At 52.7% G+C, this 71,315-nt stretch overlaps 1 protein-coding gene across 1 annotated transcript; it reads left to right on the top strand.

The window, feature by feature from the left end:
* Positions 1-24,484: 24,484 nt before the first annotated feature.
* UBE2QL1 (ubiquitin conjugating enzyme E2 QL1) lies at positions 24,485-60,958 on the top strand (the record flags this gene model as incomplete). The annotated part of the gene is made up of 2 exons (XM_080804935.1): positions 24,485-25,285; positions 59,641-60,958. 2 exons carry the CDS (start codon positions 24,485-24,487, stop codon positions 59,770-59,772), a joined length of 933 nt encoding a protein of 310 aa, XP_080661061.1. The 3' UTR covers positions 59,773-60,958.
* Between the last annotated feature and the right edge of the window lie 10,357 nt (positions 60,959-71,315).

Below are 71,315 nucleotides of genomic sequence, written 5' to 3'. Positions count from 1 at the left end.
ACCTGGAGAGGACAGGGAAGCTCCACACCTTTTCCTCGCACCTGGTCTTCTGCGTCTCTTCGGCACACCTGACTGTTCTAGAGTTATGTCTTTTTATAAAAAGCCAGGAATTTAGTAAATAAGATGTTCCTTTGAGTTCTGGGAGCTGTGCTAACAGGGGAACCGGGGAGGCAGTCAGGGGACCCCCCCAAACTGCAGTGGGTTGGTCGGAAGCGCAGGCGATAACATGCACTGTGATTGGAGTCTGCAGGCAGACAGTGTCCGATTGGACAGCAGGTGTCCCAGAGGGCTTGGTGGTGGGGAGCCCTCGCATGTTGGAACTGGTGACCACAACTGTCCGGTGGGCACTCATGCAGGGGTAGAGGTGAGTTCACTCTTCCAGTAGTGTGGGATGGCTGGGCCTTTGCTGTTCACAAACCACCCTCTTGAGGGACACTTAAGATGAGCCTTGGGTTCTCCCACCTATCCTGGGACTTTGGGTCATAGCAAACCAAAGACCCCTGGTGAGAAATGCCTTCCCAATGTCAGCCCCCTGCCCCGGCCTCTCTTCGGAGCTCATCCATCGGTGACATCCGCACTTCTACAGAGAGGAGGAGGAGGAGGAGAGTGAGGAGGAGGGTTGCTGTTCCCTCTTTATATTCAAGGGCATTCATAATTAGAGCAATTTTATTAAATCTTTAAAATAAATAATCCCAAATTACATTTTAACGTAGCCTGTTTCATTGTAATTAAAGTGCCCTGGTAAATGTGAATCACCCAGAGGAATTCAAGGCCTCCATTTACATTTCTAAAACAAGTGTGCAAATTCTTTTTTTTTTTTTTTTTTTAATTTTTTATTTATTTTCAGCGTAACAGTATTCATTGTTTTTTCACCACACCCAGTGCTCCATGCAATCTGTGCCCTCCCTAATACCCACCACCTGGTTCCCCCACCCTCCCACCCCGCCCCTTCAAAACCCTCAGGTTGTTTTTCAGAGTCCATAGTCTCTCATGGTTCACCTCCCCTTCCAATTTCCCTCAACTCCCTTCTCCTCTCCATCTACCCTTGTCCTCTATATTATTTGTCATGCTCCACCAATAAGTGAAACCATATGATACTTGACTTTCTCTGCTTGACTTATTTCACTCAACATAATCTCTTCCAGTCCTGTCCATGTTGCTACAAAAGTTGGGTATTCGTCCTTTCTGATGGAGGCATCATACTCCATAGTGTATATGGACCACATCTTCCTTATCCATTCATCCGTTGAAGGGCATCTTGGTTCTTTCCACAGTTTGGCGACCGTGGCCATTGCTGCTATAAACATTGGGGTACAGATGGCCCTTCTTTTCACTACATCTGTATCTTTGGGGTAAATACCCAGCAGTGCAATTGCAGGGTCATAGGGAAGCTCTATTTTTAATTTCCTGAGGAATCTCCACACTGTTCTCCAAAGTGGCTGCACCAGTTTGCATTCCCACCAACAGTGTAAGAGGGTTCCCCTTTCTCCACATCCTCTCCAACACACGTTGTTTCCTGTCTTGCTAATTTTGGCCATTCTAACTGGTGTAAGGTGGTATCTCAATGTGGTTTTGATTTGAATCTCCCTGGTGGCTAGTGATGATGAACATTTTTTCATGTGTCTGGTAGCCATTTGTATGTCTTCATTGGAGAAGTGTACTTTTAATGCCATTCCAATCAAAATTCCACCAGTATTTTTCAAAGAGCTGGAGCAAATAATACTAAAATTTGTATGGAATCAGAAGAGACCCCGAATTGCTAAGGAAATGTTGAAAAACAAAAATAAAACTGGTGGCATCACGTTACCTGATTTCAAGCTTTATTACAAAGCTGTGATCACCAAGACAGCATGGTACTGGCATAAAAACAGACACATGGACCAGTGGAACAGAGTAGAGAGCCCAGATATGGACCCTCAACTCTATGGTCAAATAATCTTTGACAAAACAGGAAAAAATATCCAGTGGAAAAAAGACAGTCTCTTCAATAAATGGTGCTGGGAAAACTGGACAGCTATATGTAGAAGAATGAAACTTGACCATTCTCTTACACCGTACACAAAGATAAACTCGAAATGGATAAAAGACCTCAACGTGAGACAGGAATCCATCAGAATCCTCGAGGAGAACATAGGGAGTAACCTCTTTGATATCAGCCATAGCAACTTCTTTCAAGATATGTCTCCAAAGGCGAAGGAAATAAAGGCAAAGATGAACTTCTGGGACTTCATCAAGATAAAAAGCTTCTGCACAGCAAAAGAAACAGTCATCAAAACAAAGAGGCAACCCACGGAATGGGAGAAGATATTTGCAAATGACAGTATAGATAAAAGGTTGATATCCAGGATCTATAAAGAACTCCTCAAACTCAACACACACAAAACAGATAATCATATCAAAAAATGGGCAGAAGATATGAACAAATTCTTACTTAAAAAGCACCTCGGCTCAGCCATCCCTTCCTCCAGGAAGCCCTCTGTGACCTCCCTCAAAGTAGATGAAACCCCTGGTTCAGGGCCTTCTGGCTCGATAGAACTTTTCTCCCTGTCACTCAAGAGTCCGAAGCTCTTGATTCCTGGCTGATCTTCTGATTCCTCTGTCCAGGGAGGACACGGCCAGCGAGGTGGCTCCCTCTTGTATCCCCAGGGCGTGGCCCAGCGGCTGAGACACTCAGTGGATGAGCGGTGCTGTTCCTCCTACTGGAGAGAGCAGAGCATGTGTCCCTGCTCCCACCTTAGCAGCCTCCTCTGAAAAGGTGGGACACGCTGTCCTAGCACCCATGGGGCTATTTGATTTTGGCTTGTTCCATTTGGGACGGTTTTTGCTCAAGATGATCAAACCCAGAGCAGGGGACATGCCACCGTTGAAGGGGTCAGAAAGCAGCCCGCAAGATATTAATCAGTGCTGCCGCAATGGGCAACAGCTAGAAAGAGCAGGCCTTATTTAAAGAGCGTGGGGCTCTTTTTCCTGATTCCCTATGATTGATCGTATCTTGGAAATTTCCGGACAGAATTACAATCTTAGCACTTGTTTTGGACTGAATTGTGTCTCCTGAAATTCATATACTGATGCCCTAATCCTCAACGTGACTATATTTGGGGACGGGGCTTTTAAGGAGCTCATTAAGGCTAAATGGGTATAGGAGTGCATCCTCATCCGATAGGACTGGTGTCCTTAGAGGAAGAGAAAGAGACATCGGAGCTCTCTCTCCACACACACGGGAAAGGCCACCGCAGGACAGTGGCCATCAGCAAGCTGAAGAAGGAGGTCTCTGCAGAAACCTACCTGCCCTCAGACGTCCAGCCTCCAGCACCATGAGAACATAAACCTCTACTGTTTGCGCTGCGCTGTCTGTGAAACTCGGTTCCTGCAGCCCGAGCAGACTAATTCAGCGCCCGTCTCTGCTTTTTCAATAACTATGTGTTTGATTTTATCAAATAAACCTGGGAAAATAAGCAAGGTGATTGACTTCTGAAAGTGGGACTGTTCGGACACCAAGTGTGGAGTTGATGTCCCTTACACTGTAGCAGGTGGGAGCAGCTAAGACTTCACTCACTTTGGACTTCAGCTCCCCTGACCTTGTGTGATCCTTTACACCCTCCCTATAACTCAGTGTTCTCAACTGGGAGCACTGTTGTCCCCTACCAAGCTAGGGTCATTTGACAATATCTGGAGACACTTTTGATTGTCACAGCTGAGGGCACATTACTGCTGGCTTCTGGCCAATGGGGATAGGGATGCCACTAAATGCACAGGACCACCCCTCCCACCCCACTTCCACACAGACTGGCCTTGCTGCAAAGCGTGGGCTGAGAAGCCTGTTTTAATTCCAAAGATTCAAGTTCTAAGTTCAAACCCCAGCTTCCTTCAACTAAACCAATCATTTGCTGAGGTGTGTGAAAATTCTATTGTAGAGACCAGAAGAAAATCACGGAAGAAAATAAGAAGGAAGGAAGGAAGGAATGGAGAGAAGGAGGGAGGAATGGAGGGAGGGAGGGAGGAACGGAGGGAGGGAGGGAGGGAGGGAGGGAGGGAGGGATCATTAGCGTTCAGTGGGGTTTATTAAAATCAAACAATTAGTCTTATCACATCATAGTTCGAATAAAACATCAGCTACCAAATAAGATGAATGTTCTTTTTGACGCTGACTTTGTCACCTTGGTGTGTTGTTGGACGGGTCTCACACCGCAACAACGGCAAGGGAGAGCCCGCACAACCTTCTCTCTGTAAATACAATGTCATCCAGCAGAGGGGCTGGTGATTACAGCCGCAGGAGACCAAGCTTCCCAACACATGCTTTTCCTGCTTCACATTTTACAATTTAATAATATCTCGTATAATTATACACTGTTACAGGCTGTGATGTCAGAGGCGCGCTCTGAACTCTTCTTGCGCGGGGGGCATTTTTCGGTGGCTGGGCTGCACCCAAATGCTTTCCCGGTCTTCAAGATGTGCTGGTCTTTTTATAGATCTCACTAATAGAAACAGAGAAAGCAACAGCGAGACAGCTGCTACCAAGGACCTCTTTGTGCCCTCCGTGGTGCTAGGGCACTGTGGCATTCAGGGAGGTGAGGCTCGGCTTTTGGGGGGCACCATAGGGCTTCAACCATGGAAACAACCTGAACCTACAAGACGCGTGCCCAGTCAGTGCACTGCTCCTGACCTTGTCTTCCTCCAGCCCCTGGGTATGAGTTTCCCTGGGCTCTCATGGCCGAGTCCCGACAACTGGGAGGCTGAGACAGCAGAGGTAGGCTGCTCTCGGGCTGCAGACCAGAAGTCTACGGTCAAGGTATGAGCAGGGCCATGCTCCCTTTGGAGGTGCTGTGAGGAGTCTGGTCTGGGTTCCTCCCCAGTGCCTGTAGATGGCCATCTTCTTCCTCCCTCCGTGCCTGCCCCTGCATCCAAATTCCCCCCTTTTATGAAGACAGCAGTCATATCGGATTAGAGCCCCCTTAATGACCTCATGCTGTGGACTGAATGTTCTTGTCCACCCCCCAACTAAGGAGATTGAAACCTAAACTTCCAGTAGGATGAAATGGTGGGGGGATGGGCTTTTGGGGGTGTTAAAGTCATGAGCGAGGAGAAAAATTCTCGGTGCCAGCCTCAGATGTAACCACTCCACAAGGAGGCACAGGTTGAATTTACTCCTGCTTGTAGGACGTACCAGGAAGGACATCTAAACAATTTGTTTCACGGTGGGGTGCTGGAGATCTGACCAGTTCCAAAAGCCACTTTTCTAGCCCAACCTACTGCCACCAGTCACCTCTCTTTATTCTTGTAATTCTAGAAGATTAGCATTACCGTAGCTCTTCTAAGGACCTAAGAGCTCTACCACTACCCTAGAGAGAACCAGAAAGCCCTGGTGTGTCACGAACGTGTCATTGGGAAACTTGCTTCCACGCGGGATTTTGTATTTTCAACTTAGGAGACGAGCCCAGCCCTTTGGCTTTGTCGTGACTTTGGCTGAGCGCTGTTGTTATGGTATCGGAGATCCTCTATCTGATTATCCATGTTCTGTTTTCTCTCAATACAGAATTTCTTGTCTGTGAAGCAGGCAGTGACCCTGCACAGCTCTCACGGGGATATTCACTCTGTCATCTCGGTGAAGACAGCTTTGAGGGCAATGAGCCTCGTCCCAAAAACCTCAGATGAATCGGGACCCACAGGACCCGTGTTCTGCTGGACCCTGACTCCCTGACTCGGAAGCATGTGCCTGAGTCAAAGCCCCCGATGAAGTCATCACTCTCCCTCCTCATTTCTCGGCTTGCTCCCCTTGACCCGTGTCCACCTCCCAGTCTGGCCAAAACTCCTCAAGCAAGACAGACGGCGTGCTCTGCCCTGCAAATCGAGACATAACATACTCCGTCGATTTAAATGATGTCCATGACTTTATGCCATATTGACAAACGGAAGAGCACTCTCGCGGCAACGGGGTGGCATTTCGTGCAACAGCAGTGGCAGAGGCTTGTGATCATCAGTGAATTAATACGATCCAGGGTCTGCTCGTGGCCCCCGGGACGGCCTTTACCATCAGCACCGTCCCCTTCCTACTTCCTACCAATGGCTTCCCTACGAGCATTCTAGCTAATTTTCTCTCACCTTCTGTTACAGGTTGCATTGTGTCCCCGCCAAAAACTTAGATCGCCGCCCTTCCCCCTGGTACTTGTGAACGTGACCTTATTTGTGGGTAGGTCTTTAGAGATGTGCTTGAGCTCTGGGAAGCCCCAAGGGAGGGTGCTAATCTGAAGAGTAGTTTCCCTAGAAGAAAAGGGGATGCCACGTGAAGACAGACCCTGGGGAGGCCGCTGGGGGGGGTGGGAGGAGCTCGGAGCAGAGCAGCTGCAAACCTAGCCATGCCTGGGCTGCGGGGGCCCCGCAGCCGGCGGAAGCAGGGAAGAGGGAGCTTCGGAGCCCCCCAACACCTTGATGCCACATGTCTGCCCTCCAGAGCCAGGCGAGAACAGGAGCTGTGGCTTCCAGCCACCCAGATGACAGCACTTGGTTCCAGCAACGCCCGAGGCACGGCGCCCAAGCCACCTCCTCTGCCAACCATCTTCCGAGCTGGGATTGGGCTGGGGTACAGCGGCGAGGCACAGCCCATTTACTTAAAACTCATCCCGGCAAAATTTGGCCGAATTCATTTTAGGCCAAAAAACAAAACAAACAAACAAAACTCCTCTGAAGTGGATGAACTCCTGTGTTCCAGGCGGGACAGATGACAAGCCTACCGCTGCTCGCCCGCCGGTTTTGCCCGCGAGTGGGGACTTGGCCTGAGCAGCTGCACGGCGAGGTGGAGGGGTCCCCGTGGGGGGCCAGACCACGGCGCAGGGTGGCACCGGGCCTGTGCCTCCTGGCTGGCTCTGGGACCAGTGCGGGACGCCAGGCAGGCAGGTCCAGCCAGGGGTGTTTGTGTCACCACCGGCCGTCTGCCTCCTCTCCCCTTCAGCAGCCCCCTGCACTATGGCTGATCGGCCTGGCTCGGCTTCTTCCCTTACAAAAAGCCCTCACCGGGGAGAGGTTACATGCACGGGCCGTGAGACAATTAAGCACTCACACTTGGAAGGCCAAAGAGGGGCTAAGGGAAGACCACAGAGGAAAGAGACAAAACCCTGAGACACAGCCATCAACCACCCACTTAGGACTATGTTGGATCCTCCTGGCAGCTAGAAAGGGTGAATTTTACGAAGCAGGTACGTCCCCATCAATCTGCTGTAATAATGGCCATTAATGGCCCCAGCCTTTCAATCTAGAGGATTGAAAGAAAACAGAGGCAGAAGAAGTTGTGATTAGCTTTGCGTCTAAGCAGGTTTCTGAAGGGTGACAGGGACCCACCCACCCCACAGCCCCGGCTCTCAGTGGAGCTGCTGTTCGGAGTCTATGATCGGGGCAGTGGTGGTCAGCTTGCTGCCTGTCCCAGCCAGGTGCATGAGTCCTGGAGAAGAGCCTCTGACACCCTCCAGGATGACTATGGCTGTCTTACCACCAAACCTGGAGTCTGGCCCAGGAGTGACTCTCGGTGACTCCGTCCGTACCCGCATTTCCCAGGATTATTCTGCCACGTGACCCAGGTCAGCTCTCTCTCAGAACCTGCCTTGTGCCCAGCAAGATACCCTTGGGGGTACAAGAGCCAGTATATGGGGTACAAGAGCTGGCATATGGCCCTAGAGGAGAGCACTGTCCACAGTGGGCCACGCTCTGCTACAGCCACTCAGTCAACCACATGGGCCACCTTGGGCACCGTCCATAGCACCACCGTGGATGGGCCACTGAACAGAAGGGCAAGCAGGCATGCTGTGTGGAAAGGCTCCCCCTTAGAAGGGTGATGAGTTCATGCCTGCTGCTGGGAAGAGCGGCTCTCTGAGCTCCCAGGCAGGGTCCAGGCCCCCTCGACCAGGTCAGCGTGCTCCACCTGATCCAGGACACTCGGCACAGCGGTGGCTGTCTACCACCTGTCCTCCCAGGCCAGCAATCCCAGCCTGGCTGCGCAGTGACCCGGAGAGATTCACAACCACCCATGGCTGAGCGTTACCCAAGAGGTTCTGTTTAATTTTCCCTCGGGAAGTGGACATCCGACTTTCTGAAGACAGACCCACACCCCCACCCAGATGAGTCTGTGTGTCGCCAGGTTGAAAAGAGATGAATGAGAATACAAACCTCTGTCATCCTCGTATTACATCCTATTCTTTTCTTACTTTCTTTCAATTACAAATCCTAGCACAGTCTACCCTACTGAACAAATGTCCCATGAACGAATGGAGGAGGGAGAGAACCAAACCTTTCTGTGGCTTCCTCACGTTGAGAGGAAGAGTTTTAAACGTGTCTGCCGATTCCAGGGATGTAAGGTGGTTACTTTCCGTTACATTTTCATTCGCTGGGACTTGTCATTTGATAAGAAAGGGGAAACGCTGTAGGAAAAGTGAACAAGGGGTTTGTCACACTTGCAAAACTGACAAACAGCAAACCTGTCTGACTCAAATAAACCGAGAGTAATTTGACTTCGGAATTAGATCACCATGAGGGAGGCAGACACGAGCCACGGCTTGTGTAAATGGAAGCAAGCAGGACCGGTGAGTGGAAGGGGGTCCAGCGAAACCATCTGCCGGGGTAGCTGGGACACGGGGTGTGTCTTCGTTCAGTAAAAACGCCAGCATCTGATCAAGCTCAACCCACTGGCCTTAAACCTTTACACAGTAGGGAAAACCCTTCAGACAAGCAGGAGGTTAAGAAATAATTTTGAAAATACAGAAGTAATGAAGGGAAGTAGGCACAAGTTATGTGAAACCTACCAGTGTGGGATTCTTCAAGGAACTGGATGTAGAGAAACCTCCAATCCCAGAGATGAAAGCATTTCTAAGTAGGTAAACAGAACAGTGAAGTCACTGACTGAGAGAGCAGGGGGAAATAGGTTTTCATAAAGAAAATAACAGCCTTTTTATTATTAATGCATCTTTTTACTCCTTAAGAAAATATATTTAATAATGTTCTTACATTAGGCTTCTTTTTTTATTAAAAATGTGCTATGTTAATTCATATGCTGTGCTCCACCGAATTAAAATGTCCTTGAGAATAAGAATGATGCGTTCCTTCCTCCTACCGTGTACCAGTGCGATGCCTAATGCCTTTCTACTGGGGAACATCAGCCTAGAGCATCTTAATCTAATTATGTCATCTATGGCAATATATGCATGTAAGTATATGATATATAAATAATATTGTATGATATATATTATATATTGTATGTTATAACGGCACTAAAAGTAATTATTTTATTCTATTTATTAAAGAATATCATAATTTATGTAGCATTTCTGTACAGTGTAATTATATTTATAATTTCCTAAATATAAGATAGTTGGAAGTATATCATATTGGAGATGCGTAAGTCTCTCTGAATTAAGACACAATTTGTATAGTTTGTGCCTAAAGATCTCTGACGGATGGGTGGACGGATGGATGGATGGACGGATGGATGGATGGATGGATGGATTTATTGATAGATAGACCTATATTTGGAATCTAATGACATTTTATTATAGAAGAACTATAAAAGAGTTAACACGCTTGATAAAACTACAGTTCATAAGATTCTCCCAACATTTCTCTGAAAAGACTTCTTTTATGGCTTCTTTTAAGACTTAAAGAACAGCCTCACATGTTCACAAGTAAATATATAGAATTCAATACTCACCAAATTTATGCTCGAATGGTCAAAGGAATTAAGGATTTGGTAAATTCCCAGCACCAATTAGCTTCCTTAGGGATAGTCGCAACCTCAAAAGCACGTGCTTTCACCTAAGTCTCTAAGAAAGTAGTTCTGGGCAGGGTCTCTCCTGTGCTAAGTACCCATCCTTCTTAGGGCTGAGACAGGTGAACACAGAGACAGGTTAAAACAGGAGTCAAGGAGTCAAAGCCTGAGTGATTTTACCTCCAGGGAACATCTGGCAACATCCAGAGACATCTGTAGTCCTCAAAACTGGGGCAAGGGGTGCTCCTGGTGGCTGGTGGGTAGAGACCAAGGATGTTCCTCGGAGCCCCAGAATGTACACGGCACCCCCACAGCAAAGAGGTATTTGACCCAGAAAGTTAATAATATCAAAGTCAGAAAACCCTGGGTTGAATTAATGAAGCTTTAGACACCTGAAATGAAAATAGAGGTGAAGATGAGTGTCATCCAAATCTTTTAGATCACTAAAGGAGTGGCCACAAATATTGCCTGAGTGCCTAATATGTGCCAGGAATTTGGGAGAATTTAGTATATCGAATGCTCGATGGAATCATTGGGAGGCAAGCTGTTACCTTGTTTTTATTAATAAGGGAAGTTAAGTTTCCAGAAGTTAAATAATGTGCCCCAAATTATGATGGTGTCCATAGAAACAACCCAATACACTACTCGCCAGAAGCCTCTACTTATCAAATCAAAAAGCCTTGCCAAAGCATGGAAGATGCTAGTTTAAGGCTAAGAAAAGTATGGACAGCCTCACATGGTCATGAGTAGATATACAGAATTCAATACTCACAAAAGCTAGTCGAAGCTAAGAATAAATATAGCTTCCCAAGATGCTATACGAATGTACTAATAATATTATTAATGGCATTTGTACAGAAAGCAGGCTGTTGGCTGCATGTTTCTGAAATCGACATTAGAAAGGACTGTCATATCTTTCTAGAAACTTCCTTAAGACTAGGCCAATTCTGGGTCTCTCACTCAACAGTCAATCAACAATTGCTTGTCAATTACTCTGAAATTCTTGGTGCTCTGGTCAAAGACAAAATTCAACAGAATGGGCCACGGATATTTCCAGGCTTGATGATTTGTAAGTTAGATGTTCTTAGGTAAGAGAAAGAGAGAGATGAAGGAAGGTAGGAAGGAGGGAAGGGGGGAATGAGGGGAGGAAGGAAGGAAGGAAGAAGCAAGGGAGGGACGGGAGGGGAAGGATAGACGAAACAGAGAGTGGATGAAGCTGGCTCAGGAAATGACAGGATTGGGGGCAGTTACATTGAAGAATACATAAACACATTTCAACCACCAATTCAGGGAAATCTCCTTGAAGACAGGGTAATATATTCAGGCATAGTTTCCAGATTTCTCCACTCATGTATTTCTATTTTAACACAATTTTCAAATCTGGATATATGAATACAAGTCCCAAATCTGAATATTTTTAAATTTTACTGTTTTCTAAAACTCAGCAAGTCTGCAACCTTTAAATAAGGAGATTTCACCTGTCCTCATGACCTCAGACTTTGTGACGTTTGCGTACCAACAGGAGGTGGCTCACAGTCTCCGCTCCGCACGCGGACTCCGTCTATGTCCCAGGCATGGCTTTCGTGTATTACTTTTAAAAATAGCCCACTTGGGTTCCATGCCAGAGCTGGCTCCTCGGTGGCTTCTGCATTTGCTTGGAGAGGTTCCCAGGCTGGAGGGTCGGCGGAGACGTGTGGGAGAACGCAGGTCCCAGCCAAACCTGATGCAGCCCTAGGCTCAGGAACCGCTAACCAGAGGCCCACGGGACTGCTTTTGTTCCTGTCCCTGAAGCTTTCCAAGAGGCCCTGCCACTTGGGAGCCTGCGTCTGAAATCCAGGGTTGGACCAGATGTGTCTTCGGGGCTCATCCAGCTGGAGGCAGGGGGAGCAAAGAGCCCCACAGATACCAGCCTCTCCTCCCACCTAACAGGGGCTGGGCTCGGCTCAGCTGGGCCACCTCTGGCCATGCTCCTCTACCCCCTTCTTTCTCTTACAGAGCCCCGGGGGCCTAACCCTTCCACCCTTAAGTAACAGTGTGAGGGGACAGGGGAGGAAAAAACCCTTTTAATCTCACTGGGTGCATTGTCTATGTTGGGGATGGGAAGGGAAGGCAGAGAAGGGCAGTGGGGAGGGGAGAAGCAGAGGGGAGGGGAGGGGAGGGGTGGAATGGGGTGGGAGATTCCCCTCTGCCCCTCACACCCTCTACTAAGGACACAGCCCCCATCAGCACAATCCCTAGGCCCTCGGTGAGCATCTAGGGTACAAGGGGCTCTGCTGGGTGTTGAGAGGTCCGGAAGAGAACGTGAGGTCTCTGGTCATGGGCAGTTCGTGACTCACTTGGGGAAAAGAAAAAGCCAAGCCATCCATTAAAGGGATGTGCTTTCCGATAGAGGCGTGAAGGCAGAGCAATAGGGCTCAGGTTCCTCTCCTGCCCCTTCTGTCCCAGGTCCCACCTGGTTCCACTGAGAGTCCCAGCACCACATCCTGCGATGAGCAAGGGGAAGCCCCAGGGGTCCCAGCAAAACAAACAGCAAGTGAGCCCCCTGGGAACAGAGGTGCAGTGTGTGTTCCTGTCTGTCTGAAGGATGGTGAGGACTGAGGGTAGAATGACGGTCCAGGAAATCGTTCCATACCCTAAAGTTTCCAAGGCCACTGGGCGCCTTTTCCGGCACACAACAGTGTCCCAAGGACAACCACATTCAGTCCAGCACGCTTCAGAGTGAGCCTTGACAACGTAGTGCTTCCCCAAGTAGCCGGGGAGGAGGGTGGAGAACGGAAGCCACCGCCGTCTAGAGCAGACACGGAATCCACACGCAACCACGTCTCCCCGCGTTCCGCACAAGCGCAGAAGGGCGGCTCCTTCAGCAGGGTGTGCCGGCTTCCTGGGACTCCCACAGCAAAGCGCCATCTCCTCACAGTTGTGGAGGATAGAAATCCAAGATCAACCCTGGCACAGACACGGCTGGTTTCTTCTGAGGCTTCTCCCTTGGACCCCGAGATGGCCAGCTTCTCCCTGTGGCTCCCCACGCTCCCCACTCCGTGGGTGTGGTCTGTGGCCTAATCTCCTCTTCTCCAGAGGACACCAGTTGTCCTGGCTCAGGGGCTCACGAAGGACCTCATTTTGCCTTAATTCCTTAATTCCAAAGGCCCCCATTCCCCAGACAGTCGCAGTCTGAAGTCCTGGGGGGCGGGGTCTTCAAGGTGTAGGTTTGGAAGGTGGGGAGGACACGGTTCAGCCCACAACAGGGGAGATCTGCGAGTGTGTGTCTTGGGATGAGCGGGGACACAGCACTCCCCTCGCCCCGACCCACACTCGTGGATGTGTGGCTGAATAACCCAAGTAACCGGTACTCCAGGGGCCACAGGTAAACTGAGGAAGGTGAGCTCAGGGTGTCTCACGGGGAGCGAGCCCCTCAGGGCGAAGGAGAGATCGTTTGCCAGCAGAGAGAACAGAGAGTGGGGAGGGGAGCAGGGGGCGGCGGGGGGAGATGGGGCAAGGCGGGGGGGGGGTAGCCCTGGGGGCAGCGGGGTGAACAGGAGGGCTGGAGGGGCTGGAGCCCACACCAGGCCCCGGTGCTCGGACCAGGCGGGCAGTTCAACGCACACATGTCATGAGAGGAAACAGCTGAGACCACTGGAGAGCGATCCATACCTCAGGGCCAGTGTTTCCTCTGACTCTCAAAAAATATAAATACATTGGCAAAACAACGCTCTGCCCTTCCGGACAACATTCTAAATTCCTCCATCCAAAAACCAAAATGGTGTTTATATAATGAGTTTGAAAACAAAAAGAAAAATATTAGAAGGCGTTGTGCATGAATTCTGATAAGGATATTACTCCGTTCAGAGGCGTCCTAATTATAAAGCCACACAATAAACCTAATTCCCACAGAGCTATTCTTCTCCATCAGGCAGATGGTAATTGCTTTTTAAAATGTGTGTGTGTGTGTGTGTGTGTGTGTGTGTACAACTCGTGGCTTATCTGTTTAAGTTATCTGTTTGGAGGAAGCAATATCTATCTTTTCAAATTGCCTAATTTTTTATTCTGCAGAGGCTAACTCTGAATAAAATCTCTTTTCAAGAAACATATTGCTGCCTAGATGAAAAAGCAGTGCTAGGAAAACAGAATATATTCCCAGAAAAGATGAGGTGCAGAGCGACGGTGTCAGAGGGAGGTGGTATAAGCCTCTCCCATCCCCCACTCCCATCCCCCACTGGTGAGTGTGAAGGGCAGTGGGAAAGCTTCGGGCCGTTCTGCAGGCAGCAGGCCAGGCGGGTTGGGATGAAAGTGGCCTCCAGGTTTGGCCACATCCCAGTGGGAGGTGGAGGAGGAGTTCCAGCCATTTTGGGGACAGCCAAGTATTGGTTACTTCCAAAGACTTAGAGGGTCGTTCCCTTTCTCAAAAAGAGGGCTTCACATCGAGCGCTCCAGCCATAGCCCAGAATAATGCTTTCCTGCCTATAACATGTTTCCTGGAGACAAATATTTTGTGGCGGAGAGAAGGGGTTACCTTTCATTAGTGGAGGACGACGTAGGGCAGAATTGTAACACTAGGTCAAAGCCCATTAGACAGAAGTGAAGTCAAGTTAGCGTTTTCTGAAAAATGAAAGAGGCGGCTAGACTAGACGGAACAAGGCCAGGACAATAATAAGCAAATAGCGCCCCGCCGGGCACGGAGAAAGGGTAAGCGCTATTTTGAAGGTCTTGGACACTTTCAGAGTTAAATGCCAATTCGGCCTGGATGTCCACTCACCAGTCACCGCCCTCAGGGCAGGAAGGGTGACTGCTGCCCCTGAGCTGTCCAGGCCCAAACGAAGGTGCTGGAAGGGGAGGAGGGCCGCCTAGAGCAGCAAGGGCAGCATCAGACGTCAGGGAGTCCCGCGGGAAGCGGCGCCCATGCCCGCAAGGGGAGGCCCCGCTCTCCTGGCTTGCTCGCCCACAGAACGACCAGCGGCCCGGCCTTCTCTGGTGCGCTGATTCAGAGAGACGGTTTCAACAGAGAAGTGCAAGTCCGAGGCAAAGAGAAAAGGGTCCTCCCAGTATCGTTGTGCACTAGAATACACCACCCTCGCAAACACGATAATGGGACATCGGAGACATTTTTAAAAGGCTCCACTTGCTTCTAATGAATTACTATAGATTTTTCTGTCATGGTGCCTGTGTATGCAACAGCCCACCCACATAACCCATCTGTCCCAAACACGTACATTTCTTGCAGAAATGTTTATAATTAAAATTTACATTTTTAACGAGCTAAAGGACAAAATGAAACCCAAACATGGGTTTAGCGGAATAGAGGCAATTCAGAGTCAGCAGCAGAGATCCAAAAACACCGCTTGCTCCTGAAATAAATATCTGACGTCTCGATATCTTGCTTTCATCCAGTTAAACACTCTTGCATTTGGGGATACTGTGGGATTCTAGAATCATGATGGCCTTAATTACAGCCTCCGCATTCCATCAAAATCGTCATGATGTTGGACACTGACTTGTCCCATCCTTTTTCCCCTCGTTCACACTGACTCTCAATTAAGCTAGACGTGAGTGTGTCGCCCTCCCCTTCTGGACCTTTCTGTGTGTTTGAAAGACTTCCACGCCGGAGCTGCCCGGTCAGCGGATTTGTCTGTCTGTCTGTCAGGGGCTCTTGTCACACACCACAGACACAACCCTTCCCTAACCCCCCGCCAGGGATTCCAGGAAAAGATCTGAGCTCAGTGACCCTGTGTCATGGCCTTGGTCTTGGCTGTTAAACAGCAGTCATGACTCATTCCGGCATGGGGTAACCAGCGGCGTGTCTCCCACATGGGGCCCTACAGTTTGTGGGGTCATGTGGCTCCAGGCAATGTGGGAGCTCGCTGAGGCTGGCCGCCCCCCTGAGACCCACTGAGAGTCAATCCCCAGCTTACCAAGCAAATTCACAAGATAGCGGGGGGCAGGAGTCAGTGCTCCAACAACGACCGCATAAAATGACGACTCAGGAGATGCTCCGGCTCCTCCCTGCCTGCAGCGCCTGGGTTTCAACACAAAGGGAAGCTGAGAAACATGTTTCTGGAGAGGCAGCATCACCGGTGGGGACTGCTGTGATCAGGACACCGGCTTTTCTACTTAAGTACGCATTCCTGGATTAACTCATCTGCACACGCATCCAATCCCTCGGTAAGAGCGCGTTCAGAAATGCTACCCACTGGAGGACAGCAAACCAAATTTTATCTCACATTGCTCTTGAGGATAATCGCTGGCTCTATTAAAATCTCTGGTTTTGCTCTTTTAGCATTGTTTCAGACGTCCGTTCTTTGTTTAGAGTCGCTTTTCTCAAACGTTTGGTGGAGTTTTGTTCCCTGTGAATCTGTGATTGCTCGGGAATTCCTGCCTGAATCCTGAGGGAGGCTGATTCTGAGTTTCTTGTCTCACTTGGGGGCGAGGGGTATCCTTCCAGAAGGAGCCAACTGATACTGGTCACCAAGGGGAGCGACCTCCCCCTCATCCTGGGGTCTCTAGCTCCACCCACACTTTTTCCAAACTCTGGGGACGTCTTCCAGCGCTGCCTGTTGCTGACACAGCCAGGAGCCCCTTGGTGACTCTTGGGAACCCCTCCTTGTTCTTGATCTCCACTCACTCTGAAATGGCTCCAAGCTTTGTAGAAGAGCTTCTGTGCTGTGGATTTTCCATTCTCTGACAATCTGCTCCAATCTGCTATTGTCTTCCAAGGGCTCCTCCAAATTTCTTGTCCACAGATGAGCCTGTTGCTTGTTTCGTGGCAGTTATGCTGGTGGGAGTGTTAACTGGGACAGTCAGCTTGGAAAAGCGTTTAGAAGATTCTTGTAAAGTCAAACACACGCCTAGCCTTTGACACAGTCCTGCCACGCCTCGTCACAGACCAGAGAGAAGTGAAGACATATGTCCCGGAAGACCTGCCCATGAGTGTGCATTGACGCTCTGTGCACCACACTCAAAACTGCAAGAATCCAAATGTCCTTCCGAAGGAAGACAGATGAACAGATCGTGAGATGTTCACGCAATGGATTCTGCTCATCGATAACAATGAACTATCGACACACACACAACAAGGATGAACCACTTTATGGTGATAAAAGTCACAGCAGAGCATGCTTCCGGTGGAAGGAGGGGGTGAGGGTGGGGTGGGGTGGGGTGGGCTGGACCAGAAAGGAACTTTCTAGAGTGACAGGACTAGTCCATATCTTGATTGGGGTGTAAGTTACACAGGTGTGTACATTTTTCAAAATCCACTGGGATGTGCAGTTAAGACCCATGCACTTCATGGTATGTAAATTCATCCTCTATTTAAAACAACTTTTAAAATAAGATGCTATTTCTGAGCATGAAATATGCAAGGTTTATTTTTAATTGTATTTTTCAAAGCTGACGTGAGGCAAGAAGACATTTACTGTCTTACACTGCTGGTAAGATAAACAGCAAAGAGGCTCAAGAGATCCCATTACATTCTAATGCTTTGAAAATGCATAAGATACGTATAATACATGTTCTCAGTTTCAGCTAATTCTAATATTTCACTCACCACCCCTCAGCTGTGCCAGGAAGCAGAACTGACTTTCCTTTCTCAGAATACTATATTCCGACCTATATTTAGACCGAATATTTAAGGTAACATTGAATAGAGATGCCACCTTGACACACAATATCAACTGTCATTTCACACTTCCACACAACCAGAAAGTAGCTGCCTTGCCTCAAGCGAAGATGAAAAGGACAGGACAAATGAGATGATTATCTCTGGAAATCTCTTTACCACCAAGCGGGTTTCTTCTTCAGAAAAGAATGCATGACTCATTTCATCACTCGAGCTTTCCTTCAACTGCCAGGCAAAGTCTGTATTCCGTAATTACAAAAGCTGTCTCAGACCCTTCCCTCTCTGCCCCAAAAGCTCAGCATAGCCCAGGAGGAGCCATGCAGAGATTGCCACGGTGACGGTTCTCCCCGGCGCCTCCAGGGAAGCCACGCACCCTGACCGCCGTGGCACCGAACCACCTGACTCTCCGAGGTCCCCAATGAAAGACGGCGTTGTGACACGGGGCTGGCTCCCCGCGGATGCACCAGCGACGGCAGAGGCCAAGCGGCTGTGGACTCAGGGGGTCCTGGGGCGGTGCACCTGCTGCCCTTCCAGCTCCCACAGTGGCTTCGCCTGTGGCCCCCGTGCTCCCACTCCAGGATGTGAGCGGCTAACACCTTAGGGTAACACCCCTCTTTCCTTTGGCTCCTTTGGCACCCCCTTTCTTCTTTTGTTTCTTAAGCATTTCAGCACCCTTGTCACCAGCTACCTGGGTTGACTCTCTTGCACGGAAACAGTGTGTTTCTGTGTTCCTCATCAGACCCCGATTAACACAGGGAGCAGGTTCCAGCACTGGGCAGACTCCCAAACAGCACTGAGCTTGGACCCCGTGATGGGCTCCACGCCGAGGTCAGTACGTAAAGCAGCAGCATCACCACTCTGTGGCCACACCTTCTGTGGCCTGAGATGAAGGGCACAGGGAACGGGGAGCAAGTAGCTGTGCCCTTGGCGATCGACCGGGGCAGGAATGCAGACGCCACTGGGGGTGCTCTGGAGGGTTGCGTCTGACTGCGTGGGACAGCTCACAGGAGAAAACCCGCAAGCCTCAGGATGGGAACTCTGAGCTCAAGAAAAGTCAGAGCTGGCAGGATGCTCCATGGGCGGCCTAAAGGCTATCCTGACTCTTACAGCTGCAGGACTGGCACAGCTGAAAATCAATCCCCAAATCTGATTCTTGGAGTTGCAGAATTAAATAGCGCTTTGAATTCACAGCCTTGCCAACCCTCTTATGCAGAGTTAGGGCATCAGTTGGGAAAAGTAGCACCCTGACCACTGAAATGGGTCCATTGGGTTGACTTAGAAAGCTTTGAGAACCTACGAGCCTAGCATCCTTTGAGTGTCCCCTGCCCAAGAAGTAATTTCTCCTCCCCTGGTTGAGGACACCAGCTAGCCTTCCTTTGCCTGAAGACACATAACAATCTTGCCCAAGGAAGTTGACTTGTAAGGGGAGGGACTATTTCCTCAACACTTACCCACCACTTTCCATTGCCACCAAACCTGGAGCCCGGCTCACCCTGAGGGGACACATGCCATGTTGGATCCAAGAGGAGAGATCTTACACTCCAAAGCAATTGCAGGTTGGTGTACTGTACTGTACTGTACAGTACAGTACAGTACTGGCAGAAACTGTACTGGCAGAAACCTGTGTCCCAATCCAAAGGGCAGAGTCGGGAATTGCTCGGGGGCAGGTCAGAGGAAATGCCAAATAAAGATTGCCTGCATGCATGTTCCAAAACCCTTCATTCTACAGTTCCGCTCTCCTAAATTGACCTTTAAGAACTTTACTAGGAAAGTACACGTGGTGAGGATTCCTAAGTGACTCCCAGGGTCCAGACCTCCCTGTTTCCTTCTAGTGAGTGGGAGCTGGCACCTGCTGTCCAGGGCAAGACTGCTCCTCCCAAGATCCCTTGGAGTCAGGCATGGCATGAGTATGAGGAAAGGTGGTGTATCTAACCTCCAGGGCATTTAAGGACAGTCATTTCCAGAACCAGGAGAAGACAGCAATTGAAACCACCAAGAAAGCCGTGTGGCAACTGCCCTGTCTGTCCCATTACATACAAGAGAAATTAACTTCCTATCTGAGCCTCCAGATTACTTCTTGTTAAAGCAACTTAACCAGTGTTCTAACTAATGCAAGACACTCTTTTAAATCATCAGTCCTTCTAGAGAACTATGCATTACTTAAAATTTCATATGAATTCGTTTAACCAAGGCCTTTTCTTCCAGAATTCTTGAAGTTAAGTCAGACAGCCTGGTACTCAGAAAGCCGCCCGCTGGGCACTTACGGCAGACAATCGTAACTGATGGCCACGTTCTCCAAGCCCAACGCTAGCTCTCATCACCGCTTCTACTTATTGATCCAATTTGGTGAGGACATAAAACCCACATACCATCCTGAGTTAGGTTTGGATGGAAAAATGGCAAGTTGGGTTGGTCCCTGAAGAAAAGTTTTGAAAAGTAAGAGCAACACGAGGGCCCCGTGAGTTAAGTGTGAGGGAGAGTGAATCGTGACGCATGCTCCCAGAACACGTGCTCTGTGGGGACACCATTCCAAGCCCGGGCCGCCACCTTCAGATCCCAGTTATAGAAGTCAAGAGTCCTTGCTTACCGACTGCAGAGTTTATCACCCAAAAAGGAATGTATAGATGTCGCCCGAAGACGCTCCAGGATGGTCAGGAATTTGTTTTGGAGGCTACGTGGCCTGAATGACACCTGAATTATACCCCCCGAACCATCTCAAGGGAGCTCCTCCTGCTCTAGCTGGGGTAGGAGCGTCTAGATGGAACCACCAGCCCTGGGCTCCAAAGCCCCCCTGCCCCAGCCCAGAGCAGTTACCGCCTCTTAAGTGAGTCTGCCCACTCACCAGAAGGAACCCTCATTGGGCCCTTATCTTCTAACCCAATGTCCTGCTGTTACATCAGATTGGCTGAGACCTCAATGTCTCTCGATTTACTCATCTATAAAGGGGAAATAAACGCAGCACCTGCTTAGTAGGTACCGACATAATGAACATTAAGTAAATACATGTTAGCGGTTGGGATGGCACTTGCCATGCGGCAAGTGCATCTAAGGGCTAGCTTTGATGATCCGTCAGTGAGTGGCATAAATTTGTCCCGTGAGCTGCTGACATCAGAGACCCACTCTACGCTGCCTTGGAGTGAGTTCTTCTGGCAGAAAATGTTTTTGAGTTTTGATAGTAAACTTAGCACCTCCGCTTGAGAGAATGAACAGTGTGTATGCGTTGGGGGCAGGTGTTTTGAGGTGGTCTGGCTGATGCCTTTGTGATTACAGGATTGGAATTCAAGAAGAAATAGACAAACTGGGGTGTAGTGCTCTGAGGCAAAGAATAAAGGGGAAAACCCCACTTTGGCATTTCTATAGAAAAACTGCGACTGGAGAAAGCTGGCCCCTTGGACCATTGATTCAAATGCTCATGGGAGAGTCATTGGCAGGGACAGTGCAGTTCCCAGAAGATCAGTGACCAAGACAACCAGCTTCCATTCCTCCCTCTCTTCCTTCTATGGTAGATTGGCAAGGTTCTTTCTGCAGACATTCCCGAAGTGTCCCCTTCCCCACCCATCACTACCTGAGAACAGAGAAGCAAGAGACTCACAGCTGCCTTATAGATTATTTTATTTAACTAAATGCTCTCAACTTGACTGTCTCAATATAAACTTATCCCATAAGCTAATTTTTAAATTTGTTAACAATTTTTCATTATAATTGCAATTGTTCCTTTTCAGAATATTTTGAGAATCAAATTAAAAAAATAGCTATATCAACAAAAGGTAACCTCTACACATTACTGGGCTGAGTAGGTATCCATTCATCTATACATTTCTCTGGAGTGGTAGAACTTTCTAGAATCTTCTGAGATAAGAGAGTGAGGGAGGTTTACAAACCGTGCGGGTTCTCCTCCCACCCCTGCACCTCCCTACCACGCTGTCACGGAAGCAAATGTTTGGATCTGTCATAATTGTTACCATGTAAATTTTTATCCAACTCCTCTTTTATCCTATGCATGGTTTTATGTTGTTGTAGCTGCAGTGTGGATTAAATTTTGCTCTGCTTTCTCACTTGAAATTATTATGTAGATCATAAATATTTTCCTTTTGCTATATAATCCTCCTAACTATAATGTGATTGCTGCATAATACACCCTCAAGTAGATTAGGTAAAATTTACTTGCTGCTTCCCCTCTTGTTATAAATCTGGGGTTTTTTCCATTTTTTCACTAACATTTGGCTTTAGTCCTTTCAAGAGTTGATGGAGATTCTATAAGCATGACGGATAGATGCAAAGTAAGATGGCTACCATCTTGGGTATTGGGCGGTCCTCCTTTGGCCACCATTTCACTCTCAAAAAGTATCTGCATTCAGGTAATAAACTATGTGACCACTCTAGTAATAATCCCATTCAGACATAGAGGTTTTATGATAAGTATCTGGGATTTCAGCTACACCACTCCCAAATCACGCTGGATGACCTCCCGGCTTCAGGTAGAAACGGTCACTGTCGCTGCCTCAAATGTTTCTCCGAGGCCTCACTCACCCAAGTTCAGCTAACATTGGTGATGACCGTCACAGCCATCCTGGTGGGGGTTTTCTTACCCGCCAGGGGCTGTCGCTGATACCCAACCCAGTCTGCATTGTGGCTGTGCACTGTGTGGTCAGGAACAGCTGGTCAACCCAGACTACAAAGCGGAGAGGCGGGGGACCAGGGTGTAGATCGCAGCACAAGGCTGAGCTGGGCCAGTCGCTGAGCATCCTTCGAATGGTTTCTTCATCAGTACTATGGCTCAGATAAAACCCAAGAGGGCTTCTGAGGCCATAAAATGAGAAAACGTGTGATGCCTGCCCATACCCCCCCAATGTCACCATCTACCACATACCACTCTTCTTGCAGATTAAATGAATTCACAGTACTAGACAGACATCATCATCTTCCTTTTCAACCTATCCTTACAAGACAGTGCTGGACAAAACGAGGTTACCAGAAAACCCCACGAGACCTAGACAAACAGACTTGCAGTCACTTGCAGCTGAAACTGGATCACCACCCCTGGTCCTGCCTGGACCCCCGCCTGCCCCCTGAACACAGCCTCCAGCATATGCACCTTTGTATACAGTCCTGTCTCTGGGGACCGTGCCTCAGGGTGCAGGTGCCTGGATCACAGCCCCATGCTGGAGAGGATTATGCTAACACCTCTTTTTCCCTGTAGGCAACCCCAGAAAACCTAGCTCCAAACCCATTCGGTCTCTACTAGTCCTCGCAGTGACCTGAAGAGTTATTTTTCGCCGTGAAAATTTTTAATAACTTGGAAAAAGTGAAAATAATAAAGAGGCTTAAAAAAATTGATGGCGCCAGAATGAACAGGCTCTGCTGATGAACTCAGAGGCTCCCCAAGTCGGAAACCAAGTCCCGGAGAGCAGTGAAATTTACAGTTCTTAGCTATTGAGGTTTAAGGGGTAATTCCTCCAGTATTTCAGGGAGATGGGCACGCCTCTCACCACTGCGCAGTCCGGCCGCACACCCAGGACAGTGAGCGGCAGCGCGCTCCCTGCAAACCTCTGAGATTCACCGGTCCTTGGGTCTCCCAGCTTCCGGAGCACCGAACAAGCTTTTTGCTTGAAATTTCACCAGATAAAAATAAGTTTCAATGGGTTAAAGGCAGAAACGGAGAAGAGGGGTGGAAGCGTTCAGGTTGGAGAAGGATCCCCTCCCCTTCCGCGGGCGATCTCCTTGTCAGCCGCGGGTACCCGGCGGGACTCCCTTGCGGTGGGGGGGGTGGGGCGCGCAGAGGGGTCGGCCCTGCGCCTTGAGCACCCGCCTGCGCCGGCGCCGGACGCGTTTCCCCGGGCAGTTTTGGGAAAGACTCGGAAGGCAATGCTCCGCGTTCCCCTCCTCCCCGTTTCTGAACGCCGGGGCCCAGTGGCGTGCTGGGCCGGAGCGGAGCCGGACTGGAGGGGGTGATTTCGCGCAACGTTCACCCCTTCAAGTCGTGCCTCGAGGGGGCTATTCTCGAGGGGCTCTGCGGCGGCACGCTGTCCGCATCCTCCCCGCCCGGCCCTGATTACTCCACAGTCTTTCTGAAAGCGTCCCCGCTGCTTGTCCCGGGTCTCGGGCCTCCGCCGGCCCGGGACTGCTGTGTGGGCTACTGGGCTCCATCCTGTCCCAGCGAACCAATAAACAGGTCGCTTTCTACCGTTTCCCGACACCCGTTCCCCTCCCGATTGCTCTGAGGAGGTGAAGCCAGGTCGGAAGCTCGGGCCGGGGGCCGCGGCGAGCCGGGATCCGGGGCCGAAGGACCCTGAGCCTCCGCGACCCCCGTGAGTGCGCGCGCGCCCCTTCTCTCGCGGCTCCCCGGCCTCGCCCGGCTTCTGCGGCCGCTCGGCCCCGCGCCGCCACTCCGCACCCCGCGCCCGGCCGGCCCGCCGCGCGCCGCTGTCTCCCCCCAGCGGCCGTGGCGTGTCGCCGCGGGAGCCGGGCGGCGGGCGGGCGGCGGGGGCGGCACGGCGCAGGCAAGCCCGCGGCTCCGCCCCGCGCCCCCCCCCGTTCCACGGCCGGCAGGGCCGCCCCCTCCGCGCCGCGCTCGGCTCAGACGGAGCAGCCGCCTCTGCAATGTCAGCAGCCGCAGCGGCGGCGACGCGAGCGGCAGCGGCTGGGGCCCCGCGGTAGCCGCCAGAGCGGCACGGCCCGGCGGGCGCGCACGGCGCGAGCCCGCGGCCACCTCGCTGCCTCCGGGGCGCTGCGGGCGGTTCTGCGCGCCCCGGCGCTGCGCTGGGACTCGAGGCCAGCCCGGCTGCGGCCGCGCACAAAGGACCGCGGACACCGGGCTCCGGGGGCTGCGCCCAGGGACCGGCCGGGAGACGGCCAGCCGCCCCGCGCCTGCCGCACGCCCGCCCTCGCCCGGCGGCCGGAGCCCGAGCCGGAGCGGGCCCCGTCATATGACAGCGGCGACACAGCGGCCGGCGAGCGCGCGTGCTGCCCACTCGGCTGCGCCACGGCCGCCGGCGCCGGGGGTGGCCCGCGCCGCGCCCCGCTGAGTGCTCGGCCGTCGCCGCCGCCGCCGCCCCGCGTCCCCCGCGCCCCGGCTCTCGGGCACCGGGGGCAGGAGCCGAGGGGAGCCCCCCGCCGGCGCCGAGCCTAAAATGGCCACGCTGCTCCGCAAAATCGGGCTCATCCGCCTGCACAACCGGGACACCGAGGACCCCAAGCACCACCACAACCACCGCGGCGGCGGCGGCCAGCAGAGCGCGTCGCTGCGCGGCAAGGGCGGCGCCAAGAGCGGCGGCCACAAGCAGCAGCAGCAGCAGCAGCAGCAGCAGCACCCCCCCGGGGGCGCGGGCGACGCGAGCCCCGGGCCCGGCAAGGGCAAGGGCAAGCGCGCGGCGGAGCTGGCCCCGCGCGACAAGCCGCCGCAGCCGGCCGCGGGGGCGGCGGGGGCGGCGGGCGCCGGGGGCCCCCGGGAGCGGGCGGCGGGCGCCAGGGCGGGGCCGGGCCCGGCGGCGGCGGCGGCGGCGGCGGTGGCTGCGGGCGGCAGCCTGGTCCCCGCGGCGCGCCAGCAGCACTGCACGCAGGTGCGCAGCCGGCGGCTCATGAAGGAGCTGCAGGACATCGCGCGCCTCAGCGACCGCTTCATCTCCGTGGAGCTGGTGGACGAGAGCCTCTTCGACTGGAACGTGAAGCTGCACCAGGTGGACAAGGACTCCGTGCTGTGGCAGGACATGAAGGAGACCAACACCGAGTTCATCCTGCTCAACCTCACCTTCCCCGACAACTTCCCCTTCTCGCCGCCCTTCATGCGGGTGCTCAGCCCGCGCCTGGAGAACGGCTACGTGCTGGACGGCGGCGCCATCTGCATGGAGCTGCTCACGCCGCGCGGCTGGTCCAGCGCCTACACCGTGGAGGCCGTCATGCGCCAGTTCGCCGCCAGCCTGGTCAAGGGCCAGGTAAGGCGCGCGGGCGCGCGGGGAGGGCAGGGGGCGCGGGGCGCCGCGCGGCCGCGGCCGGAACCCGGGACCCGCCTCCGACGGGGCGACGCGCCGGGCGCCTCGGGCCCGCGCCCTGGAGCGCCGTCCTCCTGCCCCTACGGTCCCACCCGGTCCCGGGTCTCCGCGGCTCGTCGCCCGCGCTTCGTGCCTCGGCGACCGTGAGCTCACTGTCCGGCTTTCCCCCGGACCCTCCGCTGCCTTTCTCCCCTGTTCCTCGCGCCCCTGGCCCCTCCGCGTCTTCCCTCGCGCCCCATCCCTCCGCCCTCTGTCCTTCGCGGCTTTCTCCACCCGCGTCCACCTCGCTCTCGCCCCCTTTGCCCTCCACCGCATCCTCTAATTTCCCGCCCCCTCTCTCCCTCTCTTCCTTCCCAGCCCCCTTCATCTCCCTCTCTGTTCCCATCTCCCATCCCCCCTTCCCCCTCATCCGCTTCTCCCCACTTCGGAACCCCATCATCCCTTGGGGGTGGAACTTTACATGTACTCGGGATCTGAATGCCCAAGCGAGTTTATCACTCACTCCCCTTCCCGCGCCTGCGCGCGCGCGCGCGCGCACACACACACACACACACACAGACACACACACAGGAAGGTCTCCTCCCCAATGTCTCAGGTGGGTGCTGTGCAGGTGGGGTGCTCTGTGGAGGCCTGGCCAGCTGCCGAATCCGCTCCCCTCCTCTCCTGGCTCATTCTGAGCAGCATCTAGGGCAAAGGTGAAAACTGTGCTCTAGAGAAATTCCGCTGGGAGAAGCTGAGGTGAGGAGGTGTGGTTTGCATGGTTCCTTAAGTGACAAGGCCAGACTCTCCAGGAAACGCTTGGCACCCGCCCCCTTCCAGAACCATCACCTCTGGTCTTTCTCAGATCTGTTTCTTCCCTGGGTTTCCTCATGACTCCAGGAGTTAAATCCTTTATCAGGGCTTAAGATTTTTAACTAAGTGGTGAACTCTGGGCTGGGGCCGGGGAGCTGGATGCCAGAGTCTTCTGTGCCAGATGGCAGCTTTACCAAAAGAAATCCAGGGAACCCGAGAGCAAAGAATGAATGGGTCTTCTGAGATGTGTTCCCACCTGGCTGCAGACAGGGGCATGACGGTTTTGTCTTTCCACATTTGTGTGCCCTTGATCATGCTCGAGTTGGTTGATATTTTCTCAAAATCAATAGCAAACAGTTAATAAAATCATACTTTCATATGGACAACTGTAGATTTATGGAGAATCATTGTTTTATTTAGCAGACCCTGAATGCCCTCTCGATTGGATCATTCTGCAGCCTGCATATCAGAAGCCATCAGTCCCCTGTCACCTGCCTCTGTCCCTTTTACTGCAGGGTCTTTCACACCGATCGAATCATGCTGGTTCTGCCAGGTTCACCGGAGGTGGAACCCCTGGGATTCCACTCAAGAGAGCACCCTTACTCCGGTGCGGGATGCCAAGTAACTATCCTGCCGGTCTAGCTTTTCTGGGATTTACGTTCCACTTATTTCTTGAGTTAGGAAAAGGGTGGATATGACAGCCCTGGAAAGACATCTTTAACTGAGAGAGAGCTTTAACCCTTTATCGTGAGAACGTTCGTTCTGAATTCTTTCCGTTCAGTGCTGGATCTGATGTAAGGTGCCTGAAATTTAATACAAGCCACAGGAATGGGGGGGGGGGGTCACTTTATTTTTTGAACAGAATTTATACAAACGATGTGGAAGAATATTCTGAAAAAAAATCTTTGTTATCTCTTTCTTAAATCATTGCTGAACAGAATTCTCTGGAACAGTCTCTTACCTTCTTTCATTCTCCACAGTGAGATGACTTTGGGGACCAGGGGAAGAGGAAAAGTCATTTTGCCTTATAGAGCCACAGAATCATGACATTTTGGGTTAGGAAGAGATCCTAGAGGTCCCTTGGGTCACAGCCTGCATTTTGAAAGATGTAGGAAGGTAAAGATTCCAAATGGGAAATGAGGAAGTTTATCAAAAAGAGATACATCTTTGTAAATTACACGATTTCTCTGTTTAAATTAGTGCTATGCATGCATGCCTGTGCACTTCTCTTAAAATAAGCAGGTCCTTGGGTCCATAGTCCTTTCCCGCATAACTGAAATTAAGAGTCTTGCACGCCATTTGCAAGTTAGAGACTTCAGTGTTGAAAATAATTATCAATATTTTTACTTACTATTTTCAAAATCTCACTTGATTGAACTCAGGGCCCTCCACCAAGCATGTTGTATTATCAGCTGTTCTCAATTCTAGACTGTAAAAGAGCTAACTAAAGGCAGAAACGCAGCAACTTATGAAAACACCAGTTCAATTTGTTTGCATTTTCTGCGCTGACTTCAACACCCAGAAGACACTGGTGTGGGATACACGTAACCTCTTCAGAAGGCAGAGTGAGAATAAGAGAAATGAAGTCATTACGCTTCAAGACTCTGTGCTCAAAAGGATTCTAAGAGTGTTTCAGGGACCTGAGCAGTTCCTTTTATGAAGTCCCTGCCTAAAGACTGTGCAGTGCACATACTGTAGTTACCAAATTATTTCCGTAGTTAAAGGTAATGGGCTTTGGGAAAGGAATCAAAGTACCTGATTAGGTATTCAAAGAGAACCGGGACTGCTACCAAACCAATAATTAGTTTAAGAGAAAGAGTCATTCTCCTGTAGCTCAGTTCCTCCATCTGTTGGCTTTTCTTTTTTAGGATTCGTTTCTCTTAAGCGACAAAGTTAAAGGCTTGTTTTCCTCTTGCACAACTGCTCAGCTTATCTCTCTGAACTGAGGATATACTAAGTTCGTTTTGTTTCTGTGCCTTCAGAGAAATCGTCAAATACTTTCAAAGGTTCCATTGGTAATATTGACAAAAGATTTGCTTAGCAGTTTTGTGCAGAAAATAAAAAGGTTGGGGTTATCACGTGATGTGCTAAGTTCAGTCATTTCATGAGACCTTCCGCTGCCTGTTTGGCTATGCTGCTGTATGGATTGTGGTTGTTCTAAATGAAATTCCATTCGTCGCTTGTATGACGTATTCTATGTGCAGATAGCGACGTATCTGCCTTGCCTGTTACTGTCTCTTACTAGTCCTTCTTTTGACTAAACGGAGACGTTTTAGGTGGTTCTTTTGGTTTTCTGCAACTGAATGAACAATTCCCGTACTTTTAAAATGAACTGGTGAAAATGCTAAAACTTTAGACCATTACTTACATCCTTTATCGTTTAACCAAACCAAAAGAAGAAGATCTATAGCTCTGGGGGAGGATTTCCGACATTTGGAAGCTGTAAAGTGTTGGTCTGGAAGGTTAGGTCAGTTGCAGGGTGAGCGCAGGGTTTGCACCTGGTAGGCAGCCCCACGTGCGGACTCCATTTGCAGAGATTTCCGAGAACAGGGTCCGGAAGCCTGGGCTCAGGGGCGTCGGCGTGGGAGGGGCCCAGCCCCTAGGAAGTGCGGGGGAGTTCGCTGGCATGTACACCAGGCTCAGAGCCTGGGATCATGGAACGACTGCACGGAGACCCTCTACTTGCAGTTGTTCCAGCAGAAGGGTCCCCGAAAGCCGTTCGAGGGGGCTCTGACTCAGAGCTCCGTTTTCGCATCACTGTACCTCCTGAGTGTCCCCTTTTCAATTAGTTAGACGTTGCCAGGGGCAGGGGACCAGATGGCACTTGAAAGACTGTTCCTCACTCCTCCTCTGCTTTCTCAGAGCCAAGCACACGACGCAGGCCAGCGGGCAGACGCTGCTGCTGCTGCTGCTAGCGGCGCCCTGCTCCAAGCCCAGTCCCCCGCCAGCTAAGCGAGCCCCGAGGCTGCTTCGCCTTACTCGGTGCTCGTCTCTCGATGGTCGCCGTACAGGTGAGGGAACTGTAGCTCCGTGGTCAGGCGAAATCGATATGTCTCGTTCTAATTCTAGCAGTGAGTGGCAAGGCTCTGGAACCCGAGCCACCGTCATGAAGCCGGTCAGGCAGGGCAGGGTCAACCCGGGGGGCCACCTCCGCCGCTGGCTGTGCCCAGGCAGTGGTCCGCTCACTGCGACCCACGTGAGAACCGTGCGTGTCTGCAGAGAGCTGATACCCGGTCGGGCGTCAGCAGAACGGTGAGAGCGGCGGACCTGAAGCATCTCAGATCTTAGCTTTTGAACTCCAGACTGGTCAGAGGTTCCAGGACCGTCTGTTTGCCTCCCGGAGTCAGTCTCTGGGATCTCTGAATAAAGGAAGCCGGCAGGGTCAGAACGTGCTAGAAAAGGAACGGGCTCTGCGTGTCAGCCGTTTGACGATGCGCCGCGTCTCCTGAGCTCGGCCTTAGGACTTAACGCGCTCGGCATCATGCGTGCCTCTGAGAACTGCTCACACACACGTGCACACACACGCGAGGGCCGCCTTCTTCAGAACTTCTTCCAAAGGACAAGGCCTAGGAACAGCGTTTTACTTCCGACTGTAACATCTCCAGGTCTCATCAGAAAAGGTGATAAGGTCACCAGCCCTCTGGGTCCCAAAGCGTGTTGGCTTCCAAGCTGTTACAACAGACACACGTTTTGAAGCCCTGTGTGAGACCCCTAGGGCTGCTGGATGGCTTAAACAGCAGAAATGTGCTGTCTCACAGTTCTGGAAGGCAGACGTGGGACGGAAATCAGGTGTCAGCAGGGTGGGGCCCCGGTGAGGCTGTGCGGGAGAATCTGTCCCCAGGCGGCGCTCGGTGGCTGAGAGAAGGCTGTCTTCTTCCTGTGTCCTCACGGGCTTGTCCCTCCGTGCGTGTCTGTGTCCTCATTTCATGAGTACACCCGTCATATTGGATTAGGGCCTACCCTAACGATGTCAGCTTAGCGTGATTACCTCTGTAAAGACCCTGTCTCCCAATACAGTCACATTCTGAGGCGCGGGGGACCAGGGCTCCCAATGCAGGGATTGTGGGGGGTCAGAGTGCAGCCCAGAACAAGCCCGAACAGGAATTCTGTAACTAATTCAACCTCGTGTCTCTAGAGGCTTTTGCTGGTTCGCAAAGTGATGTGAACACAGGACCACACTGAGCGAGGCCCGGAGGACCAGCTTGGAACAGAGTTGGCAGCCCCTGGGGAGGGGAGCGGTTTGGGGGCAGGTGGGGCGTCCACACTGACAACGTGGCTGGGAGAGGGGAGGGTGAAGCCATGGGTTCACCGAGGAGAATGCATTGGCGGGGAGATCTTATGAGTCACTCTGTCATCTTGTCCTGTGCCAAGTGTAGGTGACAGAGATAATTGCCCACCCAGGATGACTCTGCAGCTTGAGCTGTTTGAAGAAAAAATAGCTTGTTCTGATATCAAGTAGGACGGGCAGGAGGACACAGGCAGGACTCTGTATCCTAAAAATAGTCCCATGCCAAGTTGGCGGGCTCCCATAGCTCGCTCCCTGGCGAGTGCTCACAGCCCGCGGCTGACGGCACAGTTAATAATAGTAGCGACTTACTTTACCCTGAGTCGTGGACTTTGAGAATCTGAATTTTGCAGGACGAGAATGTCAATGTATTTCTGTTTATTTTCTTGATTTAGATGAAGGGATGTGAGAGGTTTGTTTTTCTTACCAAGGGCCAGCCTAGTTTGGGGGGGCTTTTGTTAGTGGAAAATGCCAATAAGTAACAATAATTCAAAGTGTGGTTTAAAGCATGAGGCCTATAGCCGAGGGTTCTGCCCGTTTTCTTCCCTAGGAACAGGTGGGTATGAATCCGTGGTTAGAAGTAAGGTAGTGCCATTTGGGGGACAGCTCAGGAACCAGCAAAATCGCTTTCATGTGTGTTTTGTTTTATTTTTGTTCTGTTTTAAAGCAGATACTAATAGTGGGTTCTTGGAGCCACCTTTCAGATCTGGTGGCAGTGAGATCTTTGCTGGGTTGATAAGGCAACAGGGAGAGACAGGGCGGGGGCAGCAGGTGTAAGTCCTTCCCTCTCTGCCAGTGGTCCCCAGCCCCCCAGTCAATCAGACGCCCTGGGAGGGCTGAAATCGTTCCTGGCCCGACCCTCATGAAGTCAGACTTCCTGGGTCTAGGATCAGGCCCAGGTAGTGGCTTGGAAAAACTCCTGTGTGAGTCTAACATGCAGCGGGAGTTGAACGAGCCGCCATGGACCAGGACGTGCCCCCTTTCCATGTCCATGTCCCCACCAGCGGCCACAATAGGACCTTCAGGTGGCGAGGATGTGATCGACCTCTCACCTTCCTTCCTCCTGCCTTGGCGGACTCACTGTCCAGGGTGAACCCTGGCAGAGCCCCCTGGAAGCCCTACTTTCGTAGACAAGCCATCACAAAGCCAAGTCCTTCCTCCCTGGACCGAGGGGGAGCGTGGCCTTGGAAGGACATGTGCCCAGGAGAGTTCAGTGACCCTGAGACACAACGGGGAGGGCTCAGGAGCTCGGCCTACCTGGAGATAACTGGCAGTAACTCACCGGTGCCTGTGGCACAGGTATTGAGTGCTCTGTACTAGACATTTACTGGACACACGGTGGCACCTAAGACTCACATGGAGTGCCAGCCGCAGAGAAGTAACCAGAGGGGACGACGAGAAACCCATTCATGTTTGTCTTCGGCATCCCAGGCCGCTCGCCGTCAGACCTGGCGTGGATAGGTGCCTGTTCGTTGAGTGTCCGTGGACCTGACCACTGGCAGTGGCTCATGTGTGCCCTGGGGACTTGGGAGACGTGTGGTCCTGGGGTTAGCAGGGTGTTCAGACCTGCGTAATGTTTGCAGAGGGAGCGTTCTCCTTACAGGTGGGTGGGACCCCAGCCTTCAGGGCTGGCCTGTGTTTCTGAATGTTACTGCATTGCCAAGAAATGGGAAGGTGGGGCGTGCCCAAAACACACAAAGGAGTCGCTGTAATGGCAGAAACGTTTCCGGTAACCTCCAGGCTTTCCCACCTGCTGAGTCAGCGGACTACAATAAGGGTGAGATGTCCGCTCATTCTGCCTCATCACACGTCACTCATTCTTTTGTTCATTCCTTCCTTCCTTCGACACCCATTTACCAAGGGTCTGGCATGCCGTGGCCCCCGCAGCCACGCTGCCCGTGGCATTCCCGCGACACCCCTTCGCCATCCCGAGTGTCCTCCCTGGCCCTCCTCTTGGCTGGCTTCTTGCCCCGCCACTTTGGTGAGGCCGGGGGGAGTAAGTGGTGTAGGAGGACCCAGGACCCCAGATGGAGAACGTGGAGGAGGAAGCCAATTTGGGACCCACCAGGTGGCAAAGGATTGGAAGTAGAGGGCAGGGCGTGGCTGTGGGAGCCGAGGGAAGTCACCCGATGCGCCCCGTCCCCACCCAGCAGGCCTGGCACGGTCAGGGAGCAGGACAAATGAAGACTCCTCCTCTTGCGGTTTCCCACCTGCCTTTTCTTCTCCACCCGCCCTCCTGCCTCATTAGAAGCTTGTCCTCTCCTGCTTGGACTCGGGCAATGCCCCGTCCAGTTTCTCTGTCTCCTTCCGTCCTCCCTGCTGCCGTCTTCCTAACTCCTCCAAGACATAGACCTGGCCCTCTCGCATCCTTTATCACGACCCATATGGAATACCCCTCGAGCCCCCGAGTGCTACCCATGCACAACGGCCCTCCCCCACCCGCCGTGGTCCCCCGTGGAGGTCTGTCCTCCTCCAGCCCCACCCAGTCGTGGCTGGTCCTTTCTGTCCTTGCTCAGCTCACAAGCCAGCCCCCCTCCCTAACATTCACGCGGTGAGGCCCAGCCATCCTTGAAGCCCCATCTCCTCTACAAAAGGCCCTCTTCTGAACAACCTCGCATTTTCCAGAAGACACGCCTGCTCTTAGCCTGCTAGACGCCATTGACCTATGCCAACTATATTGCCCCCCCCATCGCACAATGCCCCACACATTGTGTGCGCCAAGTGAATTGTTGGTCATGCAGCTTACTGATCTGAGCAGACGCCCCATTCCCTGCACTTTGTCCCTGGTGGCAACAGAAGACTGCCACTCTGGGGCAGGTACTTAATGCAGACGGGCTGCCATGCAAAATGTTTTATGTTGGCCATTGGAGTCAGTCCTTGCAATGGCCTGTGAGTCAAGTGCTGTCATTATTCCCAGTTCACGGAGGAGAAAACAGGCTCGCTGAGGTTGAATCTGGGCCCCAGGCAGATGGCTTAGTGAAAAGCAAAGCTCAGTCCTCATCGGGCCGTCCGGGGGTCAGGCCACCGTGTTTCCACGAGCTGTTGAGTTGGCAAGGGGGAAGCCACCCAGCTGAGGAGCCCATGCGGTCGGCTTGCTCCTCGTAGGTCCCTATGCACCTTAGAGACGTCTTTGCAGTGATACTTTGCTAGGGTTGGATCCACAAGGAAGGGATAACATACCCATTGAACCTACTGAATTATCTATGGGTTCAAATAAACTCATTGTACACATTGTGAACTAGAAGAATGTTTTACATCTTTCAGAACCGTAGGAGAAAGATAATTATTGTTGTTTTATTTCTTGTCTCCAGGAAAGGGAGAGGCATTTTAAAATTTCTGAAAAACTCAGGAAAGAAATGCTTTTTGAATATAATGGCTACATTGTTGAACCTACTCAGATTGAAGAAATTACTATTGTAAAAATAATTTCTGTAAGGTAAATACTAATTCTCCATCACGATATTTGGCAGGCAGTCTGGAGATTTTTTTTTTTTTAATTAAAAGTTCTTTGATGAGAGAAGTGAGGAATCACTATTTTAGAATGGATTGGGTTACACTTTAAGTTGAAATGTACCCAACTCACTTGGGAATCAAAGAAAGAATTTACAGAAAAATATTAAGGCAGTGCTTTCTGGCTTTTTTATCTGGAAAAGCAGAGGTTTCTAAAAATCAGAATATGGAGTTATAGAATTGACTCTATATTGGTTCTGATAAAAAGCAGCCATTCTTATTTTATAAATTTGGACATGTTGTGCACTTAATTATTAAAACAATCATTTTTGCCTTGCTGACACATATGAGTTAACGTGAATTTTGAGTGTCAGGCTGGATACCCATTTTTGCTTCCCAGGAGACACCAGTCAGAAATTGGATGTAATGGTACAAAATAAATATTAATTGCTGCAAGTATTCATCTGTGTTGAGGTCTTTCAGGAGAATGACATACCCTACTTCACTCTGCTTCCCAGCCGGGGAAAAGTAGAAATAACATGGAGGAAACTTGGAATTCAATTTATTACAAGCTTAAATTCATTGTAACTAGTTGAATATTATGGGCCTTTAAAATGTAACTTTCACAAAAGTCATCTAAGTACTAAAGTAATATTGTTTTCATCTCCTTCTGTGGACGGGGGCTGTTTCTCAGGGAAGCTGGCTCTTCAGCAGCTCGATCACACGCAGGGAGCACTCCCCAGGGGCTGGGAGCCCCCAAAGTCCCACCTGGGGAGAGCAGAGCACACTGGGTTAGGGTCCTGGGGAAGTGCCCTCCGCCAGCCCGAAACTAGCACAGAGGAGCCCCCAGAATGGGCCCAGCGGCCCCACCCCTCCCAGAACTGCTCGTTTCTTCTTTGATCACTCGTACAACGTATACTGTGAAACTTCATCGTCTCAGCTCACAGGAGACCGTTTCTCTAAAGGTAGGATCCAGCCATGAAGTTCTATGAAGCTTAAAGATCTAATAAAAAGGGAGTTTGAAGTCTGCTGAATGGAATTAAGGTGATTTTTTTAAAGTAATTTTGTTGAAAGGGGGATCCTGGCCTCGGTGTTCTCATGGTCAGGAGAGATAAAGGTCATTGTTGGTTGTTCCCCTACATGCGTCAGAGAGGAACCGGAGAACTCAGAACTACTTCTTGCCACCTGGAGGACCGCGTGTCCCATGGGTATCCGGGGAGGCCCGTGGACCCCTCCTCAGAATAATTTCATTTTAAATGCACAGAATAAAATTCACAGAATTTCAAAGGAAATCAGTTATGTTGAAACACATGTATCACATTTTTTAAAGTGTTGGACTAAAATAGGAAATTAAGAAGTACATCTTTATTAACGTATTTAGTGTTGAGATCCGAAGACGGATCTGACAGCTCCTCTAATTGGACATAGTAATGGCCTTTCAAGTTGTCTGCACCAACTAGAATGCGATTTTTTTTTTAATCTGTTTTTCTGTTGGTGACAAAGTCAAGGCATTGCTCACAAGGCTGTGGTTTGTTACCTTCAGTCATAATTCAGTGAAGCGCCGGCTTGTAGTTGGGAGGTAGTGAAAACAAAGTCATTTGTTCCATCCAAGTTTACGTACCCTTGTACCGTTAAGGATGCAGGCGTGGCCCCGGGTTAAGAACTCCAGAGAGCAAGTGGCTTTCAGGGTCTGCGGTTGTCTTGGGAAATCTCTGAAAGGTTATACAGCTTCTGGCCAGAACCCTGGGATTGGGGTTGAAGGGTCCAGCATATACGTCATTTCCACCATCACCCTGCTGGGTGGGCTGGGGATAAAGCCTTGGACAGCAAGGCCAGCACAGGGCTCCCACACCGTCCCTCCTCTCCAGCCTGCTTTGCTGCTGGGCAGCTAGCCACCTCCTCAAGCTTCAGGCACCTGAGACGTGTAACCCCATTTCCCAGGTGAATCGTGATGCCCCAAGGACGTGATGTACGCAAGTGCCACACGCAGAGGAGGCGATCAGCGGCTGGTCCTTCTTTCTCAGAAGAATATGTAGTGAAATAAACACACAAGAGAAGTTTATCAAAGACCCAGAACTGGACTCACATTCAAATCCCATACACGCAGGGATCTGTTTTCGTAACTGTTAGCATTTCCGGGCAAACTCGACATCCAGTTGGCTCAAATTGTTTCACACTCGTCGGCGATCTTACAAACAATCACAAAAGTCTCAGGATAGCCTGCCACTGCCGTCCACTGCGGGCTCTTGTCCCGGCGTCTGTTGGTTTCCTTCCTCAAGTCATCGTGCTCCGTCAGGAGCTGATTCCTGATCATAACTGTGACTGTATATTGTCCCACCACAAATCCGAGGGCTGCCGTTCGCCTCTTTGACTTTGCTCTCTTAAGAATCCCATGTGTTAGCGGTATCTTTAAATTAGCTTAATTTTCTTGGCTGTTGCTAAGTCACAAAGTTACACATGAGAACGTTATTTAATCCCTTTCTTTCACTGTATCTCAGTGCACACCACATGTTTTCGTTAGCCGTTAAAATATTGAGATGCTACCTTCATTATGGAACATGATAGCCACTGGAACACTTGGGTTACCATTTTGTTTCAAGAGGAAGACCTGGCTCAGAAGTGAAATTTGAAATTGTGTAAAATGCTCTGGACACCAGCAGTGGCCACAGGTCAGCCCGATCGCCTCTGATCAGTGCGCAGAGAAATTCACTGTGGTCAGGCTTCCTTTGCCTTTCTGAAACATCTTCAGGAATGGCCTTTCCCTTAGTGGAATTTGAGGGAAATCTAATTGAAGTGTTCAGCCAACAGGATTTGCATTTGCTCGGAAACATCCGGGAGCAGATATGTGACATTGTGACGGCCGGAGGCGAATCGGCCGCGAACACTGGTGTCTGCCTCACGTTCTTGTTGCTCAGTTAGGGCCCTGAGTGTTGGCCCCCAAACCAGGGTAATCTTCCTGCCTTGGATAGGAGAGCACCCGGATGTCACCAGCATCCTTGCGACCCCTCAGACTCCGGGGTGTAGGAGCAGCATTGTCACAAGGAGAGGGGAAGGCGCACAGCGCGCTGGTCCCCCAGGATTTATGGGCTGTTTCTGTTGTACTCTTGATGGCTTTCCCTGTAGTTGAGCCACACCGACATCTGAAACCCAGCCTCTGAGGTTGTTAGAGGCGTGAGTGTCCTCCCCCCCCTGGGTTTCCCAGCCTGCTGCCCACATCAGTCTAAGAGGGGGTGTTCTCTTGCACATGAATCTGTAGTATGGAAATCAATGGAGGGCTTCAGCGAGTGTGAACCATCTTCAACATCACAGCTGGCAAACAGAGACGGTTCTACCCACCGTGGCTCAGACCGATTTTTCACATTTCTATATATTTCTTTTTCTCTCCCATCATCACCGCTTTTGGTTGAGATCATGTCAGTGGCCCAATCCTAAGAAAACTAGAAAAGGACCTCAGTCTGCAGCTTGGCGCTGACCACACACCGCTGTGTCTTGGTGGCTTGCTGGTCTCCAGATCAGAGAAGACACAGAACTCCCCTGGCTTCACTGGGAGGTCGAGCCCGGCAGGCTGTGTGCCCGCGGTTGCTCAGCATTTGAGGGTTTTGCCCTTGACGGGGCCGTAAGCTGCATGAGGGCAGGAGATATATTTATCCTCTAAGCCCCGTGGAAAAAGGGACAGAGGGCACCACTTTGAAACTGGGTCTGGCTCAGCACCCAGCCAGGAAAGACAGCCACACCTGGGTGTGGGAGGAGGTGTACCAAGGATGCAGACGTCTCTAAGAGGCAAGAGCGCAGGGGAAAGGTGTGAGGGTTCTGCCAGCAGGTGCCGGCCGGGGCAGTGTCTGGGGTGAGCCTTCAGGAGCAAGACAGACCCCCGTCCCAGAGCGCTGTGGGCACTCGGCTCTCCCATATCCAGAGCCCTTCCACGGGCATGGCTTTCTGGAGGTCCAAGACAGGGACGGATTCCGGCGTGAGGAAGATGACAGGCGGGCAGCCAGGAGGGGCCAGGCAAGTGCCTGTTTTCTCGAGCTCTCGCTGGTGACGTGCTTGAACCGGACCACCGCTTCTCAAGCAGGAACTGGGGACTTGGAATTCCAAGGTGCGTCTCCTCCCCTCTCTGCGGAGGAACTTGGTCTCATTCCCGTGGCACCGTCAAGTGGGAGTTGTCAGAGACCCAAGTCTGAGAGACCTCTAATTCGCAAGAAGGGGGTTCTCCATGAAGGTCTGGGCAGGAGCAGCTGGCAACGGACCCCAGGAGGAAAGCACTGTCTTCACTCCGTGCGCCAGGGCAGAAGGGGCCTCATCCGAAATCCCTGCCGGGCCCCCCCCCCACGTAGGTTCAATCCAAGCTTCCACTCTGTGCTGTGGGATTAAGTCGCCCCAGAGGGGGACTGGGGAATGGGAAGATCTGTGCAGGAGGGAAAGGCTGCTGACACTTCCGGCTCCTGACTCTACCGGGAAAGGCTATGATGTGACAGTGTGTTTGGCCTTACGAAGAAGGGACCAGGGATGCTCACCGGTCTGCGGAGTCAGGCAGGGCTAGAGAGAGAGACGAGGAGGGAGACTTTCTGCAGTCGTCTTTCCTCTCAGAAGCATGACTCTCTCCATCACCCATTTATTGGCCGGTCCACGTCGTCCCGTCCTTCTCATGTGGTCTTGTCTACGCGGCCCCAGTGAACACTGCCACTGCACACCCACAGCTTGTCCTTCATCCCCTGCCAGCCTCGTTGACTTCACTACTTTCTGCTCTTCTTCAGATCCAGTAAGTCACAATGCAGGTCGCATTTTAGAAAATATTTCAGAATATTCTAGAAGGCATCACTCAGGTTGGATAAATGAAACCTTTAAAATCTATACACATGCACCCCATGGTAAACTTCCCACATGGTAATCTGAGGAAAGCCCGGGGAAAGAATGCGGTTTGGGAATGTCTGTCGAGACAGGAAAGGACCCCTTGGATGAGGAGGAGTGTGGTGTTTGCTGGGCGGGGTGCCTTGGGCAGGACACCCTTCCGCGTCTCCACGCTGTTGGAGACGTCAGAGTTTGTTGGCTGGTGGTGTGACCACGACCCCCTCCCACACTCCATGGGCTTCGGGCCCCCGTCGGGCCACAAGGGCCCAGGAACTGAGCCTTGAACCAAAGAGTTCCCAAAGCCCAAGCTTAAGTTTAGCATTTGTGCTGACTGTAAACTGAAGTTTTTTTCCAGAATATCCTGAGGGGGGTGTGTGTGTATAATTTGTAGGTCGCATCATTAAACGGGGCTGGGAAACGTAAGCGAAGCGAACACGCTCACCTGTAGATGCAGATTTCACTGATGTTGATTGAGCTGTGATAACACTGGCATTTCTTTGCCATTTAAATATAATTCTGCAAGAGATTTAAAATCCTGCACCAGAGAAAATTCCTAAATTCCACGTCAGAGCGGTGAGTTGTTATCCCATCAATGGCAAAGAAATGAGAATAGCCCCCGTCCGTGGCGGTGGAACTTCCAGCACACGTATGTTCTGTCTGCCTGCCTGTCTGTCTGTCTGCACGGCCGCTGTCGTCAGAAGCAGCTGAGAGCCCGTGACGCCTGCTTCCTTGCTCAGACTCTGTCCACACAGTCGTACTGGAATTCCAGAGGAAGGTGAAGTAGCAGCGATACTGAGATTATGGCTAAAGAAAAGTGAATATTTTAAGTTCATGACGGAAAACCAGGAAATCAGCAACATGGAACTTACCAAATTGCTGTCCCAGGACCCAGTGTTCTCAGCCTTGACCTCCACCGCCCTGAAAGAGGAGAGATGCTGCGGAGCCTGAGTGGGGGAGGGGGGAAGGGGGGGGCTCCTGCACTCCCCCTGCCACCAGCACTCTGGGGGGTGCCCTGAGGTGCTTCTCCGAGCCCCCCCACCACCCCTCCCCCAGGACCCAGGACCCAGCAGCTCCAACTCCGGGCGAGGAGGGAGGCCACAGCTGGAGGACAGGAGTCCGCTCCCTTCCTGCTTGGGGATCAGCGCGGGACCCCAGGACCCGTTCTCCCCAGCAGCTCCCCTTGTCCCGCGTGACGCCCGCTCAGACTTTCCAAGTTAACCCCCATCGGGCTTCAGTGAAAATGGAAATTTGACTCGTGATTTCCCCAACTTTATACTCTGATTTTCCTCCTGTGCAGACGAGTGTCTAACCAACCCCCTGTAGTGACCACGTTCCGCTCACTACCCGCTGTTGCCCTCTGCCGTTCAGGCCCTGGGGTAGCCTTCCCTCTGCCTCCCCCATCCTCCCCTCTGCCTCCCCCATCTCCCTCTGCCTCCCCCATCCTCCCCTCACTCCCCCATCCTCCCTCTGCCTCCCCCATCCTCCCCCCACTCCCCCATCCTCCCCTCTGCCTCCCCCATCCTCCCCTCACCCCCATCCTCCCCTCACTCCCCCATCCTCCCCTCTGCCTCCCCCATCCTCCCCCCACTCCCCCATCCTCCCCTCTGCCTCCCCCAACCTCCCTCTGCCTCCCCCATCCTCCCCTCACCCCCCATCCTCCCCTCTGCCTCCCCCATCCTCCCCCCACTCCCCCATCCTCCCTCTGCCTCCCCCATCCTCCCTCTGCCTCCCCCATCCTCCCCTCACTCCCCCATCCTCCCTCTGCCTCCCCCATCCTCCCCCCACTCCCCCATCCTCCCCTCTGCCTCCCCCATCCTCCCCTCACCCCCATCCTCCCCTCACTCCCCCATCCTCCCCTCTGCCTCCCCCATCCTCCCCTCTGCCTCCCCCAACCTCCCTCTGCCTCCCCCATCCTCCCCTCACCCCCCATCCTCCCCTCTGCCTCCCCCATCCTCCCTCTACCTCCCCCATCCTCCCCTCACCCCTCATCCTCCCCTCTGCCTCCCCCATCCTCCCTCTGCCTCCCCCATCCTCCCTCTACCTCCCCCATCCTCCCCTCACCCCCCATCCTCCCCCCACTCCCCCATCCTCCCCTCTGCCTCCCCCATCCTCCCCTCGCCCCATCCTCCCCTCACTCCCCCATCCTCCCCTCTGCCTCCCCCATCCTCCCCTCTGCCTCCCCCAACCTCCCTCTGCCTCCCCCATCCTCCCCTCACCCCCCATCCTCCCCTCTGCCTCCCCCATCCTCCCTCTACCTCCCCCATCCTCCCCTCACCCCTCATCCTCCCCTCTGCCTCCCCCATCCTCCCTCTGCCTCCCCCATCCTCCCTCTACCTCCCCCATCCTCCCCTCACCCCCCATCCTCCCCCCACTCCCCCATCCTCCCCTCTGCCTCCCCCATCCTCCCCTCGCCCCATCCTCCCCTCACTCCCCCATCCTCCCCTCTGCCTCCCCCATCCTCCCCTCTGCCTCCCCCAACCTCCCTCTGCCTCCCCCATCCTCCCCTCACCCCCCATCCTCCCCTCTGCCTCCCCCATCCTCCCTCTGCCTCCCCCATCCTCCCTCTGCCTCCCCCATCCTCCCCTCTGCCTCCCCCATCCTCCCTCTGCCTCCCCCATCCTCCCCTCACCCCTCCCTCTGCCTCCCCCATCCTCCCCTCACTCCCCCATCCTCCCCTCTGCCTCCCCCATCCTCCCTCTGCCTCCCCCATCCTCCCTCTGCCTCCCCCATCCTCCCCTCACTCCCCCATCCTCCCTCTGCCTCCCCCATCCTCCCCCCACTCCCCCATCCTCCCCTCTGCCTCCCCCATCCTCCCCTCTGCCTCCCCCATCCTCCCCTCACCCCATCCTCCCCTCACCCCCATCCTCCCCCTCACTCCCCCATCCTCCCCTCTGCCTCCCCCATCCTCCCCTCTGCCTCCCCCATCCTCCCTCTGCCTCCCCCATCCTCCCTCTGCCTCCCCCACCCTCCCCTCACTCCCCCATCCTCTCCCCGGCTCCCTCCCCACCTGCTCAGGTCCCTGGGCAGCAGGGAGGCTGGAAGGTGGGAGCACTCTGAAGAAGGACTGGGATGAGGGAGACCCAGCTCAGTGTCCCAGCGGTGGGTCTGCCTGTCCCTTCAGCTCCGCACTACCTCCTCACCCTCTGGCACCAGAGTCCACATGGCATGCATGGGAGGACTCAGTGAGCTGCCCCGGGGAGGAATTTGGCTTCCCCTCTAGCACCCCAAGGCCAAGTCTCCTGTTGGAATCCCAGCACCATCTCCATGCAGGCCATCTCCCCCTCACAGCTCCCTGCTGCCTCTGCCCCGGGGGTGCCCGGGCTCCAGCTGAGTGCTCCTGTCCCTGCACAAACCCCAGAGCCTTCTGCCCCCCCACCTGCTGGCCACACGCGTCCTCCAGCAAGCCCCGCAGTGTCTCCCAGCCTGCAGAACTGGATGCACCCCCAGGGAGTACCTCCCCCTGTGGGGAGCACTATGCAGAGCCCAAGGAGACGGCCCAGCCCTGCAGACGGTGGTCACGCCACAGCGAGGGCTGAGAGACTGAGGGCATGACCTTCGGGTACTGCAGGATCATGACTCATCAAAGGAAGGTGACTGGTGGTGAGCGGCTGTAATTGCAGTGTTGGGAAAGTAGACATTTTTAGCAACAAAATGATACTCGATCCAAAGACGTTCGCTCGTTGACACCAAGTACCAAAATGACCTCGCCCCCGGCACCGCGTGCGTCCCACGCAACTTGAGTTTTCTTCTCTTCTCTCGACACCAAGTTTACTGGTCATAGTGTCTCCAGAAACGAGAATTGGCTTTAGTGTTTTGTTTTGAATCACGTGCCCTTGAAATGTCGTCATCCTACTCACCAGAAAACACTCGAGGGGGACACCTGACGGACGGGGAGATGGTGAGGGACCCGGCTCCCCAACCTGGCCCATCCGCCCTGTTGCCGGCAGCTGTTCCTTTCCTCCAACAGTTTCAACACGAAGGGTGGGATTTGAAGAACTTGTCCGCAAACATCTGTTCCTTCACTTCTTCCTGGCCTCATCCTGATTGGAGGTTTCCATGCTGCTGTGTGCATTCGTTCCATCCCTCTCCACCTCCCTCCTTCCCGCCACCTCCCGCCCTCCCCGTCTCCCCCTCCCCTCCCTCCTTCCCTCTTCCTCTGTGCCCCTCCCTCCCTGCCTCCCCCTCCTCTTTCTCCTTCCTTTTCTCTCCTTCCCTTCCTCTCACCCTCCCTCCTTCCCTCTCTCCTCTCCCCCTTCCTTCCTCCCTGTCTCTCCCTCCCTCCTCCCTCCCTCCTTCCCCTCAGCTAGGACCTTTCTGGCTGGAGCCTGTATTAGCCTGTATTATTATTGAAGGCCACTGGAGTCACAAGGTACCGCAGACAGGTGGCTTAAACAACAGACATTTATTTTCGCACAAATCTGGAGGCTGGAAGTTGGAGATGGAGGCGTGGGCAAGTTTGGTTTCCCCTGACGCCTCTCTCCTTGACTGCCCATGCCCGCTTCTCCCCTTGTCTTCACCTGGGCGTCCCTCTTTGCAGGTCTTTGTCCTGATCTCCTCTAAAAGGACACCTGTCATATTGGCCTGGGACCCCTCCCCACCATGGCTTCGTTTTACCTTAATCACCTCTGGGAAGATTCTGTCTCCAAATACAGTTAGATTCCCAGGCCCGGAGGGTTAGGACATCAACATATAAATGTTGAGGGTCCAACTGAACCCAAAACAGAGGCTTTCTTTCAAAGCACGGGGAAGGGTCCACCAGGGCTGTGAACTTGGAGTTGCACCTCCCTGGTTGCCAGGGGCCCCGGTACTGAGGCCACTCTGCCTCGGGGTCTCCCGTGTGACAACTGGGCTCTGCTGGGCTCCTGTGACCGCACATTCCTTGTCATGAGCTCCAGCTTTTCCAGAGTGCTTTAGTTTTCTGGGCTTTCCCAGAACGTCTTCCCTTTCTACTTTTTCCTGATAATCGTGATTGCCTTTGTTATTTTTTTAACCTAAGCAGGCTCCACGCCCAGCATGGAACCCAACACAGGGCTTGAACTCAGGACCCCGAGATCAAGACCTGAGCTGAGATCAAGCGTCGGTCACTCAACCGACTGCACCACCAGCAGCCCCTTCATTGTCTTTCTTTTTCCAGACTCTTCTTCTTCCCACCTGTAGGGGTTCTTCTCCCTGTGCTTTTATGGGGCAAAGGGACCCCATCCATCATCTGGGGCAGTCCCCCAGCCCCCCATTCCTGCCGGCCCTATTTGTTTGGCCCCATTTAACTGTTCCGCAGTCCCCATGGTCACCCCACCCCTGCTCCCATGCCACTCGCCCCGTATGTCCCATGTTCTGGCCTCTCTCTGCAGCCCTCACTGTCTCAACAAGCCTGTCATCGCTGGACTGTCCCCAGTCCTGTGGCTCCTCTCTGGCTCACGTGTCTGTGTTCCACTTAACCCCAGGGTTTGTGTCTGCCTCGGGGAAGCCTGGTCTGCTCCGTCCTGGGGGCAGGTAACCGGGAGAGGGGCCTCCCCAGCACATGCGTCCGTCTGGGGCTGCAGGGAAAGAGGATGTTGGGCAGATACGAGGGTGTGGGGCGGGGCAGGGTGTGCAGATGATTCAGAAGGACCGGAGGTTGATGGTCCTTTCAGACGCCGGCGAGAGTCGGTGACCCAGGAACTCCATAGTAGCGGACGGCGGAAGGTCAGGCACAGGGAGAAGATGTTTTAAGCCGATTGGTTTTTCCGCTGAAACCTCCAAGTGGCTGCATTTTTTAATCAAAACTTGCTTTTACCATTTCAGCGGTCCCCATCAAACCCCGACGTAGGATGCTTTCTGAAAACCCTCAATCCCATTTTTACAGTAATTTTACTCATTCAAATTCCAGTTCCATCAGAAAATGATTCTTAGTTGTTACTTTCATTGGTCGACTGGTTTCGGTGACCACCATGTCCGATGCAGAGGTTTGGGGAGGGCACTTTCCACATTGCACGCTTCCCTATTTTATTCAAACTAAAATATGCCCATATCTCTCCGCTGGCCTGCTGCCAAGATCCCCGAACAGGCAGGGATCCCCCTCCCGGAGGACGCCCCAGCAGAGCTAACAGAACGGATATGCGGAGACATGGCCCCTCCCCCAGCTTCCTTGGACTGCTGTGGACCTACAGCCCCCCCGTAACACCCCTCCCGGCTTGTCTTCCCAGAGCGTTGGACTCCGGAGCGAGCGGACTGGCTCCATCCCAGCACTGAGCGAGGGCAACAGCGTGGTCGGAGCCTTCCCTGCCGCTCCTCGGTCCCAAGCACCTGATTTCCGTGTCCAGACTCACATCTGGCACAAGACACTCGGCATCACCCCCACGCCCGGCCGCGGGGCCACTGATCCCACGGGTCCCACGAGCAGAGAGCTTTTCCACAAACGTCGCAAATATCGGAGAACCCAGCAAAATATCAAAAGACTGGGTCCCTAGTACGTATAATCCAAGGCTTTCATTAAATATAAAGACCTATTAAAGTAGTTCTCTTATTCCAACAGTATACACTTAGATGTTCACATTTGAATTTCAGGATGACACCCCTGACTTTCACAATATCTGAATTAAAATGGTCTGTAAGGTTTGTTTCTCCCACCACATGCATTTAACCAAACAAAGCAATTAAGTGAAAAAGAAACTGATTTTCTCTGTTTCTGTTGACTTTGATCTGCCTTCTCGGTGATCGTGGTTTCTTAGGGAAGTGGACGGCCCCAGCGCAGCCCGGTTTCCCAGCTTTACTGACCTGGGTCAGCTGCCCTCCTGCAATGGTCGTGAAAACAAGAGACGTCGTAGGCAGAAAGTCAGGCCAGGCCCTGCATGGGTCGGTGGCCGTCAGGGGCCATGAGCGCCGGTGACAAGCCACCCGCTGTCCCAGGCGGGGGCTGAGTTGCAGGCCGGTTGCTGTGTCCCAGCTTCGAGGCCAGTTACCCGAAGGTCCTTCTGAGGGGGGGGGGTGGGTCTGAGACAGGATGTCACCCGGGTGGGCCCCTCGGGACACAGGCCCTTCCCCGAGGGCTTTCTGGAAACAGGCGTTCTCCATCGCCAGAGGCTCCACTCGACTCAGGGCCTGGGATGAGCTACGTCTGGAATATTACAGCCTCCACCATCATCATCACCATCGTCACCATCATCATCATCTTCATCATGATTGGGGGTTCTTGCCGTGAGCCGCTCCCGATTCCATGAAGGCTCAGAGGAAGCACAGACTGAGGGGTAATGCACAGCAATGTTTCTTGTCCGCTCCAGCTTCTGGGGCTCTTTGGAGTTTTTCTGATTGTAGACATGGCTACTTTACAAACTGCGCGCAGTACCAGAACTTACAAAGTAGGGCCGGCAAGCTCTGCGATTCTGCCGGCCAGAAATAAGCCTGAGGACAGTCATCGCCCCGTTTCCTCATCCGCTCCCTGCGGAGGACCCCGGCCCCCCTCCGGCTCCTGTCACCGCAGACGTGCCGCAGCCCGCCTCCTTGCCTGGCCTTCCTCGGAACACACGTGCAGACTTGCCCGGGAGCGGTGCCCGGGCGCGACCCGCTGGCGTCAGGCCTGTGCGTGCGGACCTTCTCGAGGGACGGCCAGAATCTTCCAGAATGGCTTCCCTGGCCAGTCCACGCACTTCCTCAGAAAGCCTCGGTGTTACCTTCCATCCTGAGTCTTGCCCTGGACTGCGAACAAGTGGTACCTTATCTCTGTTCTGAAGTTCTTGATCACCGGTCAGTTCCGACGTTAAACCCTCTTCTTACCAGCTGCTCTCGCTCTTTCTCTGAATGGCCTGTTCATATGTTCTCCCCAGTTTTCTTTGGGTTTTCTGGTTATCTGGCTCTTTCTTGGAATTCTCTGTTTGCCAGATATGGTTTCTTGTTTGGGTTTTACATGTTGTAAGTATTTTCTTCCAACATATGCGTTTTCTCTCTGTTGTTCTGTGTCATCTTTTATTGAAAAAACAAAAAACAAAACCCTCTACTTTTGAGGTTGCTCCTTTCTCCATCCTTTCATGGTAGAGGCTATATGTGAAGACGTTGCATCACAGGATTGGCCCTTCTATTTTCTTCCGCTGGCTTTGTAAACTTGCCTTTGCATTTAAATTTTGCCCTTTGTCTTCCCGCACGCTGTTAGGTAGAAGTCCAACTTCCTCCCTACGTGAAGTGAGCATGGTTCCTCAGCCTTGTCTTCTGGCCCACCTGGCCCTTTTCCACGGCCTTTTATTTTATTTTATTTTTTGCCATTTTTATCCTGTGACAAGTCCCCATGTAAATATGACTCCTTTAACTGCATGCTCCTGGACAAACACTGTCCTGCCTTCAGGAACAGCCTCCCAGTCTAACATCAAGTACACAAGGTCTCTTCTTTGCTCTTCTTTGCCTTTTGTGAATCACGAAAGTCCCGTGTAAGTTTTTTCAATGACGCGTTTTGCATGTAGTGGTGATTTACTTCCTGCCACAGAGCACCCCCTGAAATCCAGCAGGACCCAATGAACACATACTTCCTGCACATGGTCTGACGTGGCTTGGTGCCCCTTTCCATCTTGTGGCTTCTCCACCTGGAGCACGTGGCTCCGGAGCTCACAGGGACAGGGCATGAGAACGGGCCAGCACCTCCACTCCTCACGGCCCCCACCCGAAGGACGTGCATCACTTCCGCCTCAGCCCGCTGGCCAGCACTGGCCACAAGCTGGGCTCCCACTGGCGGAAGCTGGGAAGCACATGGCGCTTTGTAAAGCATTAACCTGCCCGGCACGTCCAGTTCATCAAAAACGGCCATGTCTCAGACTCAGCAAGTTGTGCCCATTAAATCCGTGCAGCTTTCTGTATGTCAGTCATACCTCAGTAAGTGGTTTAAAAAAAATAGCGAAGCCTTTAGGATTTTCGGTGTAGGCAGTTGTACCATGGACCAATAATGAGGTCAGCAAAATGCTCCATCCCGGTGCCACAGAAAAACTGTCAATGTCGTGACAAGCAGACAGACAAAACCAGAGCAAAACCATTGTTTTTACCAGTTCAAGTATGAAGGCAGAAGAAGTTTGATTTTTGTGTATTTGGATCTTAACACCAGCCAACATGAGTATGAGATAACAAAGCCAGGAAGATTCGTTTGAGAAACTGTCCTTCCGCCATTTAAGACGTCACTGCAGAATCTGCCTGGGGCCAGCTGCTGTGTCTCGGGGAGCAGGTGTTTAGGTAGTTTGCTCCCAACTCCCCTGGCATCTCGTTAGCATGCCCCGTGACCGGCCCCCACAGACGTTTTGACGGCAAACATGACCGCATGGAGGGAGATGTTTTCTTTTTTTTTTTTTTTTTGAGGGAGATGTTTTCAGTAAACAAGAGAGATTGACTTTGAAATTCCAGCTTGCTGAACATGTTCACTTATTAATGACACTCACTGGAAAGCTGGGCTGGACGTTGAGTGCGGGCAGAAGTTTCTAGCCTGCTAGCGCCAGTGGACACGGGGCCCTAACGGGCACCGCCCACCGCCACCGTCTGTGGGGGGCGCCTGTCCAGCGTGGAGCACTGGTTCTTAGGCTCTTCGGAACGACGAGGGCAGGCCGGGAGCGGCGTGGTGGGAACGGGGCAGTCCGTGTGAGGCTGGGAGGCCCGGAGGGGCTGGGATATCCGGGCTTACACAGAGGTATTGACAATTCTTAGAGCCAAAGGGGTGCTGGTATGTCTGGGTGACGGTCTGATTGCAGTTTGTAGAATGTTCCATCTCCCAGAATTTTGCATCGTGGGGTTCCAGCCTCTTCCAGACCCAGGCTGGGGGTACGGAGGGACACTGTCATTTACCATTTCTACGCCACCGAGAAGTCAATTGCCTCTTCTCCACCCGATCGTTTGCACAACCATGAGACGCGTACCTCGTGGGTGAAGCGTAGAGAGCTACCGTGGGTAGAAGCCCACACAGGACACCTGCCGGGAAGAGTGTGCTGCCCTCGCTTTGGGATTCTAGCCTGGAGGTCAACGTCGATAATTCTTCAAGGTTCATCATTTGGCCCTCAGGAAGCATGTGTGCGCACCCACGAGCCAATATAAGTAAATAAAGTGACCTTTGTTTTTCCACAAGGGACTGGCACAATTGGATAGATTTCGTGTTTAAACACAATCAGGAAATGCTCAGTTAAAAACTGCACCGATATCATGCAAATCTGCTCATGATCTAGGCACATGTAGGGTGTGGGCCACCGCAGGGGGCATCCCATATTTATATTCCTATCACCTGCCGTTACTGTCTCAAGCATAGCAGAGTGGCTGGGAGCATGGACCCTGGGGCCCGATGTCGTGACTTCAAGGTCCAGTTCCACTGCCTACCTGCTCTGTGACCTTGGCAACTGAACTCGGCCTCCGTTTCCCCATCATGAGGGAAGTCGTAGCAGTTCCTCCCTGGTGAGGACGGAGCGAGTCCATACACGGCAAGCTCTCAGGACAGTGACGGGCACGAGCTTTACCTATACTGTGTTATAACGTGTGCACTGTTTGAAGATCCCCAGTGATATATATAAAAATCAGTGGTTGAATTCTTCACTTATTATAATTTCTACTTAATCAGAAAGAAAAGGTCCTGTGGCAACACCATGAGACCAATAAAAGTAGAAATCAGAACATCCCCAAAGTAATGACCTAAAAGTAATAATAGCCATCCCAGTTGCTTATAGAAGATCACTTTTTAATTTTTATTAGGGCAGCCAAAACCAGTCCCTCGGTTTTCTAAGCTGTTCCGCCAGAGCCCAGAAATTTGAATTTAGAACCAACTTCCGTTCTTGATTACAGTCTTAAGACTGTTTTATAACGGAACACTGCGTCTTCCAGAAAGATCCCTACTCTTGGCTTTCTCAACAGTTAGCTCTTTTGTGCCCTATCTCTGCCCCGTGTTTTCTTGCAAATGGAAAATGCGCGTGTTGGGACGGTCACCTGCATAACGCCGGCAGGTGTGGGAAGGTGGGATGATGTGTTCCCTGAAATGGTTTGACTCCTCTACTCGTCTCGCCTTGCACATAGCTGCCAGTGAACGCTAAGTGCTCAGAGCTCTTGCTTTAACGAGAGACCAGTGTTCGGTGGGTCCAGGGGTGCTAGGAAGGGCAGGGGTCAGGGATCATGGAGGGATGGGAGCCGGCGGGGCTCCAAAGGAGGGTGGGGGAGGGACTACAGTGCAAGGAGGAGTAGAGTCCAGCCTTGGGGGCAAAATGCTGAATTCTGGTGGCTTCATGTCCACGGTGCAGAAATGCAGCTTTCCGGAACGTGCCTCTGTCATGGGTGCTGGATTTTACCTCCGGCCCCGCCAGAATGTGTGACGCATGACGATGCTCTTCCGTGTTTAAGTCAGTGCATTCGGCCTGCTGGGCCTGGGGGAAAGTTCCTCACCCAGCAGTGACTGACAGGACTCGGAACGGTCGCGGTCCTCCGTCCGGGGACCGCAGGGGAGCTGGTGTCCCTCCCCTTCTCTTCTCCCAGCAGCATGCGCTCTGCTAATGGCCGGGGAGTGGGGGAGCGGGCCGCCTCCACCCAGCACCCTGCCCCTCATCAGTGCCTCATTAGCGACCAGCGCAGGAAAGATCAGAACTGTGTACTCAGGGCTCCACTCCCTGACTCTGCGGCGTGTGCACGTTCGAAGTTCTCCAGTGCTTGGAGGCCAGCACCGCCCCGGGGAAAATCTGCCGCAGACAGACTCCACCATCGGCTTGCTGTGAGGACTCGGTCGTGGAGGCTGAGACAGTTGACGCGCACCTGCTCATCCCAGCGGAGCCCAGTCCCCGGGAGAGAGATTTACGTGAATGGAGATGTGCCTGCATCCCAGGCGGTGTCCAGGGAGTCCGCCATGACAGCAGGGACAGAAGTGTCCTCCTGGGACCTCGCTAGAAGCCCACACATAGGCAGCGGGATTCGGCTCGTAAGTCGAAGACACTGATCGCTTCTCGGCCTTTTGGCTAAGATCAAGTGTAGTCGAAGACACTGAAGGAGCGGCTGTTTTGTGCCGAACCGATCCTTTGGTCTCGAAAACGGAACACAGCCGTCCTTGGCTTGGCCCGTCAACGAGCCCCCTTTGCTTTCTCTGTCTAGCAAAAATGGAAACTACAGGCGGCCAGCCGTCGTGAGGGACCGGGACCGGGTGTGAACACGGCTCTCACCAGGAAGGCCCACCTGCTCGGGACACGTAGAATCCAGGGTCGAGGAGGGGACCGAAGTCCACACTGTGGCAGGAAGAATGGGCAGGTCTAGGGCACTGACCCACTCTGGGTTTAAACAAACGGTGGTTACTATGGGACGGCCAGCTCGGAGCTCCATGTTACAAAGCAGGTGCGGAGGGACATGGGGGTTCCGTGACCTCAGAGCACCCCGTGTCCAGTGGGAGAAGGGCAGGCTGGGCGAATTTTATGGAGTCAATGGCCAGTATCTTGTTTTCCTCCTGTTGTGTCCACAACCGTTCTCCTTGTTTCCGAGAGCCAGCCCGGCCTTGGGCTCTAGCACTGCACTGAAATCCTGTGTGACTCTGAGCACGTTGCTTGACCCCTCTGTGTCTGCTTATTCAGCTGGAAGTCAGAGGGGATTATAGCGAAGTCTCCCTGGCGGGCTTCCAGGGCAGGGTTAACAGGTGTGTTCAAACCCCGTCCTGAGAATGATGTCTGGTGCACAGCCGCCACAACTGCCTTTAATAAGGGCGTCTAGCTGTCACATACTGCGTTCTGGTGCTGCTAATGAAACCCACAGGGGCCCAGCTGCTTATGCAGAAGTATAAGTATTAGTGGAATCTCAAAAAAAAAATTTTTTTTGAAACAATTATCTGAAACAATTTAAATTTTTAGTGAAAAGTTTCTTTTTCTGTGCTTACTTCTTCCAGGGCAAAGACCATCTGTCTCAAAAAAAGATTCAGTAATTACTAGAACTTTCTTTAAAGTGTAGAGGAAAGAGATGCTCATAATTTGCGCGCATCAGAAATACCCACGAACCCTGCCTTGGTGCTGCCGGTGGCTTGAGGATGATTCACGGTCATAATAAATAAGTTAGCTCCAGTTGAATCCCTGCGGAATGTTATCGGAGTTTATATGAACGTGGCACTGGCTTTGACATCCCAGGATGCTCACAAATTTAAGAGAAGATTGAGTACATTTATTACCTAGTCACTGGGAAATATTAGAGACTCTAGAAGAAAATAGGTTACCTAAGATTTCTCAATGGAAAATTCTAGAATGCTCTAGTGTAAACAGTCCTTCTTGAGTGGAGGGGCTTTGTATCCTGGGCGATATTCTGGAACTTTGCTCTGGTGAGAGTCAATGCCATGGGAAACCTGGTCAGTTGTCCTCCTGGGACAGGGAGCTTGACTCTGGCCAAAAGGGCTCATTCATTCATTCACCCCTGCCTCCGCCCGCCAGGCTCCTGGTTTAAGCCCTGTTTGTCCCCCTCACCTGGTCTCACCTGATCCTCCAACAACCTGCGTGAGGTCTGTTGGGTGTAGGTATTTACTAAAGCTTTGGGAAACATAGGTTACTTTCTTGGGACTTGTTTATAGCCAGGCTGTGCTTGAGAACCAGACTTGTTTGGTATCGATGTGCAGAGATTGCTAAAGTTTAAGGCCAAGGAGAGTTTTTAAAGTTTCAATTTCATTCAAATCAAGGAAGCGTCACACACACACCGTGGGTGGTTTTCCGGCACTCACTGGGCACCTGTGTGCCAACTGCCAGCCGTGGCATTCCCGTCGCCCCCTTGCTTGCCCCCGCCCGCTCTACCCTCGGCTCCTTGCCTCTCCTCTCGCCTGGCCCCCCCACCTGCTCCCCTCTCCCTCTCCTGGGCGTGTGTGGCGAGTGTGTGGCACCAGCTCCCCCATCACTGTGCCCCACATGTCCCCAGGCATCTCACCACTGCACACAGGCGGGTTCCTGGTTCTCCTCCAAAGGCTCACTGCCGAGGCAGGTGTCACTGTGTGCGGGACTCGGGGTGGAGACAGGCACAGGGAAAGAAAGTCACTCAAGAGCCAATGGCCGTGTCCTCTCCTTCCTCTCTCCCCCTGGGGACCCTCCCATGTCTGTCATTTAGACCTTGTGATGAGAGAGCCCTACGTCCAGCAGCCTCCTCCTGCCCTTGGTGCTGCATTTCTAACACACATCCCACACCCAGCCACCTGAAAGAGATGCAGGATCTGATTCTGGAAACCTGTTTCCTCCCGGATCAGAAACCCAGAGTGCCCCAGGCCTCCCTAGCCACAGAACAGATTCTTCTCTAAGTGGCCAACATCTCACACCTGACCAGCCATCCATTTCCCAAGTGGCGCATCCCTAAGGAAAACCCGACCCTGTGATTTGCCCCCCACGGGAGAGGGCCAGACGCTGCAGGGTGGTGGCTGAGGAGCTATCACGACTGCCTCTGCAGTGAGAAGCGTTGTGTCCCCCACACATGTGCGGAAGGACCGAGCACCCCACCCGCCACCTACGGATGTGTCCTCCTCTGGACGAAGGATCTCAGCGGACGTTAAGTTCAGATGAGGTCATGCTGGGTTAGGCCGGGCCCTAATGCGGTGGTCAGTGTCCTGGTAAGAGGAGGGAAGTTTGGAAACAGACCCACAGGCGGAAAGTCACACGAGCATGAAGGCGGAGATTGGGGTAATGCACCTGCGAGGCCGGGGTGCCTCACGAGGGAGGCACAATTCTCCTCCAAAAGCCCCAGAAATAGGAAACGTGATCCTGTGCTTCTGGCTTCCAGAGCTCTGAGAAAATAAATTTCTGTCGACTTAAGCCCCCTGGCCTGGCCTGCTGTTCCAGGAGCCCCAGGAACGAATGTACGTCCTGTCCCTGCCCCCTCTCTCTCTGTCCTCCCAGGAACACCAGGACACACACTCCCCAACTTGTCCTTCGAGTCCACCCCCGAGCACCTCCTCCAGGCCGTCTTCCCCGCCTGTCTAGCCCCCAGACCACAGAAAGTGCACCCACGTGCACTCGCCCAGCACACTCCCTGCTGAGCCCAGAGCAGGAGACACCAGAGGACACTTGGCCGTCGTGGACACGTCGTGGTTGTCACGGCTGGCGTGGAGCTGCTCTGGCATCTGGTGGGCTGGGGCCAGGGACGCTGCTGAGCAACCAGCAGCACATGGTTCAGCCCCCACAGCCAAGAACCGTCCATCCCCAGATGTCGGAAGGCTCGCATCCTTCTGCCCCTCCCCCTTCTGCCCTCCCAGCCCCTCGGCACTCCCCCTCCCTGCCTTGGCTAGTGCTGGGCAGACTCCCTGGCAGGCAGTGGTGGGGGTCTCCCACTGTAAACGGACCGTCCCACACATGGGCTCACGAGGCCCAGGGCTTCCCTGACTCAGCCGGCGTTGGGGGCTTCCCTGAGGGTTACTGTTGGCTTCCGTCGTCATCCATTTCACCACAGGGACACTCATAGCCCTGCTTGCTGTTCAAATATCACCAGCACAGCCACACGCACACACACACATGCACACAGGAGTCACTACACACCCATGAGCATCTGTGTGCACACTCGTGCACATACAAACACACAGTGCTCATGCAAAAGTCTGTCCTTGGTGTGGACCAGGTATGTCCTTGGGCGTGCACACACATGTGCACACACACACTCAGATACCCACGTGTGCTCACAGGTGTGCATGCATGTTAACACACACATGCACGCACACTCTCAGATACCCATGTGTGTGCGCACGTGTGCAAAGGCACTCATGCATGCTAACACACACGTGTATGCACACACTCAGATACCCACGTGTGCACACACCCGTGCAAGGCATGGATGCATGCCAGCATGCAGATGTGCACACGCACACTCAGATACCCACATGTGCTCACACACGTGCACAGGCATGCATGCCAACATGCACATGCATGTGCACACACGTTCTCAGACCCGTGGTAAGTGCTGCAGGATCATATCAGCGCGTTCTGCCCTCAGCTTCTGTTCGATGCCTCAGTGGACAGGATCCAGCTCAAGTCCTTCCCTGCTGGCCCGCAGCTCCATGTAACTATCTGGATTTGGAAACATTTCTTTGAAGCGGCCTCATCTGTTACAGGGTCTTATCTGTGCTCTAGAATTGTGTAATTGATCGGCTTTGCACATCGGGCCTTAAAGAGAGGCAAAATCATGGCTGCCTTTCCAGGCAGAGCTCCTTTCACAGATCCCCAGAGGGCACCTTCTCACCTTCCCCACATCCGGCACCTCCTTTGCTCCTAGTTTCTCCCGCAGACAGCCATGGTAGGGAGCGAGGCTGACCCAATGCAGCACACGTTAGAAACCCATGTTGGAGGGGTTAGGGACTATGAGAGCTCTAAGACTAACAATTACATGTTCAAAGTCTTTGAAAACGAGTAGCTGCTCTGTAATTCAGCCCTGGAAATGAGAGGAAGAACCCCCAAACTTCTCATGAGGAGTCTGGAGAGAATAGAAGCCTATAATTCACGGGCAAGTGAAATATAGAAATGCCACGAAAGTAAGTTTGCAAGGAAATATAAAGTAGTAAAAGAAAAAAAAATCTGAAAGTAAAAGAAAAATCTAATCAAGGGAGAAACATAGAATGAATGTATTTATCTCCACCTGTTAAAATAGACATTATTGAAAAAGCTGGGGAATGAGCCCCATAAATGCCAAATACTGGACTTGCCTGAAGATACTCTGTGACAGGATAAACCAAGTTATACTGGCCACACAAAAGACAGAAACTGCGTGTGTGTGTTTTCAAGAGGCCAGAATGAAGCCAGCTTTGCCAAAGGGCAAGATGGTCTGTGATAGTTCCAAAAACAGAAAGTTCCATTTATTGTGTCCACCCCATGCCTGGCACTGTGCCAAGCATCTTCCGTGTATTAACATGTTAAGTCACTATAAAACTCCAGGGTCATATCACACTATTGTTAGGTTTATTTTACAGATGAGGACATTGAGATTCAGAGAGGTTAAGTTACTCACCCAAGGTCACACAGCCAGGAAGTGTTGGAGCAGGGATTTGAAGCAAGGTCTGCTGAATTCTGCATTCTCATCCCAACACACACACACACACACACACACACACACACACACACACACACACACAGAGGCTCCATGCCCCAAATTCGCCAAGTGTCTGTTCCATTGTTCTCTGAATATAGCCAACTGTTTCAGCTTCTGCTCCGGGACCCCTTCTGTTGTCACCATGGCCCGGTAAGCACCTGCCACCCATATGTGAAGCCTCAGCTCAAGTATCATGAAACACAGACGTCTTTCTCGATGCGCAGACAACCAGGGCTGCCGCCCCAACCCCCCAACCCCACGGTGGAACCCATCCTCCCCTCTGAGCTGGGTGAGGACCAGAATCGTTTCCACCGTAGAAAGCCCTGCTGCCAGCCATTCTCAAAAGGGCTGATTTTACCTCTGGGGGGACATTTGGCAGTGTCTGGAGACAATGCAGTTGTCATAACTCCGGGAGGACCAGTGCCTCTAGTGGGTGAAGGCCAGCAATGCGGCTTAACGTCCTACGGTTCACAGGACCATCCCCAGCAGAGAAGGACCTGGCTCATGATGCCGACCGGACTGAGGCTGGGAAGCCCTGATGTCCGCCTTCTGTCTCAGCGACCCGTGCCGTGATGGGCTCAAAGCCCCCACAGGCAGGGGCCACTATCACTTTGTCTTTCAAACCTTGCACCCTACTGACTGACTGAATGAATGAATGAAACTCAGTGTGCACACTGGGTTCATAGAAACCACATAAGACCAGGGGGTTGAACTGAGGACCTGAGTTTGGAGTTGCTTCTAGCTGTGTAGCAAAGTGTAGAAGTGTGTGGCTGTATGAATTTTTCATGTTGGATTATGGTGATTGGCCCCAAAAAGCTATGGGGGGGTGGGGAGAAGAAGAAGACAAGCCGAAGTACCAGCTAATGGTTTTGTTTAACAAACACAGCCCTAGAGAACCGTATTCTCATTAGCCCTGTTCTGTGTCAGTGTTATGGTGAGATTTTTTCAGGTCGTTAGGGAAAAATCATCCGGTTGTTCATGACCACATGTTTACTGTCGGGGGCTCAGGAGAGGGAGGGTGTGTACTCATCTAAAGTCTTGGTGACCCCACAAAGCTCCCATGGTGGGTTGAGCGAAGTGTTACATCCAGGTCGTTTCTCATTAAATGCAAGTAGAGGTATTTTAGGAGAAACAAGAGTTATTCCAGGAAACCCTACAGAAGCGACTTTTTGGTTATTAGTTAAATGGAAACAGACAAGGAAGAAATATGAATGTCATGACAATGAGAAAAACAGTTCTCAATTAATTGTAACAATTTACAGTTTTCAAAGTGCTTCTAACTTCAGTGTCTTATGGCATTCGTAATGATGCTGGGCAGCGAACACGGTCCCCGCTTTATAGAGGAAAATACAGAGGGTCAGAGCCCTTGGGCCAAAGGTTACCCCACAGTCCATGTTACAGGAGACGGCCGTGGAGGGCAGAACGGGAACCAGCTCAACGTCGGAATGGCCTTGAATGTCAGGGGCCCCGGGCAGATGGAGCGTCCCCTTCTTGGTGCACTGGGCATCTCCGAGCACCTCCGCAGAGGCAGCTCGGCCACCCTGGAGGGACTGACCCATGTGAGTGCTGCTCGCCAAGCTCAGGGTTTCCCTGGGTGATAACTTAAGCAGCCAGTCAGAAGAGGACAGGCACTGTATGAGAAGAGATCTGTTAACTAGAAACTGAAATGCCAGAGACTACAGAGGAGGGGAAAGGTCTTTGTGGGCAGCTGAGGGCGCGAAGGCCCAGAGATCTCCAGCGGGCTTACAGCGGGCTCTGTCTCCTGGTCGCTGAATGGACCGAGTGCTGGGGCTTTATGAAGTTCGTAATATTTCCTGAGAAGAAAGGGCAACAAAGAGTGCTCTTTTCATTCGGGGTTTTCTGTTGTGTTTTGTAACAGTTGGGACTTTCATAAAAAACAGGCAAAGTGTGTGTTCATGCCAAAAACGACGGACTATTCCAAGATTATCATAAGCTTGTATTTGTCTGGCTGTTTTCAGTTCAGAATTATCAAGCCATACCACGAACTTCCGGTGTTCTAGACAAAGATGATAGAGGTGGCTCGAATTTGCATTTTATACAAAAGAATATAGCCTTATATTTGCTTCCGCTTGGTGCAGAGATCGCTGCTGGCGTCCTTGAAAAGACGCATGTGCTTGTATTTAACGAAATGGCTCCAGACTTCGATCTCAACCCATCAGGATGATAATTGTAAATGTATGAGCTTTTCATGGCCCCTTTTTATCAAGTGCTACTACACCACATAAGCAAAGCAGGAAGCTCTAAAAGTAAAACTGGGAGCCAGATCTGGGAGAGGCATGGGGAAGCTTCTGGAAGGCAATAAATGTCCATCTCCTGCCTCTTCTCTTACGTCTTCCTTTGTCCCTTTAGCGGCTCCTTTGATGTGAACCGAGCAGCAGATTAGACGAGGTGGCAACGAGGTGGCATTAATGGGCCTCCATGGGCAGATGGACAAGTTCAGCCGGAAAGATGTCCAGAGGGGGCAGGACGCAGCTGTACCTCTGGACCCTCAGCTCCTTCCCTGGGCGTGGGTCTCCGTTTCCAGTGTCGAAAAGACAGATGTTGAACCACATGTCCTGAATTTAAGAACATAACACCGTCCTCCATCCCTAGTTTCAGTGCTGTTTTGCCCGTGAGGGGCAAGGCCGGCATGGCTGTTTTCCCACCAGCACTGGCCGTGGGGTTCCGGAGACGGCTGCGACGGGAGGGACCTTGCCCGCCTGTCATCACACAGCAGGTGGCCGCCGCCCTGGAAGCCTGTCCCAAGGAGCACCGGCCCGGCTGCTGGTGGTGAGGCCTGGCTCCGGTTCGGGCCCACAGGGGTGCCGTCACCGAAACACCACGTGCTGGGAGTGCAGGGGGGCCGCGGGGAGACTTGTCCGTGCAGGTCTAGAAGCAGGAGACGGCTGGAGATCGTGCGCGCGTGCGCGCTGCTGGAGAATACCCAGCCAGGTCTTTCTGGGGTCTTTCTGGGGTCTTTCTGGGGTAGCCCGTCCGTCCCAGCTGCAAGAGGCGCGCTTGAGGCGCTCGGGAAGACACGCAGGTCTCGCAGGAGGCGCCGGGGAAGTCAGCACGAGGAAGCGCACCGAGAGGCGACAGGCGTGCCTGGGGATCTGGAGGCCTCGGGTGGGATGGCAAGGCCGGGTAGTGGGAGCCCAAAACCCTCGCTGGTCGCCTTCGGCGGGCTCTCTCCCTCAGTTGCCAGATAAACCTCATTCCCACAGCTTTCTGGAAAGGAGAGCCTGGCCGAAGACACGGTCTCATCAGTAGTGCTTTCACGTTGCCTCTCCTCATGATCTAGAGCCTTCTGTGTCCATTCCAAGATGGGTTGGACACTCTTGTCCACTGCCAACGCACATGTCCCATCTTTCGGGCAAGAAACACCTGCTCCCGGTGAGGGGGACAGGCCTAGCCCCCACTTCCCGGGATTGTATAAGGAGCGTCGGACCCTCACCTGTACTCCCTCTTGGGACTCTGGGACAGCCTCGCTTCTCCCCGAAAATGGCTCCCCCGCCCGTCTGCTCACGAAGTGGCTCCCACGTGACATGAATTACAAGAAATTCACCCATTGTTCCTGGGCTTGAATTTTAAGAGATTGGAAGTGTGCGTGTGAACATGGGAATGTGCACATCTAACTGAATTTCTGTCTCAGCATCCTGTGGGGGAGGGAAGACCACGGGAGCCCCACTGTGCCCCAGGGACACCCCGCTGTCTCTGCGGGTGGCAGATGCTCCCCTGGGGCAGCTGGCCCTCTGTCCTAAGCCGCAGGGACCTGGGGTGGGGGGGTGGGGGGTGTCGTGCGGAGCGGGTGCTTCCCAGGCCCAGGAATGAGGTGTCGGAGGAAGCCGGGCTGCACCCCTCCCTCACGCCAGCCCAGCGCCCCTGCTCTGCTCGGTGCCATCTAGGGGGCTTCTAACCCGGTTTTTCTCTCCCTCTCCTGCAGGGGCGGATCTGTAGAAAGGCCGGCAAATCAAAAAAGTCCTTCAGCCGCAAGGAAGCCGAAGCTACCTTCAAGAGTTTGGTGAAGACGCATGAAAAGTACGGCTGGGTGACCCCGCCCGTGTCCGACGGCTGACGAGCCCGACGTGCGGGAGACGCTCCAGCCACCTGTCCACACACACGAGTTCCCAACATCTCCTCCTCAACGCCGAGCATCCTCACCCTTTTCTACTCCAGCCGGAACTGAATCCCGAATGCCAAGGAGACGTTTAAGTTATTGATGAACAGATGTGTTTACAGGGAGAACGAGGGAGCAGCACTGTTCGGGATTAGGTTCGACTGTAAATGAGCGGCCATCTCGATGTCACTTTAGAACCGATGCTGAGATGGTGACATTCCCCAGCACGCCTGCCCCCCCACCCTGCCCACCCCTCACACTGCCCTTGGCTTCTTCCCAGACAGCAGCTCCAAAGAGCAGGCAGGAGCCCCAGTGCCCGCTGCTCGACCCACTTACTGTACACGGCACGTTCCCATGTACCAGGAACGCCCCACCTCGCTGTGCTCTGTGTCTCTGTTTCTCTCCCTGGCAGGTCGACCTAACCTGGAGACGTGTCTCTCTGTGGCCCCACGTGACGACATGTAGACCTCATTCGTGCTATGACCTTTGGCTCCTGAAAACACAAATTTCATATCGCCAGGTTCTCGTGATTTAAAACAGTGACTGCCCCGTTGGTGAAAATGGGGTCCCCGTGCGACACCGCGGTGAGCGGCTATGCACCGGCGAGGCTGGGCCCGGGGACGGAAGGCAGGGCTGCTGCGGCCGCCGTGGGCTCCCTGGGGCTCCGCAGAGGGACAGCCCCCTCAGTACTCCGAAACGCTCCTACGACACTGCATTTGTGTTTCCGTCTCCTCCCGGGGGGTCAACCCACCGCCACAAGCGAGAGACACTTCCCCGTTCCCTGAATCATCGGACTCATGTTACTCTCCGTGCTAGTGACAGGGAATGCCAGAACTGCCAAAGGACACCGAGTGATGGTCCGAGGGCTTGCATGACCGGGTCTGTCCCCTCACCCTCCTGTCACCTGTGTCCCCGGGGGCTGGGCTGTGTGATGCGTGAACACCCTCGCTGTCATAGCAACTCCCCGTTATTCCATCGCCCACATGTTCATTTTTCTCTTCTGTTAAGTTACTTAGAACTTTCTAAGAAACTCCATGAAGTGAGGAAACACGATTTATAACAATACATGGGAAGAGGTTAAAATGTTCATCCCAGGTGGAAAACCTTATTGGACACATTTTAAATAAAATCATGCATATCTGACACCTGCCTCGGGAATCCAATCACTGGGGGCTAGCCTTCCCTTTAAAGCATTTCATCTGTCTTTAAAACTCAATATTCCAAATACCACGACGACATTCTCCAGCAAGGTACAAAAAGTGAGCCTTAGGAACCCACACTCTCGGCAAAAACCCAGTGCGTTAACGTGGTCCCGGAAGCAACCAGGGAGGCCACCCGAAGCTAACGGGACGCGTGGAGGGTTGATTTGGCCAAATTCGGGTTTTGCCAATGCCATTTCCCCACCGGGAGGGAGAAGACATCTTTGTCGGTCCCATACAATGCTTCAGGCGGCTTCGGTGACTCGGGGACCTGTCCACTCGTCCAGGGCTGTCAGAGGTCCGTGAGACCTGGCCTCAGAGGACAGGGGTCAGCTCCCAGCAGGACCAGTCGTTCGCCAAATCTACCCTTTCCTGCTGCTTTCCTTTATATTTTTTAACCCCTTTCTCATATGCCCCTGCCTCACACGCAGCTCTGGGCAGACAAGACGGCCGTGCGTGCAGGATGCCGGCCTGCCTGCTCTCATCCCCCTGAGTAGTAATAGTCACGAAATTCCATGCCCAAGAACTGAAACCATTCCTTCCTCTGATCCTCCCAAGCGGAATTCTCCACCCTGGAACGCTGACATTTAGTGCCTGGTCTTGGGCCCTCGGGCTACTCGTTGTCATGGGATTATGCTCTGGGTCCCAAACATATAGGACAGAAGCTGCTTGCTGGGGAAAGCACCTGAGCTTACCTCTTCCCGATGTTTCCCTCTCCTGATGCAAAATGTAAAGCAACTTTCTGTTAAGGACCATTTGGATGCATCTGGGTATACAGACAGTACATGGCGCGTACACACGCATGACATATAGAACATGTATGTGACCGCATGCAGCCCGGGCGCTTCCGGGCTGGCTGCTGGCCGACTGAAAAGGGTGTCCACAGCTGTTTCTGGGTATGCCCCCTGCTCCCCCGTGGGGGGCAGCCAGGACGTTTGCCACCCCTGCGGCTGGGCTCAGTCGCTGCCAACAGCGAGTAACAGGGGGAGACACGCGGCCCAACCTCTCTGCACACCCTGAATTTGATTTCTTGTGCATGTGATTTCCGTTCGGTTTCTCAGGCACTGGAAGTTGTCAAGGAAATGTTCTTTAGTGGAAGAAATTCCCTTTTTCACTTAAATGAGTCAGATTCATTTTCAAAGCAGTGGAGAATAGTTGAAAATGCGACTACTGCTTTGACTCTGAGTTGGAAGAACATTTTCAGCAGCTGGAGGCATCATTGTAAGCAAACAGGGCCATGTTGGCCAGACGGGCGAGCCTGGCCGTGGCCGTGTCCCACCGAGCCCACAGGAGGGACCTGCCTGCCTCGGCATCCAGGGTGGGAGGGAGGCTGGCTGCAGACCCGGCAAGCGGCTGGCAGGGCTCGCCTTTCCACACAGGCTGAGAACGCCGTTCCTCCTCAGACAGACAGCAGGGGGACGGCTGGACAGGGGTGCGGACGTTCACGTGGGCCGGAGGTTGGAGAGCTGGAGGGAAGACAAGTTCAGCCTCGTGCGTGCTTCTCCTCCTGCCCGCCCAGAGGCTTTCCTGGGCCCCCTGCCGCAGTCCTTGGGTCTGCGGTCCTCCACCACAGGCCACGGGCTGTCCAAGTTCCACGTGAGCTGCAAGATGATGGGCCCGGCCCCGCGCACACAGACACACACGCACACATCTGCGACACACACGTAACACACACGCACACACAGACACACACGTATGCCCTAGAAGACTCCCAGACTCTAAAATCCATTACTCAGGGGAAAAAAACAGGGTTTAGGTCCCAATGTTTTAGCTCCCAAGCTCACTCTATCAAAATTCAACCTTATTTTTTGAGAGGGAAATCTGCAGACCATGACAAAGACCCGCTAGAAGGACAGGTGCCCACTGTGTCCATGGAGCTCGGCAGGAATGCCACCTGCTTGAGCCTCAGTTTCTTGGGTTGTAAACTGCCATGAGATTCCTCTGAGAACTGACCTAAACCCTGAGGGAACGTGCTTGGGAAATGCAGAATTTGTCACGTGAACTTTGTGTGTTGCTTTTCCAGTATGGGGAGCTCTGTGTTCAACAACCAGTTTTCATCAGAACACATAGAAAAAAAGGTTCCAGTTGAATAATTACAATGATTCAAGTAGAAATAACCTGTGATGATACTGTGTTCTGTCCCCAGTCCCCTACTGTGAGTCAGTCAACCAGACTTACTGGCCATCTCTCCACTAACTCTGACATAGGGAAGGGATAAGTTCTAGACACGCCTCCTTCCCTAGAGAAACTTAAAAGGCAAGAATAACACACAAGAGGGACGCCTGGATGGCTCAGTTGGTGAAGCGTCTGCCTTCAGCTCAGATCATGATCCCAGGGTCCTGGGATCAAGCCCCGCATCGGGCTCCCTGCTCGGCAGAGTCTGCTTCTCCCTTCCCTCTGCCTGCTGCTCCTCCGGCTTGTGCTCTCTCACCCTCTGTCAAATAAATAAATAAAATCTTAAAAAACAAACAAACGAGTGACACTCAGGAGCCACCAACACGTGTGGGGACCAGAGGCAGCTAACCGCTACACTGCCCTGCCGACCTGGTAGACTTGGTCCGTGCGCAGAGGTCCCCAGACTCCACAGAGAAGTCAGGGCTGAGTGACGGCTGAGCAAGAGGGAAGAAGAGCAGGTGTAGAAGTGGGGGAGGGCCCGATGCCCTTGTAGACCACATAATGTTCGTCCACGCTGGCCCTGGAGGGGACGCCTGGGCACTCCTTACCACTCTCACCTGTGGGGCCCGTCTCTATAGACCTGATTTCAGGAGGCAAGACGAGTTAAACCTAAAGCTTAACCTGGCGTGTAGGACTGGCCCCTTCTCTAGGATTATATTTCAATGTTTCATCTGAACCTTCTACCAGCATGCAAAATTTTAATGGAATGTGATTTCTAGGGGGCAGAACTTGCTTTCCTACCACATGAGGGTTGAACCACGGAATCTGAGAGGTCCCTTAGTCTACCTTCAGACACTCTGCAGGGGAGGAAACCAGCCCAGATGGGTTGAGTGGCATTTCCAAGGTCAACTGGAGGGGTGAAGCCAAGGCCACCATCTTGGTGATGCTTCCCACGGACCATGAGGCAATATCCCCACGGCTCATGCTCGCTCTGAGCTCGCCATTGGCTTGCCCTTGAGCCGCAGGCCTTCCCAGCTGGTTGGGAACCACCCAGAGTGATCCATTACACGACAAGAACAAGTTGGTGAGAAGTGGTCCAGGGAGCTGCAGCTTGGAGCTCAGCCCGTGCGATCTTCATCAATGCCCTTGCCCTCCAAAGACATTCGTATAATGTGCAGCTTTCCCGGCTTTAGGTTAGGCTCTACCTTATCTTTCTGACTTTTGCAACCTCCAGTGTACATAGCACCAAGTATGCTGGCAAAGAGACACGGTCAAGGCAGCGTACTTGAATAGAGTGTAGATACAAAGGGAAGTGAGGTTTAATTGCAAGGTCGCAACAAGGCTAGACAAATAGCAGAGTGCCTGGGGTGGGGGTCAGTTTCCAAGATCATCCTCTTGGGTCCGTGAGGCAGTGTGTGTTGAGCAAATAAGCACCTACACTGCTTCCCACGGCAGACGGACCCTGTTTCTCCGACAGAGGGTGCTTCCTCCTTGCTTCCACAGGAGCTGAATCAAGCAGCTGTCCGCTAGGTAGTCACGCAATCTCTCTATGCGGCTGGATCTCGGCGATGTCAATGACTAAGCAGCAACAGGACGGTTGGAACTGGCTTGCATGCTTTCCCTGCTCCACCAACACGACCTTGTTCATGCACGTTGTCTCCATTGTGACCTTGGTAGGATGCCGATCTACACATTTCGGGGTCCTGTAAGCTTTCAGACTGTCCTCCCAATGTGCACGGAAGCTTTGGTGTAGACTCTTTCTAAAGTCGTCCAGGTCTGTGGTCCTCAGAAGGAGGGGGGAGGAAGTAGAAAGAAAGGTTGACTTTCAGCACAGGGTGAATGCGGGAGTCAAAGAAAACGGAGGCACTGTCCTTAGGGGGAAAAAAACAACAATTCAGAAAAGCAAGACTTTAAAACCAATAAATGTCTTTCCATAGAACGTTTGTTGAAGTCCTTGCATGGTCTATGTTCAGTATGTGCTGGAATGTGTCTGGGTCTCCACATGCATTTATCCAACACCATCCGTCATGGGTGGTTTCCTGTCATGGGCTGCCCTCTGATCTTTCCTGCTTTGATTTATTTGTGGTTTGCTAACTCGGAACTTTGACGCACGTCACGCGTATTCTCTATAAAAATCAATGACATGGAACGGAACCACATCTAATTAGGCAACACTGTGATTTAGATCCCTCCTTCCACTGCTGTTTGTGTTGTAAAGATGGTTGAACTTGCTTCCAGAGAGTTCCATTCAAGTTGAAACCGTATGCTTAGCGCAATACTGTAGCCTACACGAATGCTGAATTACAGAGAGACCCCTTGGAAAAACCGTTACAGAGCAGCGATTCTAGAACCTGACAGTCTTCATGCAGCCTAAGTTCAATCTGTTTAAAAGGTTATTACAGCTCATTTTTCACACTGGTATATAAATTGGCTCCTAGTTTTTATTTTAAACTGTGTATCAGAGAAACTTCCCGGCCTTCATGTCAATATTTGAAGTCATTTTCCAGTCAAGAGCACATTCTTCTTTGAAAATCTGAAAATGTGACTGTGTTCATATTGAGCAGGTGAGGGCTCAGGGATCGAACAGCCTCGAATCCGCCTTCTGCCTCTTCTCCCACGTGGACAAGGAACTTAGCCTCTGAGACTCTCAGTTGCCACTTTCTTACCTACAGTGGGACGTGAGCCTCCGCGGTGGACGGTGGCAATGACAAGACAGGCAGTGCGTGGGAAGCATGAAGCCCAGGCCCGGCCTGGAACCGAAACCCAGTATGTTCTTTTAGAGAGACAGTGAGAGTGACCAGCGGGATCAAGTCAACAGCTCGAGTTGCGGGTTGGAATCCACTGAAAGTTGTTCATTCCATCCCTTTGGGTGAAGGCGAGGTAGAAACCCCCTCAAGAGGGCCTTGACCGGGAATTTCTCTTGGGCAGTGGAGGTGAGAAGGTGCCCCCCAACACTCTCCCTGGAACGTGCTCCCTCCAGCTGGGTGGGGGAGTCGATGGCAGTGGCTTGGGCAGTCTCTGTCCAGGAACGTAGTTTTCTCAAGGCAAAATTTAAGACCCAATAGTATTGCACCTGGACCCTGACATAAAGAATTTAAGGTGTGGTTTCTGAGTCAGTAGGTAGGGGCTGACCAAAACGCAAAAAATTGGGGCACCTGGGTGGCTCAGTCCGTTCAGCGTCCAACTCTTGATTTCAGCTCAGGTCCTGATCTCTGGGTCCTGGGATCGAGCCCCACATTGGGCCCCCTGCTGCGCGCTCTGCGGCGAGTCTGCTTCTCTCCTTCTCCTCCTGCCCTGCACCCCAGCTTGCACCCACTGTCTCTCTCTCAAATAAAGAAAAAAACCTAAAAAAAAAAAAAAAAAAAAAAAAAGCTGCACACAGTGCCTGTGCTTGACCTTTGCTTTGTTTGTCCCTCAAGTGTTTGTCTTAGAGTTCACTCCTGCTAGAATGAACCCAGCATGTTAATGGAAACATGGGATTTTATCCAACAGATGGTGCCGAGTGCCCAGCCTACAGGTAGAGGGATCGCGTACAGCCTTGTAGGGACGTGCTAGCCTAGAGGGGACAGGGTCAGGACACGGTGGTTTTGAAAGGACAACTTTTTTTTGGTTTAAATTCATCCCAGAACATTTTTATTCTTTTTATTAAAGATCTATTTATTTATTTATTTATTTATTTGAGAGAGAGAGCACAAGCAGAGAGGCAGGCAGAGGGAGAGGGAGAAGCAGACTCCCCACTGAGCAGGGAGCCTGAGGTGGGACTCGATCCCAGGACCCTGAGATCATGACCTGAGCCAAAGGCAGAGGCTTTAACCCACTGAGCCACCCAGGCACCTCCCAGAGCGTTTTTAAAAGATTTTTGGGAGGGCCATGAAAGGTTTTCTAATAAATCATTTTGAAGGTTAAACCAACAAAATCATTCTAGACAAGAATACACTTTCCCGTAGCAAACTATTTCTGTTTTCTTTTTCCTGTTCCTACATTTGCAAAGCTTTCAATTTCTCCAAGACCTTTTAGAACTACCTTCTCATGTCCTCTCTGTAGGCCACGTCCCGAGGTAGGTTTGAGGCAGCCCTCGCCAATCTTAGAGCCAGGAAACAGGCACGAAAAGTTTGAATTGAGTTTTCTGATCTGATTTTACTGAAACACGGTCGGTGGGTTTCCTGTGTCACTAAAAGATGACCTTAAGTCCATCGTGAGACAGCTTTCACGTCTCTACCTTCAGGGAGCATTTGTAGCGACGACTTTCCGGAGCTTGCCCCTTTGAAGCAACGCAGACGACTCTCCGTGCGACAGGACTCCTTCCTTCTTCCCTCTACTGAATGCACGCACGTGTGCACACACACGCACACACGCACACGGACGCCTGATTCATGACATCTGACTCTCATTGTTTCAGGGCTTTTCTTTTCGGTGGACCCTGCTTTCCACATCCGTCGGTGTCGCTTCCCCACAGAACGTCTTACATACCACCTTCCCAAACCGGACACAGCCCCGTGCAATCCCATGCTGCCTCCTCTGTTCTCCGGCCATGAGCGCCTCCCTGAGGGTCCCCGTTGTCACCTGCTGTGTCCTCTGTCCTGTCCCCACAGCCCTGGAATTCGTGGCATCCAGAGTCAGACTTTCCCACCACATTCAATTTGGGGGGTGGGGGAGAGTAAAAGCTGAATTTAGTCAATGATGGCTTGGAGCTTGCCAAATTCACTCTAGAAGCTGTCAGCAATAAAAGCTACATCTCCCACTCCTAAACTCTGTGCAATGATTTGTTTAACGAATGAACTGGAAAGGGCCTCAGAGATCACTGGAAAGAACTCTGTCATTTACTTTGGTTCCTACGGCCCGTGGCTGAGTCTCTGCTCAGAGTCTGTTCAAACACTTCCTTCCCAGTACACAGAGGTTCTAAAGTGAGAATATCCTAGTGACTCCTAATAGTGAAAAGATTCTTTATAACCCAGACACCTCATTTTTCAGAAGATTTTTTAAGGCGCAAGAAATTGCATTCAGAGTCCAGGGTCTTTGCCCAATATCTTATAAAGCTGGGGCCAGAAGTGGGGACCTTGTTCCTTCTAGTGCTGCTGCCCAGTGTAAAATACACCTATATATGCACACGCATGGGAGGCATCCGAGAACCAGGGGCTGTCTTAGAGCATGAAGGAAAAAATACATATAAATATATAGTAGTGGGTTGAATTGTGGTCCCCAAAAAGATATGTCCAAGCCCTAAGCTCCAGAACCTCTGGAGTCAACTTTATTTGGGGAAAAAAAAAAAAAAAGTCTTTGCAGATGCAATTAAGATGAAGATCTCAAGATGAGATCATCCTGGATTCCAGCTGGGCCCCAAATCCAAAGACAGGTGTCCTTCTAGGAGAGAGGCACAGGGAGATTTGAGACACAGACACACAGAGAAGGTGATATGAACAGGGCAGCAGAGACTGACTAAAAGGACGGATGGAACTCCACGGACGGACAGAAAGGCCAGAGGCCAGGAGGGAGGCATCCCATGGATCCCCCCTCCAAGCCCCCAGAAGGAACTAGGCCTGATTTGGGACGAGTGGCCCTCCTTCCTGGATTGGCAGCTTCTCTGACGCTCTCACCAAAAGCTATCCCTTTGAGCTTCTCTCTTTAAATCCCCCAAAATGTGTAAGTTTCAAGATTTTAGTGACATTGGCACTTTCTTAAGTATGGAGCAAAGGTCACAGTGGTGCGATAGAGGGTTCACCCATGGTGTGATGGTGGGTTCACAATGCTGGGAGGAAGAGACCTGGAAAAAGTCGAAGGCTTACGGAGAACAGAGCAGGAACAAAGATGCCCTCGCCAAGTCAGCCACACCTGAAGGGTCACAGTCCTGTATGATCCCCTTTCCACGATGGGGGCAGACCCGTAGAATATGCAGTGACAATGGGACGTCACCTCTGATTATGTCCTGCTATATGGCAAGAAGGAAGACGGAGTCTAGCCTGCCCTGAAACCAGAGATTCTTCTGCCGACTGTGAAGAAGTAAGGTGCCACGTGACAAGGGGCCGAGTGGAGCTGACCCGAGGGTGTCTGGGAGCTGGGAGAGGCCCCAGCTGACACCCACAAGAAACAGGGGACCCAGTCTCATGGGTGCCAGGGACGACACTCTGCCGAGAACTGCCTGAGCTTGGGAGGAGACCCCAGGCTCCAGAAAGCAGTGCAGCCCAGGTGACACCTGGATTGCAGACACGTGAGACCCCGAGTGGGGGGCCCAGCTGAGCCAGGCCTGGGCTCCCTGAGCCACGGGGATTTCGAGGAAACATGTGTGTTACCTTAACTGCTGAAAGTTACAAAGCAACAAAAAAAGAATATACCAGGCAAACCTCACATTTTTCCCTGTTCTACCCCTACCCGGAGACGTGGAACTCTGTGGTGAAGAAAAGGTTCTGGTAGAGGAGGGTGGGCCTTGCCCAGATGTTTAGTTGTGGTTGCTTTGGGGTCCTTGGCCACTGTGTTTGTTTCCTGGGGCCACCACCACTGATCACCACAAACTGGGAGGATTAAAACCACACGCTCCAGAGGCCTGAAGTCCAAGGTCATGGCACTGGCAGGGCAGGCCCTCCCTCCTCGGTGACCTCCAAATCTCCACCTCCAGAGAGGGCTGACGGCGCCTGTGCCCCCACAGGCATCACATCTCCACAGCGGAAACCTAAGCTCGGGTCCGTCTTCGCGGCATCCGGGTGCTGGTGGGAGTCGGGGTGTAGGCCTGGCCGCGCGTTGCCCCATTCCCCATGTGCACTCACCCAAGGCCTTGCCATAGGAGGGACACGTGGGCCCAGAGCCTCTGTGAGGGACACTCTGGGGAGAAGCAGGAGGAGAGGCCGACGTGGCTCTGCTCGGTCTGAGTGAGCATGCTCTGAAGGCTACTCCAGGTTGGCTCGTTTCCCCAGGAAACCCCACGTCGACTCCTTCAGGGGAGTCGATCACCAACCGCCCAAGCGCACCTTCCCTTTAACTGGATTTCCCTCTACCAAATCAGATCGCTCTGAGCCGGGCAGGCCTGCCGGGAGGAGTTCGTGAGTCACCAGCTGAGGGCAATGGTCCCGCCGTGTGGTCCCGCAGATGCCATCCCGTGGTCCTGGCTTGGAGCCTCGGCGGCCGGCCACCCACCTGGCTCTGGACAGACAGCATCTTGGGGACACGACATCAGGGGAAAGAGAAACAAGACATTAATTTTGCTATAAAAAGTCAATCTCCTCCAGGAAGAAAAAGCGCCAGCCCTATAAATTCATCCCCAACAACTGCTAGGAAACATTGCTGCCCTCCGAGAAGCAAACCTGCCGGAACGCCCCCCCCAAGCCCCCTGCAGACCCCCACCACATTGCCTGGGCCTAAATGCTCCAGGACCCCAAACGGCGGTACTGCCCGCAACCAAGAGAGAAACCCCCCCCCCAACCTTTCCCCTCCTGTGCTGCTGGTCACCCTCACCGCGCGCTCCCCTCTCTCCACCAGCAGAAAGTCTGGACTTCTCCCAGGATGAATCCACATGGCATGTGCCCCCCACACTGCAGAGCCCCACGTCCGTTGCTCTCGCAGCCATCATCCATTTTCACCTGCCTACTGGGGCACAGCCCCGTGCACAGACCTGGGAACCTAGTGGTGCCATCCGGGCTGGGAGGCCTGGGGAAAGGTTGACTAGGAAGAGAGAACCACTCTAATTAGAGGGAGGTCAGGAATCGGGACCAGGGAAGGAGAGCCCTGGCATCCTTCCTTCTGTGGCTGGAGCTTCGGAGGGCGTGTGGGAACACGTGGGTGGGTCTAGGGGACGTTAATCTCTTGTCCTCCCCAGGCGGATCCGGGGGGCTCTAAATGAAGCCCCGAAAACTGTGGTCGGATCAGATTCTGTCCCTAGGTTGGGAGGGAGGGAGCAGCGGGGCTCCCCGAGTTGAATCTGATTGTGACAGGTTCCCCTGGAGCCTACAGTCCCAGCGACCTCGGCCACGCAAGCCCGGGGGGAGGGGTACACTTGGCGTGACGGCCACATGGCCCCCCGGGTCTGCTGGTGAGGCGGCCCCGGGGGAGGGCACCTGCCCTTTGATTCCAAGCCTGACACAAAAGACGGCCGTTTCTCAGCCACACGCGGGACACGAACCAGCCACGTAAGCAGGATCCGTCCGGAAATACCCGTCGGGCGCTCACCCTGTGATTACCGCCTCTCTCCCATGGAGAACT

Source organism: Martes martes (assembly GCF_963455335.1).
Source record: "Martes martes genome assembly, chromosome: 5".
Lineage (NCBI taxonomy): Eukaryota > Metazoa > Chordata > Mammalia > Carnivora > Mustelidae > Martes > Martes martes.
The sequence above is the reverse complement of the archived record's forward strand: the minus strand, read 5'-3'. Positions and strand labels throughout refer to the sequence as shown.